Below are 71,614 nucleotides of genomic sequence, written 5' to 3' on the forward strand. Positions count from 1 at the left end.
TTCCTCTTCTACCATATTATTTAAGCTTTTTAATAGTCCCATGTTTTCACCAACTCTTTTTCTTGGGTAGAATAAATGCTGACTCACTTGCAGAACCATTAGATCACTGCAAGGACTGCACCCAGAGACTCTTGCACTTGTGGCACAGGCAAGATTGAAGCTTCATCACATTTTCTATTCTGTTGCCGCTTACATTTTTCTGCAAGAGTAAGATTTATATTGCCTTTACTGAGTAAGTTCCCTTGCTGCTGACATGATTTCCATCTGCCATTTCTTTTGGCTGGTATGTCACCCTGTGATAAAAAAATTTATCTGTGATAATAATTTACATTCTGTGCCCTTAAAACAGAACATTTTATATTTTATAAATTTTATAACATACAACATTTTATTGTATGTTATAAAATGTTTCTGGGGTTAAGTATCTGTGAGGCTGTTGTTATATATCAATATATGAATCTGTTTCACCGCTAGGCCTTGGGACATGTAGGTGCTCTGATTTTGGAACACAAACAAGAGTTTTATTCTAGCAAACATTTGTGGATTTTCATTCTTAATATGTTTCTCTGCTATTTTTAGCCCCTCAGTTCTTTTTCATTTGGATTTTTTTAACTCTATAAAATTATAACAGAAGTACCAAACAGGTTTGAACTTATGAGTACTGAAATTCATTTAGGACACAATGCTATGCATGTTTAGAGTGAAAAAAGTCTCACAAGTTTCAGCATGCTGGCTAAGGTATGTTGGGACTTGTAAGACTTTTTTCCTCTCTAAATGGCCTGCCATTCTAGAGAACTTCTCTCTGGAAGAGGATATGGAGTCCCACAAGCCAGTCAGAACAGAGCAGCTGCCCACATCACTAGACTTTAAGAACATAACAATAGCCATTCTGGATAAGACCAATGGTCCATCCAGTCCAGCACCCATTCAAGCGGGGTGGATACAAGAGTTCTGCTTGCCCAAGCTCCTCAGCAACTACTCAGCAATGCCGCCTCCAATAATGGCAGTAACACGTTGCCAGCAAAGGTAGTAGCTATTGATAGCATCCTCCTTGACTTTGTTCACCACCTTCTAAAGCCATCCAAATTGGTGGCCATTGCCTCTTCCTGTGGTAGGAATTCCATAGTTTAGCTATACATTGTGTGAACTACTTTCTTTTATCTGTCCTTAACTATACACTGTGAGTAGGACCTTGAGGGAGATCAGGGAGATCTTGGGTCCATGGGTGAGATGCTGAAGTTGTTGTTAGCTCCTATGAGGCTCAGGGGCAGATGTTGTGCCTAGCCCCATGTAAAAGAAGAACAGAGAGGTTCAGGATTGGCCAGCTGCCAAACTATAGAAGTGCCCTTTTGAGAAACAAAGACCCCTCATAAGACAGACTTATGAGCAATAAACCTTTCCTTTGGTGTCACTGGTAGCTTGTAACAATGCCCTGGGTTGGGCTCTGAAGATTCATGCTCAGAAGCCTTCAGCCCTGGGTAAAGAATACCAGAATTGCTGCTGTGCACCAATTCCCAGATTCTTGGTGGGTGTGTCCCTGACAACCTAGCTTTTCTCTGGACTTCCTGTGTGTGAACTGGCTACTGACTTCATCTCTGGTAGTGACTGTGATATTTCCTGAGGGTTGTCCTTGCATGTCTGCAAGTGGGAGTAAGAAGGGCCAACTTAACTGGTGATAAGTATTCAGTTTTATGTTAATATTATGATTCTACTTTAAAATGTAATAAAGATAAAATTATACAGGACAGCACCAAATTGTACTGAATTGTGGACTGTGATTTTGGATATAATGAATGATCAGATGCAATGAAATCTTGTTACCTTACCAGATGGAACTTTGGCAGGCATACTTCATTAAGAAAAAGTGAAAAACCCTACACCTGCTAAAATTCTTGTTTTACTACACAGTGATATGGGCTTCATTTGTCATTATATCTGGTCACCCTAAATGAAAGGTGTGCTGAGGGTAAAGGGTAGAGGGTAAAGCATTACAACTGTTAAAAGATACTGCTTTTACTAATACATTGTTTGGGGGGAAAACATTGTACAACAATGTTTACTTTGGGGGAAAAAAGATATCACTTAGGCTGCTATAGTCATTGTTGACTAAGTACCAGTGACTTGGAGATGAAGCCTTATTAAGTTGATTCTAGGGAAGCAATAAAAATCCATGATGAAAAAAGAATTCCACTATTTACACAGCAACCTTATTACTATTTTGAATGACCTTATAAGAAATGTATACACCTACTCTTACAAAATAATCCAGGCCATAGTGTTTGCAGAATTTTTAGTAACTTTCCATAGAAGTGCTCATTCTATGTGCAGTTTAATCCAGAGACAAAACTAGTGTAGTTCAATTGTCCTTCTCCTCTCTGTTAATGCTCAGTCCCTAATTTTTAATGCCCACTTAAATCCTCTGAGTATTTTTCCATGGCTGACTTTCCACTGGTGGAATTGATTTTCTCTCCCTGCTGTGGTTCCACAATCTACTCTGGAGGGTTGGGGGAATTTCAGAACAAATTGGGGCTGCAACAGGGCAAAGAGTAAGGGGCAGTACTATTGGGGGAATGGAAGTATGCTCTACCCTTGTCTCCTAAGGGGCTTTAGGATTTAATCCCCCATCCCCTAGAGGACCTCCAGATGAGCCTTTCATCCTGTAGTTGGGTTTTTCTTTGGCTTACCAGAAAAAAATCTTTCTTACTGTTAGAATAGTCAGACAATAGAACTAACTGTCTAGGGAGGTGATGGGCTCTCCATTGCTGAAGGCATCCAAGCAAGAAACGGACAGATACCTGTCAGGGCTGCTTTAAACTGCACTGAGCAGGCCACTGGATTCAATGGTTCCAACCAACTCTGTTTTCAGAGGAAAGAAAAGTTTTCCATTAACATGTCACTGAATGAAAAAAACTACTCAAAGAGTTAGGCTTACACCCACACTAAAAAAACAATGTTCTCGGTACAAGTCAAAATACATTTATGTATAAATATATGTGAGTTTCATACAGTGGGTTATTGTTGTCAGAAAGGAGATTCAGATAATAAGTCACATTTGACAGGATACAGAGCCTGACCACAGATGCTGCTTTGTGCATATCTGGATGTTATGGAAGACCAGCATTAGATACCCTTCAAGGTTCTTTTAAGAAATGTAAATAGTGGCACACATTCCTAATTCAGCTGATACACTGAGTTGATTGTGTCTATGCAGCACAATGACTCTCAGAATGGATCTTTGGTGTGCTAACATTTGCCATTTAGTTAAAGCACATTTGAGAATCTTCTGTGGCACAAATACCCCAACGTAGCTCTTCCACTCTTGAGGCAGCTTTTCCTACGGGGAACGTCTGGTTGCACCCAGTAGGCAGTTGTCACATGTGCATGTGAGGAGACCCAAGTGTGCTCTATAATTGGACTTCAGTTATCATATAAGATTATGGAGGAAGATGCATGTTTATTTGATGCATGGAATGATCTTACAACTGAATATTTTCTAATGGATATCTTAAAATACAGGGTGACCGACGGGAGGTGGATGGTTTTGAAAAAAAAGTACTCCATAGATGTTCAACTCGAAATGGATTTATTTTTACAAAAACAGAAGTCAAGACATGCCATTTAAGTTACTTATTCAGTTATGAAAAATAATGTCATTTAGATGTTGACCATCCTCTTGAATGAAGCTTTCAATCCTTTACTTGAAATTGTCCTTCACTCAGGCCAACAGCTGTTGATCAATTGTGAGCCCCGTGCGTGCGGGGCCTGGTGGTTTCTTACTCATAATGTTTCCGGTTGTTCTGAAATCTTCAACCCACCTGAGGATCGTGTTGTGACTGGAAATGGCCCCATGTCAACCAACATTGAATTCTCAACGAAATAGCGAAATAGCCGCTGCGTTGCTGTGATAAGACTCACCACTTTGAACAAAGCTGTTGTAAGCAAACGAATGATGTTGTAATGTCCACTGCTCCATTGTGACTGAATTGGCATTCCGGGGGGGGGGGGAGGGGGGGAGGAGATGGCTAGCTCATCTCCCTACCATCACCACTTACCATGTACTACCTGTTCTAAAAATGTCCGACTCCCGTTGGTCACCCTGTACCTTTGGTAGCATATACAGACGGGGACTGTAGCCAAGAAACTAAAAGATGCTTGCTCCTTGGGAGGAAAGCAATGGCAAATCTAGATAGCATACTAAAAAGCAGAGGCATCACCCTGCCAACAAAAGTGCATATAGTCAAGGCTATGGTTTTCCCAGTTGCAATGTATGGCTGTGAGAGTTGGACCATAAGGAAGGCTGAGCGCCAAAGAATTGAGGCCTTTGAATTGTGGTGCTGGAGGAGACTCCTGCGAGTCCCATGGACAGCAAGGCAATCAAACCATTAAGTCTTAGAGGAGATCAACACTGACTACTCTTTAGAAGGCCAGATCCTGAAGATGAAACTCAAATACTTTGGCCACCTAATGAGAAGGAAGGACTCACTAGAGAAGAGCCTAATGCTGGGAACAATTGATGGCAAAAGAAGAAGGGGTCAGCAGAGGATGAGGTGGCTAGATGGAGTCACTGAAGCAGTTGGTGTGAGCTTAAGTGGACTCTGGGGGATGGTGGAGGACAGGAAGGCCTGGAGGAATGTTGTCCGTGGGGTTGCGATGGGTTGGACATGACTTCGCAACTAACAACAGCAACAACACTAATTGGTGTGCTTGAACATTTTATTGCTTTTGAAATGCATTGTGTATATAAATGCTTTTTGGTAATACTAATTTCTGGTGAGTCTTATTCTGAGTTTCATTAGACATATATTGTTACCTTTGTTTTTAAAATAGGGGATTCTCTTTGGGGGAAGGAATCAAATATAATCTCATTCTTATCTCACTAGGTAGCCTCAAGCAAACCATTGTTCTCTGTGCCGGCAATCTTTCCTTCTAATAGCAAGCTCAAGTGTTTAGAAGAAAAGTGGACTGGAGCCAAAATGCTGCCACTGGGAAGCAAGAGGAAGAAGCCAGCACGCTTTGGGAAACTGCAAAAATAAAAAATAAATACAAATAAATCCTATGGGGACAACATCCCCCAAACCAGCCTAATGAGGACTAGCATACATGACAGTTGCAGAATGGTAAATATCAATTGGAAAAAAATTGAAAACCAAAGATGAACTTTGGAGAGCTGGAATAGTCCATTCAAGTCGTTCGCAACTTATGCAGTAGGTAACACTGATGAAAAACTGGAAAGGAAGACTTCTCTTAGGAACCGATGATACACTGCAACATTTTGTTGTAGGCCTCACCTTTGAGACAGTAATATTTACCTATGTGAGATTATAATTGTAAAATATATACTTAGATAATGTATGATACTTCGAGTGCCATATAACTTCATCCCCTGTCTATTTTCCACAGTTGCTCTGAAATATGGAATGCAATTCATGCTTCAACACCCCCCCATCTCCTTTGGAAAGTATTGCTGCAATTATTCCTACAAGCAAGTCATAATCCAGTGAAATGTTCAGGGAACTTCACCACCGCTAGACTTAGTGGTCTGTTGATTGTAGCCCAATGATCTAGAGTACACCCCTTAAGTGACATTGCAAAGGGAAGAACCATTCTCTTTTATACTTCTCACGGGTTCCCATGTGGCTCATTCTAGGGGACATTACCTGTACATTTATAGCAATGCACAATAATAGGTTCGGTTTCTTCTGAAATGTGAATTGTTCTGTAATGGAAACACTCTTGACTGCAAAGACATTAACTGATCCTCAACTGCTCAACAATAAAATAAAATGGACATGATTTTATATGAAGCCTCCCCCCAGTTCTGCCTCAGCTCCAAAATGTGTTATTGAGGCATTGTGAACTCCTACTAAAAAATTAATGAGCTTCTTTCTTTTCAAAAACTCTTCCCACTATTGGCTTCTGGCCGTGTTTCCTTATTTTGTAAAATCTTTACGATATTTCATATTGGGGGTTTTTTGGCCTGCTTTACATGTGGTGGCTGCTTAACTGAAGTTCTATTCACTTCCTTCTGTGGGACATACACGTTTCCTTCCTATTCCAAGCATAACGTGCTGGTATTTCAAGACCTACCTTCAGATCATGCTCTCGTAATAACCCTTAAAATACAACAGTATTTTTATAGCCTCTGGTGACTTGTTGATCTGGACTATAATCTGACATAATTAACTCTCTCCTACATTTAAGCAGTCCTGAACCCCTTTCCTTGCTGCTGGGGTTTCACTGCTATTCAGTGCTGCACACAGATAATGCTTAGATCCAAGCATAACTTATTGATCTTAAGTCTCCGCCGCTGATTCACTTTAATAATGAGTAACGCAGAAACGAGCGCGCGCGCGCGCAGTCCTAAACAGACACGTTTACACACAGCTAGGGCATCGTTTGAGTTCGATGCTGGTCAGCTAACATTGCATGGTCCAGCAGGACTCCGCTTTAGGAGGAGCAGGGCTGCGTGGCGGCGTGAAGCGTGGCTAAGTGGGGGTGGCGCTGCGGGAAGGGGAGGAGGCAAGGCGGGCACCCACCCACGCACCGATCGCCTCCGCCAGGGGTGGGGTTGCCGACCTGGAGGGTCCCTTGGGTGGCCGGGGGAAGGGCCGCCCTCCCCGGCAGGCGGGCTCGGGAAAGTTGCGGGGGCGGCGTGAGGTGGGACGCCCTCTGTCTCCGCACAGCGCCGTGCGTCCCAGCCATGGCTGGCAACTTCGACCTCCTCTTTGACTCTCTGGGACACTTCGGCAGGTAATAGAGTCCGCAGGAAGACGCGCGGAGAGGACGGCGGGCTGCTGCGGAAAGGGGGCCGCAGTGGGGAGAGGGGAGGCGAGAAATGCGGCCGCCGTGGGGCCGCCACTTCGAACAGCACGCCGCGTCTTTGTGGCTCTGTATCTTTACCCCGCGCTTGCTTCAGGGAAGCCAAAGCAGCGCGCGCCGCTCTCCCCACCACCGAAATTTTATTTTCAGAACAGCCTTGCAAGGAGCACTCCAGAGGTAGCGGGGCACAGGTTCATTTCGTCAGCATCACAGGCTGGTGCTCTAGCCCGCCAGGCTTACCACTTCGCCACGCCTGGGGGCACGTGAGAACCTTAGAAATGTCCGCGGGGGGGGGGGGTACAGAGGCCTTCGTTGGCCACTGAGCCCCCATCGATGGATGCACATATGGGACGTCGTGTAGGGAGAGAAGCCACAACCCTATTGACAGGGTTTTTTTGTTTTTTGTTTTTTTTAAGGCTGCAACCTATACAGCCTCATCTGGGAATCAAGCTCATTAAATTCAATGGGACTTAATTCTGAGTAAATAGGAATAGGATTGCTCTATATAAAAAAGAGTCAGACGCTCCCTTTGTAGAAATCCCTCAACCCCAGAATTGCAATTGTGGTTATTCTGCATATACTCAAGTGAACTTTCATCATGCTAAGCCTGACACTGTACATGAGCTCTCAAGCCATGGCTCATGTTAAGCCCTGGTGATAGAATACATTGTTTGAATGCAGTTCTGAAAGTTTTGGGGTCTTTGGGTTTGTATAAAGATCCATGGTAAATTTGGAGGAATCTCCATATGTAAATAGATGTTTTTGGGATGTATATGTAAGCATAGATCCAGTAAATCTGTATTCTTGGAATATGCCTTAAGCTCTAGGGACTTGGTGTCCAGCAGGTCCGAAGCAGCTCCTGAGTGCTTCAGTTTGAGGCTGACATTTGACAGGATCACTCCTGGTGGCTAATCTACACTCACAGACCAGGATGGAGTCCTCCCACTGGTGGAGTTCCTCAAACTTGGAGATGAGGATAGCATTATAAATTGCATTCTTTTCTAGGAAATGAAGAACGCATGTATGTTCAGGGTGCTCTTGGTTGCACTGATCTTTGTACTGGTGGGTTGGATGTAGGGTTGGAGAAGAGAATGGATCTGTCTTGAAAAATATTTTGGAATATTCATAATGGGATACATTTATCAATAGGAATAAGGTGTAGTTTTTGTGTTGAACATACCTGCTGTTCTAAGACTGATGATTTTAGTGGAATTTCCAGCAACTTATTTATCAGGAGAGGGTATAATCCCTGGGTTCAGGCTTATTTTAGCATTTTGGCCCAACCTTATTATTGTTCTTATTACTACAATGCATTTATATCCCAACTGTTTTACTCTTGTGTGGAACCCAGGTATATAGCTCCATTTTATCCTCGCAACAACAACTGTGTGAGGTAGGTTAGGCTGGGAGTGAATGACCAGCTCAAAGTCACCCAGTGAGCTTTATGGCCAAGTGGGGACTAGCACTCAGAGCTCCTGGGTCCCACTGTCCAACTACCACATCACGGAAGCTCTCAATCTACTCTGCCTCACAGGGCTGTGCTGAGGATGAAATTGGACTATCCAATAGATCAGATGATGAGCTCCTTGGAAAAACGGATGGAGCACAAATGTAATGTAATATTTGCCTTCTGTGTAAACATCATGGGTTCAGACTGCAGCTTGCTCCTCATTCTACATTTGTTCTTAACAACTGATACATGCAAATGTTTTTGCTAAGAAAAGCAGTGACTGAGACATGTAAACAGCATGGCACACACACAGAGTTTGTAGTTTGACAATTGTAAAGTGAGAAGCAACCCATAATGGCAAAGATCTGGAATTAAGTATAAATCTGTGAGGCAGGATCAGAAAGGTCATGCCTTTCTTTCTGCAGCTGCAACACATCAGATTCCTAGAAATAGCACTGCTTCTGGATCTAGTACGCATTTATTCCAGTTTCATAAATTATTATGTCTCATTGACTTTTGCTATTTTTATCTCCCATGTGTGTGTTAAAAGATACCTGCCAAAGCTTCTCAGATATTCTGTTAGGTCTTATTTTAAAAAGTATGGGAATTACAGAGGCCACCAGTCACAAAAACAAAGAAACAAACAAAAAAAAGTAGCAAAATGTAATTATAAGCAGACATGCAACACCTTAAAGACTGTGATATTTATTGATTTATTATTAATATTTATTAACTGACACAAAACTCTTAAATTTAAAATTATGAAATAGATTCAGAAACCATATTGAAAATGTATCAAGTAGAATCTGAAAGTACATGAAGGAAACAGTGTATGACTATCTGCTATTCTGGTCTTAAATTATTCTTCCCTTATGTCCTCGAAATACATCTTGTCATGATACAGGTAGACATAACAAAGTTCTCAGTTGCAGATAAGTTTAAAGATGTCCAGTACAGGGAGATAAATAGGTTTACATCACAGACCAATTACTCAGAATGGGCAAGACACTTTCACTGTGTAGAATGGGGCTTACTCCTAGGTAAGTGTACATAGAATTGGAGCCTTACTCTCTTTCCTGTAGAAAACTTTTCACTCATCTATATGATAAAATCCTCAGTTCCAGTGCTGGAGTGGGAGGATTCCAGGAACTGGTCAGCTAGAGTCTCAAATATAGAACTGGAAGTCAAAAACGGGGCTGGGGGCTGGGTGGGGGGAGCCTACAGAAGAAAAGAGGTCTAAACCAGACTGGGATTTAAGGAGTAGAAAGCCAAATCTGGGGTCACTGGAAGAAGCTGGGCACAGGGTCTTCCAACTCACCCACCATGGTGGCAAGAGTCCTGTGGAGCCTTGAAGACCAATGCATTTCATCTGAACATAAGAAGAGCCCTGCTGGGTCACAGCAGGGGTCCATCTTGTTTGGCATTTTACTCACCTAGAGGCCGGTCACCTGCCCTCAAGATTCCACACAAAGAACATGAGTGCAACAGCTTCCTCCTGCCCAAGTTTCGCAGCAACTGGTTAACATGCACATACCGCCTCTGGTCTGGATAGCTATCCAGGACTAGTAACTGCTGATTGTCTTCTCCACCACATATGGGTGCAGGCCCCAAATTGATGGCCGAACTGGCTAGGCTTTACGGTGCCTCAACACTTCTTTGGTTTTGCTGTGGTGGATTGACATAGCTACCCTCCGAAAATTGTTACAGTGATGGATGGTGCGTTCAGGAAAAGACTCAGTGAAAACTCATATAAGAAGGATAGGAGGGGCAGACATGTATGAGACAAAAAGGTTGGGTTTACATGATATGACAAATAACCTGTACTATTTGCACAGGGTGCAGGTTTTTGGCTGAAATTACTAGTCAGACTATCATATGGTTACCTGGGCAGCATGGTTTCTGTGGTCACCATTTTGTCCTCCTGGCCTCGCCGCACATTCCAGTAACTCCCATCAAGAAAACCCTCACCCTTTCACAATGCTTGTCCATGTACAGCTGCAGCCTCATTCTGATTGTGCCACTGTGGTCCTGAAGTGGATTCTTCCCCTCTCCTAAGTGTACTTGCATATTTGCAGTTCTTCCCAGCCACTCCAGCCTCGACAAACATTTTTATTTAATAAACAGTTTTGCTAAGCATCCCTCTGTATATTCTCACAGTTCTCAGTTTGAGTATATTCTCTGTGTATTTTCACAGGTACATTGTTTGGCCAATGGGATTAAAGTGAGCAATGACTTGACTATTGTTAGAGATTTGAGGGTAGTAGAAATTGAAAGATAGAGGTGCCTGCTTCCATTGCTGCTCTTGCTGGAGGATTCTATGGTGTTTCCATGCCAACAGTGATAAAATCACAGTCCTGGGTCTGGACAGCTGAAGAAACCATGATAAAGCTCGGAAACTCTGGTTCTCTCAGTGGTTTCATAAAACTCATCCTTCCATGGAAAAATTCTGGAAATGGACAATAAACTCACAATGATAAGGTTTCAAGATCGCTTCTTGTGTTATGCAAACCTATCCAGAGTGTATAAGATAGATGCAGTGCTGCTCTTAAAAGGAAAAGCAGCTTTCAGATATAGGAATTTAGAGAATAGTTGCATTGGGAAGCAGGAGTGTTTGCTGCAACTCTTCCCAACCTGCAGCATTGCCCCCGCCCCCGTGCCCAGTGCTTCCGGGTTGCTAACTCCAGATATGTGTACTGGCCAATATAATTGTTATGAGAATTGCAGTTTGACTGCCATTCCAGTGGCTACCTGAGTTTCATCTGTGAGTGCCAGTGAATCCTCACAAGACTGTTCCTTGGTGGGCCACAACAGGAAGCCAAAAGGGACAACTAGATCTTGTTTGACTTATTACTGACCTTGTTATGACATGTTGTCAAATGTCCAATGAGCTTTCACTAAGGTTGCATTTCATCTTATCTTGGGACACACTCTTCTGTGTTTACTCAGAGAAACCCCACCTATCTGTAATCTTCCATATCATCAGTTCACATTGATCTTTTCTCTTGTTTATGAGATGTTGTGTTCCTTTTCAAGCATACTTGGAGTCATAAGGCTGGGACCATACTAAATACATCCCATTCAGATTCTACTGCACACCAGTACCTCTTGCACAGTTTGTTTATCATTCTCGTAAATCCACTATTCCTCTAAGAAACTCTGAAAGGCCTACAGGTGTGCTTTTCTGTTTAATGGTTACAACTATGTTAACAGCCAGTGTGGTGTGCTGCTTAGAGTGCTGGACTGGGGACCTGGGAGGTCCGGGTTCTAGCTCCCACTTGGCCAGGAATCTCTCTGGGTGACTTTGGGCTAGTCACAGGCTCCCAGCCTAACCTACATCAAAGAGTTGTGAGGATAACCTGGAGCAATGTAAGCCACCTTGGGTTCCTCACAAGAGAGAAAAAGTTGGAAATAAATGCAATGCCATCAATATCATCTAGCCTATGATGTAGGCTAGGCTGGAAAATACTGGCTTGGCTGAGGCTAGCCAATGTCAGGCCCAATATGGTGCATAGCAGATGCAGTTTGGGACTTGGATTTAAGAGATCTGAGTTCATATGGTTACTCAGAGCCATGGAACTTACTGGATGACCTCAGGGAAGTCAATACCTTGCACCCTAATTTTCCTTACATTTCATAAAAGCAACTGGATATATTTTCCTAACCCAAGATGAGATTGTACAGGGTGTTAATTTATAGAAGATGCCACCAAGTTATTCCGGAGCACTTTGGGGGCAGTGATAAATGTGTTATTTGATGAAATTGCTGTAACCTCTCCTATTACAGGCAGCCTATGCTATAAATAAATGTTCACACTTAATATATTAGTCACATCAAGACTGCCTATCTGTTATAGTCACCCTAGGAGCAAGTACTCTACTGCTTAAAGTTGGCCAGAAGGTTTATTTTCATTTATCACATGACTTGGTAGCATTGCGCTGGAAATATCATTTCTCTTGCCAGCAGCTCCTGACATGGAATATGAGCAAGGATGTTTCTAATAGGATGTCTTATATATTACAACATGCAAATATGCTAGGATGATGAGTTGAGTTTGCCATGGGAGCCATAATGGCAACCAAAATGTTGGCCAACTCTAAGAATGACTAACGGCTAATAATAGCACAGCTCTAATAATAGCATAGCTCTTGTTAAACATACATGTATTCTGTATTCTATTTAACGTACAAATGGCTAAATGAGATTGTAAACTATCCTATGGGCTCTGCTGAAGAGAAACATCTATTAAACATCTATTTGACAAATAAAGCTCCAAGAAAATTTTAACATTTAGTGACACCTTATGCTCCTACCTATTGTGCTTAGCCCCAGGAAATATAAATGAAATGGGCTATATTTTTTGTTTAGCAACACATTAAATTAAGGGTTTTGATTTTTTTTTTAAGTGCCCTTTTTAATTTCATGTGGTTTGAACATTAAGCTGTTTCTGTGACACAGGAACAAACAAAGCTTAGCTACAGGGTGATGAACTTGAGGCCCACATTCCATTCTGAAGAGGCTATTTGGGGCAAAAGAAACTAGGTCAAAAGTAAGCCTCCTTTTGACAGGAGCTAAGCCTCAGGAAAGGCATTTAAAACCTTTAAGGATGGGGTAAATTGTGCAAAGGATAATAAATCACCAAACAGTTGGTGATTGAGAGAAAGGGTATGGAGTCAGGGGAAGGAGTCATGACCTTCTCCATAACCAGGTGGGCAAGACTGGACGCTGGGCCATTCTATACCCCACTTCCACTGGATGGCAAATGCAGGAGCGCTGCAGATCCATTCTGCAAATGATTACTCTAACCAGGTACAGTTGTTTCAGTGAGTCAACAGAAACAGGCAAGTGACCACAATTAACAGAATTTTAAAAGCATCTTAATAAGTGACTGAAGTTGGCTTTCTATGCCATCCTGTAATGCATAAAACAGCATCTTTTTGGAAGAGTTTCAACTCTGTAGCCTGGCAAATCTTTCAGTTTTATAATTCAAACAAAGAACCATACAGCTATTTATAGATAAATTACTTTTGGCTTATGGATAGAGCAATACTACTCATCGTGGTATTCATTTATTTTGGTGAAAAAGCATTTTATTGACCTTCTATTTTAAAAAATTCTCCTCCCTTGAAAACATTCCTCAAAAATGTGTGCTCTTCAACAGTTAACTTTTCTGTCTATATATAAGTTAGTTGCCTAGTAAAGCTGTTTGGAAGGATAGAAAAAGTATCAACGTAACTTTGGTGCCTGTAAATCCTGTGGGACAGTCTGAGGGTTCCTGATTAAAGGGGAAAATGAAATACCTTACTATGAATATTTGCGTTTCTTCTTTTTCTGACCCCACATAGCTTAGCCTGCATAAAAACATGTAATTTTCTTGGGACTGTTCTGCATTAATTCTTTTAACATTATGGTGCTGTGTTTTTGACCTGTTTTTATTACATTGATTTGAGGTATGCTCCTCTAAGCAGTGTGTATCCTAAGATAACTTAAGGAACACAATAGCTGGAAAGTTTCCCTTTCCCTCTGTGCCTCTAAAAAACCTCTCTTGAACCAATGTAGGTACTCATAGATGCTGCAGTGGGTGGGGATGGGGTGTAGAATTGCCCCAAACTGTGTGGGGCTCATTCAGTGCCCCAGATGGTTCAGGAGGCCTCCTCAGTGCTTCAGAGTATCTTTTAGGGCAGGGGTGCTGGTAGCTATAAGAAGAGAGGCCGGGAAACCTTCATCCCATGGCCTACCTTAAATTAAATGATCCAAGGATCAATTATTTTAAAGCTTGTTCCTCTGTTGCCAAAGCACATGCACATTCTATTGCAGGCTCCTGCTCTAGTGACAGATGACAGGTGGCACAGCCGATTTGTGTAAGAAAGGATGAAACTAAGCTTGTGCAAGCCACTGTGTTAGCAGTAACTGTATAGGCTTGGCATGTTAATTGCAAGTAAGTGTGTCTGGTGGTTGCTTTTAAAAGATCTATCATTCACAAACCATCACAGATGATATCTGAACTATGCATCTGAGTCTGAAGTTTTTAAAAGGAGTAAAGTTTCCACTCCGTGTTGCTATTTTTATCACAAACGTTCACACATAGTCTACTGTAATAAGAACAACTGTAATTCTAATTTATTGTAATTCTAAAATATAGGCTAGATTTAACTTTTTTCTTTCCTTTTCTTAAATCTTGTGCCAGAGTCTCTACCCTGGTGCATGATGCAAGGCTGGGAAAAACTCAGTTCAGCAATGACAAACAGGGTTGCCACCAGAATGAGAGGTAACCATGGGTGAATTACCTTGCAGAATTACCTTCTGGTAGCTGCCACCATTTTGAACATTTGAGTCATAGTGGGAAAGGCACCCTTGTTTCTTGTTACATGCAAACCCAGCAAGGATAGCTTATTCCAGGATTTAGTCTAAGCAGTGTTTTTGACAGGACAAGAATTTGGTGGTACCATCCCCATCCGCAGTGTTTGAAGGGATTCCTCCCAGAGTTTTTCTAAATGAAAACTTTACAAAGATGGAAGTTTATATTCTCAAGTGCACCAAAATGTAGTTTCCACTGCACGTTTTTTAAAGAACGTGTCCCACTGCATATTAGAATAAACCTGATGTTGGAATGCTCGACATGCCACCCTGAAATCATGGCCTGTTTTACGGTTTATACATCACTTGTAAGTGTCATTAACAGCACCTTAGCAACACACCCTCACCAGGTTTTGCACATAATATCAAGCCAAGGCACACTTGGATATTCAAAAGGGTAGCAGCTGCCACAATGAGAAACCTTGCAGTTAAATTCAGCCATAGTGGATTTTTGCTAAGTGCAAACCAGATCAGTCCGAAGCTATTACAACTGAACAAGATTCAAGTGTAATGACAATATTGTTGCTTCACTCATTTCTAAGCATTATATCTTAAATATCAATCCCTTCCCTTCCCTTCAAGCATCTGGGGAAGTTACATTAATATAGCGGAGAACTCTTTCACAAAATGCACTAAGAAGAATTTTTTTTCACTTGATATGTCACTTGTGTTATTAACATAAACCATTTAAAAAACTGTGCAAACTGGATTGCCTAAAATTGATGGTAGTTTAGACATTTACTTCAATTTACTATCAAGTTTACCCTTCAGTTGTACCTTTTACAATAATTTAATTACTTTCTGGAAAGTTTAGACATTGAAATTGTATATTTTTGCCATAAACAAGGCTTGCAACATACATGTGCTTAATATTTAGTATAATAAGCCTGGTTTTTCCTTTAGCAGATCTCTTGAATGAGGTTGTATATTTTATTTTATTTTATTTTATTTTTTTATTTTATTTTATTTTATTTACATTCCTCTGAGTTTAAAAAACACTTGGGGGTTGAGCAAGAGGAAATTTCAAACCAATCTGGCATGTTAAACCCCCATGTATATTTACTGTTTCTTTTGTACGTGTGTACAGAGGAGCCTAACAGCACAGTCCTATGTATGTTAGATAGGAAAAAAACCTAATGCTGAGAGCTGTAGGACTTTCTCTCTCTCTCAAACCTGCATAGGATTACATTCTAAATTATTCATTTTTGTAAATATTAGCACTATTATGGACAACATTTTAGATTACAGCTAGGGACCTGATATCAGAGTCTTGTTTAGTTATGCTTTATTTTGAGATATATTATTCATTTAGTTGGGCAACATGTGGCTGAAGGCAGTTATAGGCTGGTGAAAATATCTGGAGGGGATAAGTTTCCTCTACCTGATTCAGAGACTGTAGGCGTGACAGTATCTATTAGGCTTAGTTCTTATCTACATAAGATAATATTTAATTATATAAACATATAAAACAAAAGATAATAAAATGACAGATAGTGTGGTGTGGTGGTTAAGAGTGTGGGACTGGGAACTGGGCAATCTGGGTGCTCGTCCTCACTTAGTCGTGGAGCTCAGTGGGTGACTTTGGGCCAGTCATAGACTCTCAGTCCATGCTACCTTGCAGGGTTGTTGTGTGAGAATAAGATTGAGAGGAGGAGAATTATGTGAGCGGCCTTGAGTTTCTCGGATGGAAGGTGGTAAATAAATAAACAGTTTTATAGTGGCTTATACAGTTTTGTTGTATCAATGAGTAAAAAATATATTGACCTCCTAGTACACTTTAATTAAGCACCCAAACATTGAGGTAAGCTCTTTTGAAATAAATAGGATGTTCTATGAAGCAGGTATATTCTATGAATCACGTATGAAGCTTGGAGAGTGTTGTGATATATAACTTAAATGGTAAACATTATAATCATACCTTTTATTTTTTTTCAGATATCAGGCATGGGTTTATTTTGCATCTGTGTTTCAAGCTATGTCTTGTGGCATCCACTACTTGGCCTCAGTCTTCCTGTCTGTTACACCAAATTTTGTGTGCGGTGTCCCCGGAAATGTGAGTGGTGTTCTAATTGGCAACTCATCTAGTTCAAGAGTAGAGGATGTCTGGAACTTGTGGACATCAGCACACAGCTACATCGTGGTCCAGCTGGAAAATGGGGACCTTTGGGAACTTAACCAGTGCAGCAGGTCTAAACGAGAAATCACATCGACATTTACTTACGAATACAGCGGCAACAAGACCAATTTCCCATGTACTGATGGGTATATCTACGACCAGACCAAGTGGCAGAGCACTATAGTAACAGAATGGGATTTGGTCTGTCAGCAAGAATGGCTGGCCAAACTAACACAACCCACATTTATGTTCGGAGTCCTTTTAGGAGCTGTGATCTTTGGAGATATCGCTGACAGGTACAGTACAGAATTTGCCTAAAATAGATTTCAAACCAGATTCAAATCACTGCTTACCCAACAAGCCGACTTGGTAATCTATGTATGCTGCCCAGAGCTGTTTGGATAAAGGAATATTTGGCCTGGTTTCCTCAGAGCACTAAGCTGCGGTATGTGTTGTTGAATAATAGATTGTGGAGATGTGTGAACTTGGCTGTGCTAAAAAACCACAGTGTGTTAAGCGTAAAGAATCTAGAAAGAGAACCCATGTTTTGTTGCTGGGTTGTGTATTCTGGGTTGTTTAAGCCATGTGTGAACCTAAAACTCTGGGTTGTTTATAGCTTGTTTTGACAGGCTACAGAGTGATAAGGAACTGGTAAAAACAATTCCAGCTACTTTACAAGCCAGTATTACAGCACTAAAAAGGAATTTAGGATGCAAGGGAGGAGCAGGTGAAGGAGAAGGGGAACAAGCTACCCAGTGATTGAGCAAACAGGTCACAGACTCTCAGCCCAACCTACCTCACAGGGTTGTTGTGAGGAAAAGATTGAGAGGAGGAGTAGAATTACTCAAATCAGCTTGAGTTCCTTGAAAGGAAAAAAGGTGGAATATAAATAAATAAATAAATAAATAAATAAATAAATAAATAAAGGGCTCAAACATGAGTTAGTGTCATATTCAAAATAGATTGTTTGATTGTCTGCTGGACAAACCTAGGTTAGGGCAACAAACAGTGGGTTCAAATGTGGGTTAGTGGTACATGCAAACCAGATTGTTGTCACCTGGACCCTGATTCTAGAGCTCCTGAGCAGGCACCTTTTCCTTCCTTGCCTATGTTGTCTGCATCCTTCCATGAGCCATGACTCTCAGGTCCAATGCTGTCTGCACCTCACATTTGGGTTTGCTTTGAAACTTGATTCCAGGCAAGCAAAGAAGACTTAGCCACGTGGTGCAACATGTACCTGGTTTCTCACTGGAACCAGACTCATGGTAGCTGTTACTTAGGCACTGCTAACACAGTGCCCATTGGGCTTAGGTGTTCCGGCTGTCCTAACCCAGCAAGCACAAGCAGAGCAGCTTGCTTTACATGAGACTCCAGGTACATGTAATGCTGCGCAGGTCATTCCTTTTTATCCGCTTCATGCCACATTTAGACTGACTCTCAGTGCTAGGTCTACCGAACTCATGTGCCCCTATTCAGTGACTGCCTTCTTCCCTGCCAGCCCTTCCTTACCTACTGGAGGAACAAGGCTGGGGCTTAGTAAAAAGAGATAATGTCCTTTGCAGTACTGTACTCTGTATTACAGACCGTTATCATGCAACACTGAATAGGGTTAGCATCATGTTATCTGTAAGCCAGAAATTCATTGTGTTTCCTTTCCATTCTTCTTGTTGGTCTTAGCCTCTTCTCTGTTGATAAGGTACAACATGTTCTACCTATCTAGCAGATTTATATAGTTTTTGTTCCCAAAGGAAGAACTGGTAGGCCTCCACTCTGCATCCCTTAGAATGTATTTATCTAAATATATTTTTAAATGTAGACTAAACAATATCCCAATTCAATTATTTGAAATATCATTTATTTAAACATATATACCCTGACTACCTAAATTAAGTATATAGGATATAAGTATCCTGACATTTTAGCATTTTAGGCAGGGATATTAAATTAAGTATTCTCTCCTACTGCAATCAAAGGGATGTGGTACATTGTGACACTGGCTGAATTGTGGCCTATTTATTAAGCATTAATTATGAAATGTCTCATTGCCCAATCCCATGCTATATTTACTTGGATGTAAGTCCCACTGTGTTTCCATTGCTGGCAGGTAAGTGGGAGAACAACGGGAGCTGGCGTAATCATACCCTGACTCTGGGCTTCCCAGAGCATCATGACGACCACTGCCGATCACTTTGCCCCGTTCCAGTACGACTGCTCTTACTTTCTTAAGTATGGTCAGGACTGCAGTCTTATGTTTCTACGTTACACATGCCTGCTCAAAAATACACTTCACTGAATTCTGATTTTTTTTAAATTAAGTCTAACAACAAGTCTATGCATTGAGGACAGGTCTTTTGTTTAAAAAGAGATTAAGACAAATCTATTCTGTTCCACTTCTTTTGACTATTTCCAGTCTGTTCTAGAATTGCAGAAATAACAAGATAAAATCTAGGCTTCTTGTGGTAAACCATAACTGTAACTGTAGCATTGGTGGGACTTCCTTGTTTGTTTTCTGGTAATGCACCCTCTTCTCTCCCCAAGTTAGAAATGTTTTTCTAATGTAGTGATTGGAATAGTTAATGTTATGGTTGTTTTGTGCTATATTCTGCAGGGTAGGAAGACGTTATATCATGTGGCTTACAAGCACTGGCCAGTTTATATTTGGCATTGCCGTGGCGTTCACATTTGACTACAATAGTTTTGTTATAGTCCGTTTTCTCCTTGCAATGGTAAGAATCCACATTTACTCTTCTTTTCAATTATATATATATATATATATATATATATATATATAGAGAGAGAGAGAGAGAGAGAGAGAGAGAGAGAGAGAGAGAGGGGCTCCTCCTTTATTCATGTCCTAAAGTGTCCTGTAGCTGCAGTCTCCAAATGCAGAGTATGTAGATTTTAATTAAATTGATTTCAGTGGGATTTCAATAGTATTGAAATGCATGAAACCTAGCTGCTCCATTTTAAAGCCATAATCCAGGAGCTTTCCAATATTCTGGGAATATTGACTTCCACTGTTATATATCAACCAACAGGTTTCCTTTGAAATCCTATTGATTTGCGGTGGGAGAGGTAAGCATGTACCTCTCTCTCCACCACATTTAATCAATGGGGCTTACATAGTAAAGATGCCATTATTGATATATACTTGGATCCCACATTTTGGAAAAAAAATCAGGGCAATGAGCAAGGGCAGTGTTCTGTTCTGTTCTTTTCTTTTCCTTTCCTTTCCTTTTTGTCCTTTTCTTCCTCTGTACACCAACTTTGTGAGGTTAAGTGGGCTTCAAGAGAATGGTTTAGCCCAAGGCCACATTGTGCATTTCATAACAGATGAGGGAGCTTAATCTAGCTCTCCCTGCTCCAGGTCGTTTGTCCCATTCACTGGATCGTGTCCTATATTTGTGTCATGTGCTATTGCACCATTTGCTCTTGGATCACTGCTTTCCTCTTTACCACAGATAGCATATGGACTTCATGAACTTCTGAGTCTCTGCAAGCCTTGCACAGCAGACCATCTCTTTTTACTTTTGTTGTAGAGGGAGTCTCAACTGAAGCCATTTTCTTTTTCTGTTTTTCCCCCCTCCCAGGTTTCCAGTGGCTATCTGGTTGTAGTGTTTGTTTATGTGACTGAATTTACTGGCATAAAGGCTCGCACGTGGGCATCCATGCACGTCCATGCATTTTTTGCAGTGGGAGTTATGGTTGTGGCCCTGGTAGGCTACTTGGCAGAGACCTGGTGGGTCTACCAGATCTGCCTTTCCATAACAACTCTCCCCTTTGTCTTGTGTTGCTGGATGCTCCCAGAGACGCCCTTCTGGCTGCTCACAGAGGGAAGACATGAAGAAGCACAAAAAGTAATTAATGTAATGGCAAGATGGAATAAAATAAGCACACCTTGTAAAATTTCTGAGCTGTGTTCAGACCAAGATGATCTTGTCAGTAGCAGAACGGGTGATAATGACAATTCTCCCGTGAAGAAGCACACCATCTTAGATCTGTTTCGTAACTGGCACATTGCAAGAAGGACAATTACAGTCTGGCTGGTTTGGTTCACTGGGAGTTTAGGATATTATGTATTCTCCCTCAGTTCCGTGAACCTTGGAGGCAATGAATATTTAAATCTGTTTCTCATAGGTAAATATTGTTTGATGTAACTTATTGTAATCACAACAGAAATACAATCATATCTTTTTTTTCTGGTAAAGATGGAGTGATTGTCACCAGTTACTTCCAAACTCAGGCCCTATTCATACATGTAGGTGACCCAAAGGTAGTCTCCTCCAAGTTAGTGTTTCATGCAAATCGTTTGCCAGGCAGTTCTCGTGGTTTGTGTTCTGTGTCATTTCGAGCATAGCTCTGGCCATGGGGCAGTGGAGCTGGCCGCCCTGGGGATAGTCCAGGTTCCCTCCAATAAGTCCAGCTTTCTTTAAGTATCTAGCCCTTTTCCTTATGAAGCTATAAGGAAAAATGTATTGGCAGGATTCTTCCCAATCGCTAATATTAAATAATTTTGCATGTATGAGGCTATCTCTATCTATATTCTGGTTGTCCAGCAATGTTTCTCCACCCCTTGAGGCCTCTCTCCAGAAAACACTTGGCCTGGTTTCAAGCTGCTATTTGCATGTGTTGGTTAGCCCTCATTTAAGATTTACTTGGTTTTGATTTGGGAATCCTGCCTAAACAAATCAAGCCTTCTTGGCTCTCATCCTGTGCATGTGACCTCATGTGTGCAATGAGGGTGTTTATGTGCATGAATGCTTAGCTCCTCACATCCCTCCATTCCTGTCCTGCTTTCCTGCCTAGGAATCTCACAGTGCTGCAAGGCTTGCCATACCAGTGTCTCCGTGCCACAGTATCTGAATCTGTGGATGGGAGAGGGCTCTTCCCCACAAAATGACATTCTCAGCCAGTAATTTAAAGGGTTTCTTAAGAAAATCGAGGATTATATTGGGTTTTGCTTCAATATATGGTCAGCCATTGTGGCTATGAGAGCAAATCTTTCCATAATTAATACAACAGTTATCAGTTTTTGGTTATTTTTTTAAAGAGGGAGTTGTAGTCCCTCTGAAAGTAAGTTGCTAGTACCTGGAGGCGTACATGGTTCAACCAGAACAAAACACACCTAAGTCCTCCTGCCTTTAGTGGAAATGTTAAGTACCCTATGTGCTTAAATCCCTTCCACTGCAATGAATGGGGCATCACACTTCAGTTTGGATTGTGGCCACTGTTTGGATGTATTTAGGATCACACTCTTAGGTATAAAAGTTCCAATTAATTGGAAAGCTAAGGGTGTGTAGTTCCCCTTCCCTGCCTCCATGAAAATGGTGACGTGGGCCTTCCCACACCTCAGTAAATGTGCTAAAGTACTGCAGAACAGAGCCCTTTAAAAAGCGCATTGTGAAGGCTGCTTTAAAAAAAATAAACCAACCATGATATTGGGGAAACCTTTTAACAATTGGGGAAGGTGCTTAGTAATAGCTTATGCTTATACAGATCACTTCTTCCAGAGCATGAATGTACTTTACTCTCAATACTTTTAATAATAACCTAAGCTAGGCTGAGTTTTATTGTCCCCATATCTCAGAACAACAAGATTGGGGCATAAAGGCTTGAATATATAGCTGGATTAGGGGATTCCATGTTCAAATAGATGCTCTTAACTACTGTGGCTGGTCAGATCCTTTTAATAAAAGCTGTTTTTATGGAAAGCAATCAGTGCATGCATGTTAAGCCTTTTTATGTGAATTCTCAAATGGCAGGTGCTGTGGAGCTCCCTGCATATGTCATTGCTTGCATAGGAATGGACAAACTGGGGCGAAGGAACACATTGATCCCATTCCTCATATTGAGTGCAATGATCTGTGCTGTACTGATGCTCATACCACAAGTGAGTGACTCATGCCTGGATGCCATAGAAATACATATAGAACATGGTGGGCATTGTGCAGATGGGGCCAATGGGCACCTGGAGGCAAGAGGATCTAGTCATAAGACCAGTGATGTTGCTATACAATTATGAAATGTTATTGTACGCATTCCCCTTGAATTATTAACCTGGTGCAGCTGGTCTCAGCATGGCCAAAGTAACTCGAGGAATGACAGAGAAGTGAAATAACCCATGTTCCACAGAATTGCATCTTCTCTTGGTTAGTTTGTGCCATGTCAGGCCACACTGACCAATAGGGATTCTTGCCAACATCGCAGCAGTTCTGACATTTGTAAAATAATTGCAAGCTGTGGCGCTGATACCATGGCTTAAGGGGCTGAGCCACAGAAATATGTGTCTAATACTAACAATCTTCTTTTTATGAAATCAGTAAGTTGCTAATCTAACATTTCTTCCCAGAGGAGAACTAAGTAGATGTTGAGGAGAATCCCAGAGGTGATCCAGAAAATTGGAGGCTGGATAGTTTAATGTCTGTTCTGGGTAAATTGGTGGAAAGCATTATTAAAGTTGAATTTAATAAGCATATGGAAGGACAGGTTTTACTGAAGGAGAACCTGTAAGGCTTCTGCAAATGTAAACTCAAAGCTAATTGTAACTACTTAATCAATGAAATCTGATCAATATCTGCTATGAACTATTAAATGTAAAACAGGAGTGTTCCTTAATCTTTAGAAAATAATGAGGCTTATAATCTGGATTCTTGCACATACGTAGAAAGCTGACCATAGATGAATTCATTTTCCTCATGCTTTGTAAATGTTTTTCCTCTTTACAGGATTTCAGTACTCTAATTATTTTAGCAAATATGGCTGGAAAGTTTACAATAGGCGTTGCATTTGGCCTTATTTATCTGTATACAGCAGAGCTATATCCAACAGTTGCACGGTAAGGTGAACATATTTTTCCTTAGGATTGTATTCCATAGCCCTGCTACTCCAGTATCTAACTGAACTGAAGGATTTGTTTACTCTGAAGGTCCCTTGCTGTTGGAAGTGGGAGCATGATGTGCCGAGTAGGGAGTGTGGTAGCACCATTCTGTGTCTATCTGTCTAGTGTTTGGATCTTCATGCCACAGGTATGTGCCTCCTCTAATTGCACCATGAAACTTGACTATACTGGATAGCTAAGTGTGCAAACTGGCCCACCAGCTCAGCAGGCCTGTCTCTGGCTTAAGAACTCACTGTGTGTGTGTGCATATGTGTATGTATAAAATATCCTTCTGGGTGTGTTCTACTGTTCTTAATTTAGATATTAATTCTGGTTGGGACATTGTGCATTGCTGAGTGCTGTTCTCACATTATGCAGGTGGTTTGGGAATTCAATGTCCTAGAAGTATTGGGTTTCCTAGAAGTGTTGAGACATTTCTAGTTAGTCTAGCAAGACAGAAGTGAAAGCAGCCCTTGCCACAATCTCAAAGTCTTAAAGTAACTCTCCTTTTAAAACATTTTTAAAATCTCATAGTAGTTTGTACACTAAAAAACCCCTAATATTTAAACACCATATTTCTCAGAGGAAAAATTGGGTTGAGGGAGTGAACACATGCTCAGGTATAAGGTGACAAAGTCAGCCAGTGGGCCAGATTAAAGCATAAATATTTGCAAGAGTTTTAGCTCAAAAGAGAGGAGTTTTAGCTCAAAAGAAGAGCATGTTGTTTGCATTAGAATGACCTAGATTGAACCCTCCAAGCGTTTGCTGCATGACTTTGGCAAGCCACCACTCACCAAAACAGATAGCATGGGGCTAAATGGGCCAGTGACCTGACTGTTATGAGGCAGCCTTCCTCAACACCTCCAGATGTGTTGGGCTTCAATTCCAGTGTTCCCTTAGCCAGCAGGAATTGCTGGGAGATGTTGGGAATTATACTCTTAACACATCTGGAAGATACCAGGTACTGGAAAGTGGGAGTAGAGGAATATGAAGTGCTGCTTTAGAAGTCTGTGGGAACAAACCTGCCCTGCAGCACCTGTGAACAAGATTTGCCTTCAGTAACTTCAGGTTTACAGCCGATTGAAGCTGATTTATTTATTTATTATTTGGGATATTTTTAGGCTGTCCAATCACACTGAGTGTCTGGACAGCTCACAGCACATACATGTCATCATCACCACCACCAAGCACAATCTAGCTGAACTTAAATACTTCAAAATCACTAAAATATATATTAAAAGCTTGACTAAAAGATTGAATAAACAGGTCCATGGCCCTTAAGGGATTACAATATTCATAGAAATACATTTGTATATATGAATGATTAAGACAATGCCATGTATTGCAAATCTTACTTGTTTGTAATAAGTAAGATTTGCAGTGCCAGGTTGTTGAACTTTTTTGAGTAGGCGTTAGAGATAAACATAAGGCTCATAGAAAACATCTAGTTTACAGCATCACACTATGCATATGTACTCAGAATTAAGTCCCATTGAATTAAATTGTGCTTACTCATACATAGGTTTCTTCAATGCAGGTTTAGACAAATAAATCCTACATGATTGAGGGATACTGCAATGGTAGAACTTGTTTTGGTCTAACTCTCTGTTTCTTTCATGCCTTTCTAAGCTCAGAGACACAGCTGCTTTAGCACAAGCTATGGGTTACTTAGTAAATGTGATGACATCATCATATGTGATGACATGGAACTGGTTACTTGAAACAGCTTTGAAGGCAGACTAAGTCTTTGTGTTGCCCTTGCTTTGAATGAAGAATAAAATAAAATAAATTCTTATTGCAAAGTGAATGGAAGACGCTGCTGTTCAGCACTGGTGGCTTAATTGACTATCTGTGCCACACATTATTTACTGCATATTGTTATGCTAGTTGTAGCAAAATCGGACAGGACATCCAACTGAAAACGGGGTGAAATCTGTATTCCAATACAGATCATCAATATTCTGTTTCACGACTGAACCTGCATGAGGGAAACTCTCCTAACACTTGTGTTAGATTCTTGCGAACACTTTCACAGTCTTTCTCAAAGAGATATGAACAAATCACCAAGAAATGGCCAGGGGACACTATTGGAAAAAGTGAAAGTGTTTGTGAAAAATGCCGCTCCCCTTGCAGCTCCTCTTTTTAAAATTAAGCTCCTCTGTGGCATTGCAACAATAGTAATTAAAATATCTCACTTCACTTATCATTGCATTTTTAACATCACTTGCATATTTTTTTCCTTCTAGTTGATTGTTGGAATCATAGCCTTTGTGAGTGGATTGTTAACACTGATGCTACCAGAAACCCTTGGAAAACCACTGACAAATACGTGGACAGAAGCTGCAGAACTAGCCAATCATGTCAAGAAAGACAGTGGATCAGAAAAGACTGTCTCACCACAGGGAGCTTTGCAGAAAATTGAGATGCTGAACCAAGAGGCATCTAGCATAAATGTATGAAATACCCCCCTTTATTTTAACTGCCATGTATTCTATTGAGTGCCTTCATTTGCAGTATCTCATGACTGGGCATTACCTTTGTCCTATAATGTGTACATCCTCCTTGCCTTTTCAACAAGGGAGACGTAAGAAGTAGAACCTTTCAGAGCGTATTTTTGGAGTTGCTCTGAAGCATCTTTATTTTAATAGCTGGAGTAAGTCATGTTAATTTTTTCTGAGATTCATTTAAATAAAATTTCATAAAATATCCTCCTGCCTTTTCTGCCACTATCAATTATTACATTGCCAATAGGCAGAGAAACTATGAACTTCTATCTTTACATTCCCAAGCATCCCTCATAGATAATGCAGAAGAAGAATCATTCTCATATTGATGCTGTGATTTCTTAGTAAATGGAAGATGCAGAGTTTTCTAAGCTTTTGCCTCATTACTTAGGAATGTCATTGCTTTAAAAGAACATCCAGTCCACAGCTTTTGATGAAACATTTAAATCTGAACAGTGTGCAGAGTTACAGTATATACGATCCTTGTTTGTTGAACTGAAACAGTAACAGTTTGTTGAAGGTAGTATCTATCTACCACAGATAAAAACCAGACTCTTTTGAAAACCACACTCCAGAAAATCTCTTTTTTGTGTGTGCAATGCCTAGAGGATTTACTTGAGACATTTAATAAGCTGAATAAACATTTCAGTTAAATTCTTGGCTGTTGACATATATATCAAGCACACCATTCTTTAAGCTTTGAAGAAAGAATGTTAAAACTTTTTGGTTGTGTCAAAAATGTTTAAAACTAAGGAAGATCCAGCATACTGTGTTTTTCAATTCATACAAACCCCATTGTCTTCAGTGTGCCTTAGAAGTAAAATCTTGCACTGCTGTATGCTTGAAGACAAGGGGAAAAAAAGCAATGGACAAAACCACAAAAGGATTTGCATTTGCTGCAGACAGCATCCATGCAGGGCAAATAACAGCTTTGGGGTGATTTTAGGCCTGTCCCTTGCAGCATCTTCCGGATCTGGTCTCTATCCTCTAAGATTACTTTTTATTAAATGTCCAGTTCATGTAATATGAAGTTTGGCCTGGAGGATCCTCAATACTACATCACAGTTAAAATAGACATGATTCTTGGTGTGTGCCTAAAGTGTAACCCTGAGCACTGTACAGATCAGAGGCCTAGGCCTAGGTCGCTAGTTCACAGGTCTTTAGGCCCAAAGGCTGACATTACATAGCTATAGAATGTTTCTTCATCTATTTTGTATTTGTTCTTTGAGATCCAGTGCGGTATGCTCATTAGAGAGTTGGACTGGGAATGTGGGTTCTGGGTTCTAGTCCCTAATCAGCCATGAAGCTCTTTGGGCCAGTCACTCAATCTCAGTCTGACCTGTTGTGATGATAAAATGGGGCTGTGTAAACTGCCTTGGGTTCCTCACAAGGGGCAAGAACACAAGATATAAATGCAATGTAGGAGTAGTAGTAATAATAATAATAAAATAAAAACATTTTGAGTTATTCATAGAGATAGAGTGCTAAAACAAAGTTCCTTGGCCATTCCTCAGTGTTCTGCTGATTCGATTGCTTATCTTGATGCTTCTGCAGTTGTATCACAATTGATGTCTGTTTCTGCTGGCAATGCAATGGTTCCAGCTGTCTTTGCAAGGGAAATGGCAGTTGAGAGGAATTAACTTAATGATTTTTCAAAATTAAAGGAACTTGGAACAGCTAAAAACAAGAAAATATGTATACAATCATATACATACAAGCCCCAACACAATGAAGACCTCCTTTGAACCCCTAGTTTTCAGTAGCAACATAAATGCATTTCACAGCAATTCTATCTGCAGGAAATATTTTTTTAAGTGGGAGGGGCATGGCACCTTGAGGAGCACCAAGAAATGTGCTGGAGGTACAGTGCTGAGCACAGGCACCACTTTCACCTGGTCTGTAAGGTAGCTCAAGACTCAGTACTTTATTTATTGTATTTATACCCTGACTTTTTACCTCTTACAAGGAATCCACAGGGCTTACATTTAAATATAATGTAATCATAATAATCTTAATTTTAATCTTCTTCATAATAATCTTCTTCACCACATGTAGGTTAGGCTTAGTCAGTGAGTGGCCCAAAGTCACCCAGTAAGCTTCATGGCCAAGTGGAGACTCTGCAGTCTCCCAAGTTCTGGTCAGACCTAATCACTATTTACACATGCCTCCCGTTTCTCTCTTATCATTCCAGTTAGAATATATTTTTTAAAAAACCAAGAAACTTGTGGCACTTTAGAGGCTATTCAATTATTCTGGCACATGCTTTTGTTGACCCTTGTCCACTTCTTCAGATGCATGTGATATTATAGAGCAGTGATGGGGAACCTTTTAGAGACCGAGTACCCAAAATGCAAGCCAAAACCCACTTATTTATCACAAAGTGCCAACACTGCAATAAAACTTGAATACTGAGGTTTTAGTTTAGAAAAAACATCTAAATATGATGCTGCAGATTCAAATAGGCCAGGGGGACAACACAACATTAAAAGAATCTCAGTCTCTTAATTAGAACATCTCTTTGCTAAATCTTAGATATTAAATTTCAATTTTTCATAAGAAAATTCAAAGCTAAAATCTTGCTAATAAAAATGAATGTATTAAAACTCACAGCCAGTCCAAGCAAATATATATATATCCTTGGCAGCGCACTGACCGGCCATGCAAAAGCTCGGACAAGTTGCAGCTAATGAGTTGCAGCTTGTGACGTTATTGCCTGGCACTGCTGCTCCTTTCTGAGCATGCGTATGGCCCCTATGTGCACTGTTACCCGATGCTTGGCTGCTGGGGCGATGCTGGGGCGACTTGGCTCGCGTGCCGACAGAGAGGGCTCTGCATGCCCACTGCAGCACGAGTGCCATACGTTTGCCACCACTGTTACAGAGTGTCAGGTTTATATACACTACATGGGAGTAGGAGGAAAGCACAACTGCAAACAGTGAAATCAGAAGGAAGTTCAGTACAGATTGACAGTGCCAATCACATTAACAGTTGTCATACTCAATGCTGATATGCTGATAAGACAAGCATTCTGGCAGTAGGAAATCTAACACATAAAGGAGGATTGAAAACAGCAATTAATCCTTTCTTCCAATTCAGTAATAGATGTGCAAGGAAACAAGAATTTTGTGACATCTTAAAGATTACTAACATTATTTTGGCGCACACTTTTATTGAATTAAGGACCACTTCATAAACTTGAAGAGCTTCAGGATTATATACAGCATATGCTGCACCGCCCATATATACTGCAATTGTATAAAATCGGAAACTTTACATAATATTCTGAAGAAGTGGGATAAAGTGGGTCACGAAAATGTATGCCAGCATAAACGTATAGGTCTCTAAAAGGCCACAAGATTCTTCGTTGCTGCTGCTGCAATGGAAATAATAATGCAGTTGGGACACATGCCTGGAAAGCGCCCCCCCCCCCCCCCGACAACTGCTCCAGCGATTTCTGTCCAGGAATTCATCGCTTTTCCACCACTGCTGGAGGCATCCCGGCACACGAGCAATTCCCCCGCCGGAGGCAGAGAAAAAATGTGCGGCGCCCTGGGAGCCATCGCGCCGCCCAATCAGAGACGGCGACGAGTTGCTTATCACGATCGCTCCGCCCTTCGAATCCCTGTTTTTCTCGTTCCGTCTGCTAAGAGTTCCCGCTTCTGCAGCCGTAGGACCACGCGTGTTTGCAGAGGTGCCTCTTGTCAGAAAAAAATCCGGATTCTGTTGCACGGAAAGGTATTTCTCTTCTCCCTCCGTCGTCACCGCTGGTTCTTAAAGTGCTTCAAGCAAGGGTGTAGTGGGGGTCGGAGTGCCCCCACTTATTTTGAAGGGAGCGCTCCAGGGGGTCGCTGCATCCCTGAAGACAGGGTCACTACCCCTGCCCCACGTCTCTCAGGAGACCTCATTTTGCTGGTTCGCGGCTGGCAGCTGCTACTGTGTCAAAGTCCTGAATTTAACAGGTCAAGAACCGGGGTGTTCTTTCGATAGTACCTGGCAAAGAGCGATCTGGAGAGGCCTGCCAGGCATGCGCGTGTGTTTTCTTTCCCTCATGGTCAGCCTTTGCTCCTCAGCAGAATGGTCAGCTTGCCATTGCTGCTCCAAAAACCACCTCCCAGCCCCACCCCCCTGTGTTCATGCCACACATTTAGAACACTTTTATTCAGCTTTAAACAGTCATTACTTCCCCAAAGAACCTTGACGTTTGTCCAGAGTGTCATTAGTGGACACTGCTTCTCACGCCAGAGTTCCTGAGGAACAGGGGTTGACTGATAAACCATTCTGGAAATTGTAGCTCTGTGAGGGGAATAAGCGTTTTCTAGAAACTCTAAGCTCCAGAATTAAATGGCAGAAATAATTACTAAAGTGGAATAAAAGTATTGCAACTGGAAAATATTCACTAGAATCAATAGGAAAAATTAGCTATGAATTCTGATAGCCTTAATTCTTCTAACTTCAGTTAGGCTACTTTAAGCATGATTCAGCATGGATCCAGTGAAAGCACAATTAAAGATTATTGAATATTTTGAGAAACTGGAACCCCTAAATTATGAACACTGAACTCATGGAGGATCTATGGCACATATGCACACACAAAGTCATTGGTTGCAGAGCCAACAGAAAATTAAAAGAAACCAAAGGAACTGCCTTATTAATTCCATATAAACCACTCAGGGAGCTTTTTGGCTGGAGAACAAGCTATGAGTGTAAGAAAAAAGCATTCATTCATAATAAATAAGATAATAAATAACTTCTAGAAGCTGTCATTGTTTCACTTCAAATACTCTCATCTTGAATCCATTACTCGACAGAAAGCCAAACAAAGTACCAAAACTATTTTTATTGCATACTCATAGGTTTCATAACCTTGGAAATTGGTGTGGCTTGATGTGTGTGGCTTTGATGGGGGTGTGGCTCATGAAGGGACACCTCCACTTCTAAATTTGCTGTTATACCACTAGGTTTGACTTTTCCCCAACTTGGTGTCCTCCAGGTGTTGCTCTACAACACCCAGCATCTCCCAGTCAGTCATGCTGGATGCTATAGTCTTACAGATTCAGGGCTGTCGGTTGGGGAAGGCTGCACTTAGCACATCACCACATCAGCATGGGTTTTCATGGGAGCATATTCTAGATGATACTTTTTAGCAACAAAAGTTCTTCTAACCTCAGACATCCAGTGATTGTGGGATTCTGCCACCCGTCTACCCAACTTGGACCAGCCACATGCCTTTCAGGCTTTCCTGCTCTTGCTGCAATCTGAACCTGAAGTGGTTTGTTGGAAAAGGGGGATATTTCCAACCAAGCAGAAATAATCTTCTGGACCTTATTGTTACAGTGTTTCTGAAGAGATTCTTGGCACAAAGATGCTTGGGACAACATCAAAATGCAAAGAAGGCATTGCATTCCTTAAGGCGCAATCCTATATTTAGAAACAACAAAAGTCCCACAATTCCTACCCTGCTTCTTGGGGGAAGCTGGGAGTTGTAGGACTCTTGTTCTGAACTTGCATAGGACTGCCCCCTTATGGGTACTTTAGGACTGCTCCCTCAAACTGTTAGATTTGTGCAGAGGAGAAAAATGGGAGTGGGGAGTAGTCTTAACCCTCTTAACTCTTAACCCTTATAAAGTGGTTTGGACATAAGGCTAAGTTATAGTTTAGCCTTTTCTTGAGCTTGTATATTCCTCCTTGGCCTGAGAGTGAGGAGAAATTTGGATTTTTTATTAACTGCAGTTTTTTATTTCTTCTGAATCAAGAGAAACTGTGGTTAATCTTAAATACGACTAGTGGAAACAAAAACATGCTAGTTTATGAAACTGACTTGCTCTCACTAACTACAGTTTAGGGCAGGAATTGACCATGTGGCTCCAGATGTTTTGGCCTACAAGTCCCATCAGCCCAGAGGGCCTTTCTGGCTAATGGGGTGGGAGAAAAATAAACAAACAAATGTTCAGCATAGCTAATTATGATAGGTAATGGAAGTTGTAGGCCAAAACATCAGGAGGGTCACAAATTGCCTGTTCATGGTTTAAACATTGCAGAACATGCATGCCTAATCTCAAAAGGAAGCAGAAACTTCCAATCTTCTTGCTGCAGCCTTATCAGAAGAGAAGTGGGGAGGGAGTGTATGGGTCCAGGGGGAAGCTAGGTTTAGTCTTACAATGCTAAAATTTAGATTAGGGGTTTTGTGTTCTGTCTGGAAGCAGACATTATCTCCCCTCCCTTCCCTTTGTCAGTCCATACAACAGATAAACACTGTGTGGTTCAAAGAAGACGATGACCTTCCAAAAGTAAAATGGTAAGCAGGAGTTTAACCTAAAATAAACAAATAAGAATTTATAAATGTGTTGTCGAATATGTGAATGAAGAAACCAGGTGTACTTCCAGAAGAGGCTTCTATTATGCAATTAGCGTATCTCATTCATGGAATTTTACAGGATTGGATCCAAGCTTTGTGGTCTTTCTCTGATATTCCTCCCATGTTTTTTCATCCCTTATGACATTTTTCTTATTACAGAAAAGGAAGGAAAAGTGGTGCCTTTTGATTGGCAGGGCTACTGGCAGTACCCTTTCCTTACTAAAACTTTCACAATGTTCTTTTTGAAACAGTCAGTTTACACAGAACTAAACTATGCTAAGGTTTTTGAAAAGCTCAGATCTTTCCTGGAAAAGACAAGTAACAAATACTTCAAGTGTTATTTCAGTTGATACTCTTTTTCCAGAAATATATTTGGGGGTTTATCAATGAAATTCTAATAGCAAAGTTCCCATTTTGTATTAAAAGCGACAAAGGCAAATCTTGATTGAAAATGAAATGTCAGGGACTCATGGAAAGTTCAAGAGTTGTTTTTTTAACAAGGTGCAAAGGTCACTTCTAGATGATAAAAAAAGAACTGGGACAAGCTAATGATTGTTACACTGCCTGGTCAAATAACTCAACTCAAAAGACTCTAAGAACGTATGCATTTTAGACACATGTATATGCCATATTTCTCTGTCAGATGTACTCTTGAAGCAGCAGACGCAAAAAAAATACTATAGGATCAATTGAAACATAATCTCTGCAAAAAGAAAAAAAAGAAAGAAATGCACAAACATAAATACTTAAAATCCAAATTTAAGACACCCACAAAAGTTAAAACTGAGCTGACCAGAGTAGTGGCACTGAAATAAATGCAGAACATCAGCTAGATGGAACTGGAGCCAGGCAGATCTGATCTGCTGATGTGTCCCACCAAGGCAAGAGGGTACTGGAGATGTTAGCAGTAGCACCATCTAGCCCATCCTCCTTCAATCTGCAACACTTTAGATCATTTGGAGTTGGCCTGTGGTCACTTATATATTGTCAAAAAGAAGAAATGCATCACCAAAAATATGTTAATTTGCATAATATTTGCATATGCTAATACAGAGATAGAAATTCAGTCTTACCATAATGCAGAGATGCTGACCAGTTGACCTGTGTGCGTGGCTGTTTGACCTGTTATTCAGGTACTAAAAGTTTTGAGTCTTTAAACTGGAATTGGATTGGACAGCCTTCAAATGGAGGACACCTTTAAATAGAGGGCAGCCCTCTGACAGCACTTCAAATACAGGAAATAGGCCTATAGTTGGCTCATCTCTTACTTAGTGGTTTAGTTATTTTATTCATATCTTGCCTTTTTCTTTTTTTTTAAAGAACTCAAAGTACATTGTTCTCCCCCTCCTGCTCTCAATCTTATCCCCACAACAACAACCCTGTGAGGTAGGTTGGGATGAGAGTCTGTGAGTGACCCAAAGTCACCCAGTTGGCCCTATGACTGAGCAGAGCCCAGATTGCCTGAGTTCTAGACCAGCGCTCTTAACCACTTGACCAATACTAGCTCTCACTGGTCTAAAAACATCCCATACTGGATTATATGTATCTTGCTTCATTCAGAACAGCCTGGAGAATCATATTAAGGAAGCAGTTAACCTGCCTCATAGTCATAAGTGTTGTAAGTTACTCAAAATCACAAACAAGCACGAAACCCAACAAGTTAAAATATCTATGAAGAGCTGGTCGCAGAAGAAGTACAATCACATCAACGGAAAGCCTTATGGACGAAAGATATAAGATATCATTGCAAGTTAAATGCTAAGAGAAAAGTGGTATAAGATGTATTTTTGGTGGTATTGCCTCAAAAGATATACAGAAAATAGATAAGAATTTTAATGGGAAATGTTGGAAATGTAAGATGGGACATTCTACCATCTGTGGTGGACATGTGATAGAATTAAAAGATTTTGGAAGCAGATAGATACGGAAATGTGAAAATACTTAGAATTGACTTTCCAATAAATGCCAAGAATATGCTATTGCGTATTGTGCCAGAGACTATCCCAAAGGTTATCACAGAGTTACTTAAATACCCGACAATAGCAGCAAGAGTGATAATTGCTTCAAAGTGGAAAGCTGAAGACTGTCCAACTGTCAAGGATTGGAAAAACAAGTTAGCTGGCTATGCAATAATGGTGAAATTAACTAACTACATTAACAGAAGACCCATCAAAGAATTTACTCAAAAATGGAAAGCTTATTATGAGCAATTTAATTATTTGTTAAGGAAAATACAGTTTTTATAAATGTTAGTAATTACTACTTTACAGTTAAAGCAATAGATTGGACAAATTTTGTCTTACTGAGAATAGAATTGATTTTTTGGGATTATAGCTGATGAGATTTTCACTTTTTTATGAATATGTTTAAATGTTGTTGTCACATGCTGTATTTGTGGATTGACCCTTGGCACCTTCCGTTCCTATATCCCATTTCCTTTCTTATTGTATCTTGTGAAAATAAATGTGAAAAGATTTGAAAGAAAACTAAAATCTATGATCAGGCAACTGGTTTATTAAAACCATTGAAATATGCAAAAAAGTGGGATGGTGGCAGGGGAGAAGACTTTTAAAAAGGCTGACGGTGGTGAAAACATGAAGTCTGTATGGGCAGAAGCATAAGTTGGAAAATGTAATAATTAAGGGAAAACATCTGTGCCTTCGAGCAAGATATTTATTTGGAAAGTTACAGAGGAAACAATTGAAAAAAGGAAGCAATAATTATATTAATCAGCAGTTCAAAATCTGTAGATTCTTTAGTTGGTGTAGAGAGTCAAGGACACCATAGATTGCTGTTACCCATGGTTGGCCATCCCTCTTGCTTTACAGATGGCAGGCTTCACAGGTGTTATTTTGTACTGGTAATTAAAGCTTTTGTAGTTTAGTGCTGACTTCACTTTTAACCAAATGTTGATTAATCAACCAGTTATGTGTTAATTGAGAGAAAGAGTTATAAGTGTTTTCACACAACATGATAACTTGTGAGCTGTGTTGGCTTTTTATCATCTTGTCATGTTTAGTCAGTTGCCCTGGCTGGGTTCAGGCAACACAACAAACTGGTCTGGAACAAAGATAGCTCACAACGCTCTATGACTTACTGTGTAGTGTGAATCCGGTTGTTGTGTGTGTTTGCATGCTGCTGGATTCTAAGAATGTCAGGTAGTTACTTGTTTTGAGTTGTGAAAAGATTTGTCCCTAGTGGGCCCCAGTAGAAGGAGGGGGGGAATGGAAGGAAGTAGAAGGAAGCGGAAGAAATGGGAAACAGAGTGAATGAGAGAAATACAGTACTTTTTATATTCAAACCTTGTTTCAGGATCCTCCTTACTGATCTGTGTCATTGTTTGCTTTGGAATTTAAACAGTGACAGTTATAAGATTGAGTCCCAGTTTCTTTTGGAGGGAGCAGGGTGGTGTTAGCAAAGTGTTCTCTAATGAAGCTTCTTATACATTAGTGAGTCCCTGGCCATTATCTGAGAGTGACAACAGTAAGTAGCATTCTGTTGCTATGGGTGCCATGGGAAATCAATAAGGCAGTTGATTCCTGCCAAGTAAACCTGTGGCTGAGGCATCCATCCCATTCAATGTGAGGCATGGCTGCAATTTCCTTATGCTAATCCTCTTTAAGAGCCCTCTAAATAATTTCTTTTGAAGGCTGTTTTCAGATTAAAGATGTTTAAGAAAAAGATATTGAAAGCCAGTGGGTTTTAGAAAAAATGCAATGTAAGCAATCTTAATTTTGTTTAGAGGTTACTTTTAATCCCTTTCTTTTAGCAGACATGGCCAAGACTAGGATTGCAGTTGTTGGTGCTGGGTTGATAGGTCTCTCCACTGCTGTGTGCATTGCTGAATCTATTTCAAACTGCAGTGTGACTGTAGTTGCTGACAAATTTACTCCCAACACAACAAGTGATGTAGCAGCTGGGATGCTTATTCCACATGCTCATCCAGGTGAGTGAAATTTTCATTCTAAAGTGAAAAATGCAAAGATAATTTTCCATTTTTACTATGCAGTCACCAAACTCACTCCTGAGAGGTATACTCATAATTTTCAGGTGTGATTCCCTGAGATTAAATTGGTACACCTTGAGGAAGAAAACTAGGAAGTGATTGTTCCTAATTTGTAAATGAGAGCTGGTGTTTCCCCCATTCCCTCACTTGGGGTGTCTTATCCAAGGACCCTAAAAAGTTGGAGTCAGCACAGGCTTCTAGCTCTATGGAGCAGATGCAATTGTTGAATATACACCAGTGAGGCATCAGTGCATTTGTGACTGATGTGTTTGGTTTAGAGCTGCTCAAAGTTTTCTGAACCCAGATTTCTTCTTACCCTTATCCTGGTTATATGGACATTTGATCTAGTTACTGAGTAGTAAAGAAAATCTTCTGCACATGTTGAGAGGCAATCCCCTCTTCTTATTACTTAACACCATGGGTCCTCAAACTACGGCCCATGGTCCGGATCCGGCCTGCCCTGCCTCAAAGGGTTTGGACTCACTGTGCCTGCCTGCGCACATGTGCAGCGAGGCGGCAGCTTGCTCGTGCAGAGATTGTTTTGGACTCTCTCAGAGAAAACAATCTCCCTGCACGCCCCCCCCCTCACCGCCCCCCCCGCCCCCTCACCAGCCCATTCCCCCTTGCCGGCACTGCCTTGCCAGCCCGTGCCCACCACCGGCACCTTTCAACTGGCCCCCTGTTGAAAAAGTTTGAGGACCCCTGCTTAACACCATACAGTGAAAACAGGTTTCTGGTTTTTGTTGTTGTTAGTCGCAAAGTTGAGTCCGACACATCACAACCCCATGAATAACATTCCTCCAGGCTCTCTTGTCCTCTGGCATCCCCTTGGCAAAGCTGGCTATAGGTCACATTCCACTTAACTCCTGGCTGGTGATCGAAAATATGTGCACTGACACACAGTCACCCACCTGACCCTTTTTCTTTGCCACATTCACCAATGTTGGGAAGCTGTGCTCAGCAGTGAGATCCAGATATGTGTTTCTGTAGCAGAAGAGGCAGAATAGTCTCAGATGTACATCTGTCAGAAAAAACAAAAGAGTACATCTGTTGAAGTGTAAGTATCTTTTCCTTATTCTGGTTTCCACTGGCAGATGTGTTAGGCAGTCCCATAATCTCCAGCCAACATGCCTAGTTATCTGGAGAGCAACAAGCTGTCAAAGGCTGCAATGCATTTTCAGTGGAGTACGGAGGCAACCAAGGTTGTTCCCACTATTTGTATTCTACAATTGTACAGATGCTTTGGCTGCAATACTGCTCTTACCCTAGATAACTATATTTTTAACTGATTCTTGAGTTCCCTAAATTGTTTCCTATTCATTTGAAAGGTGCTTTCTCTCTTTTGTGCAGGCACACCAGTTCATCAACAGAAGCAGTGGTTTAGAGAGACCTTTGATCACCTGTCAGTAATCTGTAATTCCTCAGAGGCTTCAGAGGCTGGGATTCATTTGGTATCTGGGTAAAGAAGTTTCTGTTATTTTTACTGCAAACAGACCAATAGTTATGCTAGGGCACAACCTGCAGCCATCTCACTGCAGCTCTATAGATCTGGATCTGGCTAGTTTCTGAGAGGGAGTGGAAGGTGCTGGGGCAAGAACATAAGAAAAAACATGCTGGATTGGACCTAAGGTCCATCTGGTCCAGCATTCTGTATACATAGTGGCAAACAAGCTGCTTGCAGGGTCCCTCAAACAGGATGGGTGCAAGACCTCCTCCCTCTGAAGCTCCTCAGCATCTGGTATATTCAGGCATGTCACCTCTGCCAAAGGAGGTAGCACATAGTCAGCAGGGCGACTGATAGCTTCCTCCTCCATGCATCTGTCCAATCTCCTTTTAAATCCATCCATGGATACCCCATGCGCACACCATGAGTTGTTCAACACAAGGAAAAAAATAAATGAATAAATAATACATTGGAATCATTTTGTGATCACATTAGGAAAGAGGGAGTGACAAAGCTGATATAATGATCGTGCAAATTCTGTTTGTGCAAATAGCATCTCAAGCAACATTTCAAATATCCCATGAACCACATTGTCCCCACTCCCAGGTGCATCTTTCTTTCCTTGTCACATTGGTCCATGCTTTGGTAATACACAAACAAGTTTGTTGAGGGTTGTCTTCAGCCTTTGGTTTAAGACAGAAGTTCTCCAACTGCAGACTCCAAACTCTCTTCAGGTGCTATGTGGAAAAAAATTGGCACAGTCATGAATATCTGTCCTGATATTTTCTCTGATAATGAAGATTAAGACTGTTTTGGCCAGGACAGAATTATCAAACGGGCTAACAATCTAGGTCCTGTGATTGTAATAATATAGTGATGGTGTTGTCTACTAATCTTCCCCTTAAAAATCAGCTTAAGGACCCTGCTCCACAGCCAGAACCAGCCTCAAGGGTAGGTATAGTTGGACACCTGCTGAGGGCAGCAGGGCCCCCCTGGCAAACCCTGTGGACCTGCTTTTCCTGTTCATCTCTCAACCTGTCTCTTGCTCTGGTTCAGATAATGGTGGGATTGAGAAGGAGGAGCAGGAGATGCCACTGCTTGCATGATGACTGGTTCTCTGCCAGTCACTCGAGCAGTTGGCAGCAAGTGAGGAGAGGAGGAGGAGGAGGAGGAGCTGGTAATGAGGATGCTGAGCAGCTAGATTTCATGAGGAAGGGGCATCATTGTGTGGAGCTTGCAGAAAGGTCATCCAGAACATGCAGGTGGCACTTTCCACAGCCTCTACGTCCCATGGAGAAATAAGGATATACAGCGGCTTCTTTTACTTCATAGTCAGAAAATGATATATGTGTTAAATACAGTTTGAAAAACTACCTCTGGGCTATTTCTCATCCCCTCATCATCTCTTTTCTCTATGCTTTAATTTAGCTTTTGTCACCACTAGAAATAAGTTGCATTTAAACTTGAGTAAACAGAAGATGCTTTATGTGTTATATCTATTATGAATAAGTACCTGTGCAATGTTTTATAGTACACCTAACAATGTAGTGCATGCATAAGATAATTGGATGTATATCATGCTGCTTCATGAGTGCTGTTGGGAAATTTGCTGCTGTATAAAGTCTGAAGCTGTTCTGATATGCTAAATGAGTTTGTTCTTAAATCATTATTTTCTGATAGAGAATAAAAAATGTAGTACAACAGAATACCTGTTTTATACAAATATTCTCTTGCATATCTATTAGCTGGCAGATTTTTAAAACCATTCCTGATGAGAAAACACCATTCTGGTCCGATGTGGTTCTAGGGTTTCGGTCAATGACTGAAAAAGAACTGAAGAAATTTCCACAGCACAAATTTGGTCAGGCCTTTACAACACTGAAGTGTGACTGCCCACCTTATTTGATCTGGCTGGAAAAAAGGTATGTATGTATCTTTTAAAAATGCATTGTTTAATACATTTTAAATATAACACTACAATAAAAGGACTTGTAATCTAAAACATTTTGACCAACCATGTTGAATTTTCCCTTCCCTAACCCATTCTCATAAAACTATAGGCTCCCCCAAAATGCCCTTTCACCACCCAAACCACATTTATTTATTTAAAACATTTTCTACCACCCTTATAGCACCAGGGTGGTATATAAAATGTGATTTTAAAATCTCAATATAATATACAGTAAAATCAGCAAAACATCAACTACAAGAAAAGAGTGAGGGGAGGAAATATATGTTAACAGGTATGTGTGTTTGATAGACACCTTTATATATTTTGTCAGCCAGTTACAATACGACCTGCCTCTTGCCTTTTAAAAAGGATAACATTGCAATCCTCAGCATACTCATTGGAGAATAAGTGTCACTGAAGTGAGTGGGATTTACTTCAGAGTAAAGCCTTATAGGATTATTAAACATGCTTTTTTAACATTTCCAGCAGGTTGCCGGCAATGTTGATATAATGTAAAACACATTCATTTCATTTGATCTAAGTAGGATTAATATTGGATCCAACCCTGTGTTTGCAAATCTGAACCAGTATTCATCATTCACAAAAGACTCATGCATCCTGTGAAGAACTGTCTTCGAAAACATAGAGGACTTGGTTTTTTAGGATGCCTTCACAACATTAGTGAGACGTTCTAGTTGCTAAGATACAACAGTTTGTTAAATTTGTCCCAGCTACCTCCAACAAACTGTTATTATGCTAAATATTAAATTTAGGAGAGCACTCTCAGCACTGACTTATATATCCCAGAGTTCATTTTGAGGGAAGGCAGGACAATTAAAAACAATTTATGATTGGCATTTAATGTATCTACATACAGTTATTTATATGCCTGGTGCTTCCATTTAAGATGTTGTCATCTTCTGTCTTTCATGAATTTTACAGGGGGTGCAGATATTGTCATCTTCCCACACTGTAGCCCTCCTATATTTTCCTAGTACTTTTGTCTTTCCTGCTACAGCAGAAAATCCATTAAGAAAGAAAAGATGGAAAAGCTGCCCAGTGTTTTCTGGCTGTTTGTGCCAGGATTCTTGTCTAGTGTTCATTTCTCACTGCGGCCAGTCAGGTACCTCTGACAACTCACAAGCAGGACTTGAGTGCAACAGCACCGTCTTGCTTATGTTCCCCAGCAACAGATACCCAGAGGCATGGTGTTTCTGACATGAAAGATAGCATATTGCTATCAGGATGAGTAGCCATTGATAGCTTTCTTCTCCATGAATCTGTGTAATCTTTAAATGGACAGCTGTCACCTTGTCTTTGGAAGCAAATTCTATCCAGGCATTTATGACTAAGTTTCATTCCTGAGAAAATATGAAGTTGAATTTGCATGTAAATCATGCCCTTCATATTTGCAGAGGTTAGGGCACAGGATCCCCTTGAAAGTAGGCAAAAAGTGAGTATCTGTAGCCTCTTCCACCAACTCACCAGTGCCTTCCTTTGCATCAAGGAAATGCTGGAGAGATTTCCCTCTTGGGATGGCCAGGGCAGGAAGACATGTTTTGAAGGCCTCCCTCTCTGCCCCGTTACTTCCTTTCTTCTATGGTGATGCTTTCCTGCTCTCTCCTTCTGCTTCCTCTCTCTCTCTATGGTGGTGATGTTTTCCTGCAGCAATTTTAAAAGATTAATAGGCTTTATGGCAGTTCATTTGTAAGTACGGGTTGTTTGTAACTCAGGGACTGCCTGTATGAGCTGTGTAGAAACATCCTGGATCTCCCACCATTCAACTTTTTTGGATAGCACCAGGTTCTGGTATCAGCCAGATGCCTCTGGTGTTCCAAAAGGAGAACATGACAGTGGCACTCATCTTTGCTCTTTTCCCCAAGGTCTGGACTTCAGAGATGTACTCACATCTGTGGATGGAGGTTCCACATACCTCACATGGCTAATATTCATTTGTAGACTTTATTGCCCTCTCCGATCTTGTCTAATCTGTTTTTTTTAAATCCCTGACATATCTTGTATCAGGGAGTTCTATGAACTGTTGATGTGTTGTCCATCTTTTAGCCAGAATCCATTGCCTTAACAGGGGGAATTGTGGGTTAGAGAGTGTGTGTGTCTGTGTAGGGATGTGTGTGCGTTGGAGAGAGGGGATGGATGGGAAATAGTCTGTAAATACACAGAGTATTTGCCATTTTTCAGTCAAGAAAGATGTGATTCAAGATGTAATGAAAGCGAGTCCAAATGTTAATTAAATGTGTTAGCTGTTAATCAAATTGCACTGCTGTTTTCATGCCACGTTAAAACATGGGGAAGCATGTCTTGCCTTGGAGTAATGGTACACTGAGTGCTCTTTATTCTGGCACTGGTCTCTGCTGACATATGAGCTGTCTCGTGGGAAGAACAGGCCCTGTCATGTTTCATTTCTTAAGCAATACTGAGAGCATTGCTGATGCTCAGCTAAATCACAGAATCCGTTTAGTGCCTGTCAAGTGAGCCTGTGGGCAGAGGCCTCAGCTGCCCCCCATTTCTCTTTCACACTCTTGTAATTTCCCAAAGGAGTGTCCCGATCCACAAAGCAATACGCTGTCACGGTGCCCCCTGCCAAGGGTGGGGTTTTGTTGATAAGCCTGTTAAAAGGCTGGAATTCAAGGAGCAGAAATGAATTCTTTAGATTTCTTCCATCAAGCAGCTGTTAAGGAAGCATCCATTAAACTTGTACTTTATTCAGTGACAGCCCTCTCCAAAGTGCCCTGAGCATGCTTTATGGCACTTCATCAAAACACACCAAAAGGGAATCAGTAATAAACATTTTGCCAGAACCTGCAAGTCCCTATACCAGACAACCAGGAGGCTTTTGAGTGCGCACTCACTTTCTCCCTCCCTCCCTCCCTCTCTCTGTGATGGACATAAGGGGACATCTAATCCAGCATTTTGGCCAACCCACTGCCCATGCGATCCCACAAGGAGGACAGGAGCACAAACAGCACCTTCCTGCTGTTGTTCCCCATCAACCTGTTATATTACCTAACCCAGGAATTTACACGAAGCCACAATGTGAGTTGGCATAGCCATGCTAACAGCATTCTGTATTGCAAAGTCTGAGGTGGAACTGGACAGTGTGTGGCACCAAACTGAACCTTGTGGTTGTGTGGCAGGCAGTTGGAAGAATAGCCTGGCCTGGCTGTAGGAGCCACTGTATATACATTATTAGATGTACCTCATAGATAAACACAGGGCTCCATGGGCCACTTGATGATGTGTTCAGTGGTCCCATTTTAAAACCTGTTTGTCATCCTTTACCAGCAAATTCCCCATGCTATATCACATACTCTCCTCCTGAAATTGCCAAGTGGCACTATGGGAACTGCTGCTAAAGTTCCCATGGCTGTGCAGAACGGATGGTATGAGTCTAGCTCAGTGCCTCTCCTGGACACCTTGGAAACAGCAGATTAACCTGGGGACAAAAGTAGAACTCTGCAGTGCTAGACGACCAATGACCAGCTAGACATTTCCGGCATGCTCAGCTGTATTTTTAGCTTGCAATGAGGCCTTGGTACCTTTGTGAAAAATATACCAGCCCCATTTTTTAAAAATGTTGTTTCAATGACTTCTTTTCCCAGAAGGAGATGCCTAACAGCTTGGATGGATACTGTCCCTCTTAAGTGAACTAGTGCTATATACATTTATGCATGCTTTATCTAAGTTAGCTTGATGGCACACTTGACCTGTATTCTTTCCAGCTTTACTTGCAGCTGCACAATTCAGACAGGCTACATGTTCCCTGATACCCTTGTCTTGAATAACAACCCAGCAGAGAGCCAGTGTGGCACAATAGTTAGAGTGTTGGGCTGGGACCTGGGAGATCTGGATTCTAATCCTCACTCAGCCATGGTGCTCCCTTGGTGACTTTGGGCCAGTCACAGGCTCTCAGCTTAACCTACATCAAAGGATTGTGAGAATAAAGTGAAGTGGATGAGGTCTATGTAAGCCACCTTGGGCTCCTTGCAAGAGGGAATATAAATGCAGTGTAATAATAAAAATTTGCACTGCTGGGTAATTACCATGGTTTTCATCTCTGGCATTTTCTTTGTAGGCTGAAAGAAAATGGGAGCCAGGTGCAAGTCAGACACATAGAAGATCTCTGGGAACTGCACAGTGACTATGACATTGTAGTGAACTGCTCCGGCATTGGCTCACGGAAGCTTGTAGGTGACCTAGAAATATACCCCATCAGAGGTCAAGTTCTCAAGGTCCGTGCCCCTTGGGTCACGCACTTCATTCGTGATGGGGATGGACTGACATACATCTATCCAGGAGTGCATAATGTAACATTAGGTGGAACAAGGCAGAAAGACAACTGGAAGCTGTCTCCAGATCCCCATACCAGTAAAAATATATTTGGTCGATGTTGTGCTCTTGAGCCGTCACTTCAGAAAGCGCAGGATATTAAGGTGAAGGTGGGCCTGAGGCCGACCAGGTCAACTGTGAGGCTGCAGAAAGAGATACTGGTCCGAGGCAGTGAGAAGCTACAGGTGGTCCACAATTATGGGCATGGTGGCGGTGGCTTCTCAGTGCATCAGGGTACAGCCAGAGAGGCAACCCACCTGGTTAAGCAGTGCATTGCAGCACTGGACCCATCCAAGAATAAGGCAAAGCTGTAACTCCTGTGTTGGAAACTCTTGCTCCCCCTCTCTCCTTCCCTCTCATTTTTAATCATTAGTAATACAGTTGGATCAGAGTGCTCATTTTGGAATAAAATCAGAAACAGGAGTGGAGAATCTTTGCCCAGAATCCCTCCAGAGGTGGGTGAGGCTGGGCAAAGGGAGGGCTAAACCAATGGACTGAGGGCAAAAATGCAAGAAATTCCAGCCTATTTTAGCTTAAAGCCCTACTGCCAGTGGCTAAGCATAAGATATGCTGTTCGTCTTTTAGAATAGGGAAAACCCACAAAAGCTGGGGAACCATCAAATGATTGGTGGCTAGGGGAAAGGGGGAAGAGGCCATGGCCCTCTGGAGACTCTAGGTCTGAGGTGAAGAACACCATGGTTCAGAGGTGAATATATATCAGGTGATAGCACTTGATGACTTGCAGAGGAATGTGTAAAATGTCTGAAAGAACGTTGGGAAAAGAAAGCAAAAATTGTTTGAAAGGATGAGGTTGAGGTGAAGTGATGGTTCTGCCTCCAAGGTTTGATCTATAACAGCTCATTGTCATGAACCATCTGGCTCCATGTGTGCCTGCCCCATAAGGGGAGGCACAGAACGGCAATTTGGAGCAGCCTCCTGGACAGCAAAGCATGATGGGACTTTGGATTGGCCCTACTCACACAGGTTGGCCAGTGGGCCCTTCTAGAACAAGTCTGTCTATATGGGCTGAGGCTTTGACTGAACAGCAAGTCTACCTGACTGGTGCTGTCTTTTCACTTTGACTTTCTAGCACAGTTCCTGGTCCCCACTGTCAACAGCTGCTCTCTGGTGCTCACATTATTTATGGTTGTAGCAATGATTGTGCCTGTTGAATGATGCAAGGTCTCCCTGATGCAACAGTTAGTTTGTTTCCTGAGATACTATGTGATACATCTCCAACTGTTCCAGGGTTTATTTATGATTCTGTCACCCAAAATCTTTCCCATTTGCCTGTCAAATTAAGGCCTGTTTGCCTGTAACCTCTAATTCTTAGGTTTATGTAGGGTTGTAGAACCAACAGTGACATGTACATGTACAATTTCACATTTAGGCAAAACCAATTAGACTAGGAAAACTGTTTGCTTTTTTGACAATATAGGCAGTAGATGCATGGGCATACCAGAACTTGTAGGCTTTTTTGTCTAAACTTTCCCTTAATTATATACTTTCAAAGACATTGGTCAAATTCCTGGAGTGTGAATTGTATTAATGTAACATTGCATTAATACATTCATGTAACATTGCAATTGTATCACCTAGTAACTTCTCAAACTTCAGGCTTTTTCACATGTAGTAAATTGAACTAGGTAATCAGTTATAGCATACATTCAGGAGCAGATGATGATCTTTTATCAATGGAATAAATGCAAAATTTAATTGAATTCTTCTCCAGTGTCTTTTTTTTAAATACACCCTGCACAATTCCCTATCTAGCCAGTAGAGGGCAATATTAGACCAGTCTCTTATTTGAGCTCTATTTGAAATACCTGCTTTGCTCTGCAGTTTGCTCTTTTCTTAAAAGCCAGGAATGAGTTGAATGGAAAGGAAGGGAAGTTCTAGAATTGCCTTCCTCCTCTGGGTACTCTCCAAATGTGTTAAAACACAACTCCCATCATCCCAAGTAGTAGGGCTTTGGGATGGAGTGATGGGAGTTGTGCCCCTACACATCTGGAGGGCACGATGTTGAGGACGGCTGTCCTATACCACCAGCAGCACATAATAATAGCAGTGGCAGGACTGAACCTGGGGCATAAATTCACAGGAAGCATTTTGCTGTGCATACTTCATTGAAATGGATGGAGGGAAGCCTCCAATCCATTCCATTGGGGCTAATGCATAGCAGGAGACAGGATATGCCCATGTGATGTGTTGTCTAATTCCAGAAACATCTGTGGAAGCAATGATTATTTATTATTTATTAAAAGCATTTATTAAAAGCATTTCTATCACATCCTTTACTTGGGTCTCAGGATGGAAATACAACAATAAAGCACAGCATCAAACACAAAAACCCATTTTTAAAACAGTCATCAGATCTTAAAATATCGGGAAAATAAAAAGGTTTTGGGCTGGCACCGAAATAAAGTGTCAGTGCCAGACTCACCTCTCTGGGGAGCATGTTCCAAAGTTGGGGCGCCACTGCAGAGAAGGCCCTTCTCTGGGTAGCCACTCTCCTGATCTCCTTCAAAGAGGGCTCCTGAAGAAGGACCTCCACTCCAGATCTTAGGGGGTGGGCAGGTATATATGGAAGGAGACATTCCTTCAGATACCCAGGCCCTAAACCATGATAACTGTACATGATAGCTGTATTACTGCTAATGCTTCCTGGAAGTAGGATGAAGCGAACCTTCACATACAAACACAAGCCACACCTATTTTCCCATGAGTGCAGTATATGATTTCTATGTTCAAAATGCTATCTTTTATTGATAGAGCAGAGCAGTATATTCTAAGCTGCAGATTGTGGCTGCAGGCAACTATAGATAGCATTTGGCATTATCCTCAGGGTACCAGCTACCAGTGAGCCACATGATGCCAGTGCTTAACAGGCAGAGCATTACACTGTGCATAACTCTTTACAAGCAGCCCTAGGCAGAACCACTCACTTTTCATGTTTGCAGAACTGTGTTGTTTGCTACAGACACCCAAGCAGTATTTTCGGGTGATAAATGAAAACATTCAGACTAGACACTTTGGTATTTTGGGGAGGAAGCCAAAATGACCAGTGGATATTTTTCTGATTTTCAGGGATTCTGAGAAATGTCTTACCTTTTTAGAGGGGATGTGTGTGTTACTGTGATGAATATGAGACAGTGGAAGATTGCATTCTGTGTATGTTAAAAAAAAAATTTTCCCTAACACATTAAGCAGTAGACATCTGCAATAAGCAGGAGCAGCCCAGCAGCATTCTCCATTGAGAATGGCCTGTGGGAATGAGCCTTTGTTGCAATGTAGTGTTGTTTCCCTGGAGTATTATTGGCAAGAGGTACAAACAGGATGGCTGTCCCTTTTGGTCACTTTCACCAAAGACTGGGAAAGTGGGAGGCCATTTTCAGTCCAACTATATTATTTTATATGACTGTTTGGTATAGTTGCCAAGTTATAACCCTGAGATTTGGCTGGCACCTTTCAAATAACTGAGGAAAGCAAAGAAAGTGGTCACAGTTAGTTCACCTCCACCAAAACCCATGCTTACATGTAATTGGCAAAATTGTTCCAGTATGTAGAGAGAAAAAACAGATGTGAAGCTGCAGCTGCTTCTTCCCTGATCATTTTCAGTTAAATTCTATGCATGTTTAGACAACAAACCTCCCTTCACCACAATTCCCAAACTGCCGCCTAAACTTGTATAGGATCATGCCCTTTAACTTGCATGTTGAGTCTCTGGGTTGCAACCTTGCATTCTACTTCTGTTTAACTGGGTTCAGACAATGTGATAACTTACACCCAGCGGTTGAGTATGGGTTCCATGTGGGTTGTTCTTGAACCGTAGCTGCAGTTGATACATGGGTTATCATGCCTGCGGCCAGCTAAGGTAATTATAATCAGCAACCTATAATTCACGACCAAATAACAAGTCATGGGTTTCCTGTATGTGTGGTTCATGGCGGACTATGGTTTGTTAGTACAGATGGGTTCAGACAGCACAGTAACCCACATTTTAGCAAGAATTCATAGTTCAACAATGAGTCTATCCCTGAATGTGGGTTAGTGTATTGTCTGAGATTAGTCTTTTAACTCATATTAACCTTTGTCCACATGTTTTTGTTCCTTAGTGAAATAAAGACAAAGGGCAACATAGGATGGTATCCTCTTAGATACCAATGCTAACATTTATTATGTTGTGCTAATTTAAGGAAACCATTGCATGGCTAATACTATTGATATTGCTCTAGAAATCCTTTACTCTAGCACAGTGTAATATATGCCAGCACTAGTGTCCAGTTTGCTATTCTGTATACATTTTGTTTATAGATTTTATTCAAAAATTCAGGCAAGGTTTACCACTTTCAAGTTCAATTGCTTTCAGTGGGAGGATTTTAAGCATTCTTGTGGAAACTGTTTGGGATTTGGATGTGTAGAATTTCAATCCCATATATTCTTTGCACTCCTGGCTTCTGTCTGCACAGGCCTGAGGCATTTTGCTCCCTCACCTGGAGCACCATGTGGCACCACCCATTCCATTAGGCAAGGTGGGTAGTAGTAATCCAGGCTGACCAATTTTTTTGGCACAAGCAAAATACAATCATAAATGAATAAGCAGACATTTGCTGGCATTTCACAATAACAAGCATCCACTGCTGCCTCATTCTCCCCAATGATCCTGTCCCCAGTGATCCTGTCTTCTGTCACCACCATTTGTTTGCTTTCTGTACATTTGCATGGAAAGAAAGACATTGTTCCATATTGCTAATTCAGGCTTGTCATTCACTGTTTTGTAGAGTTAGGAAAAGGAGAACATGTGGGAAAACAGCAGGGAGGCTTTTTGCCCACCTGGATGTAATAGCAGATGCTGTGTCGGAGTATGTGCAAAAGATACCTATTATATTTTAGTTGGTTTTATCTTTTCCTTCCTCTGAGAAACTCAAGGTGAAATCCCATGTTCAAGCAGAAAAAAGTCCTTTAATTCCAAATATTCCCCAGTCACTCATGTTGAAGAACTTTCTTTGGTCTAGCATGCATCGGATTGTGTCCTCAGAGTGCAGTCCTGTACCTGGGAATAATTCCTCTTGAACTCAATAAGCCTTATTTCTGAGTAGACATGAATAAGTTGGCACTGTCAAAGGAGCATTATTGCTCCTTTGAGTTCTCCACTTGGCCAAACACCCACTGAGGGAAGCACACCCATGAGAAGGTTGGGGCAAAGATTAAGCACAAACCGACTGGATTTGACATGATAAGCCATCTGGGCTTATAAACCCAGGCAGTTTATTGTGTTGTCAAAACCTACCATGGTTTATAAACCCAGTTGCTGGTTTTATAAGCTATCATGGCTTGTACTAGGGTTTATAAATCATTCCTGGGCTCAAAGTGTTGTCTGAACCTGGATGACATTGCAAGCCAAGTGATGGCCAATAGTGGTTGGCCAAGCGGTTCTGGGTGAGCTCCGATGATAGCCACACCAAAGTGCCCCAGCAGCACTTGGAACAGCTGTCAAAGACTCCCGGCCAAAGGACCTGGCAGTTGCAGTCATGTGGGATGCGTTGTGCTCCACTTAGCCTACGCCAAGCAGGCCAAGCAGATTGCAGCATGGCTCCCCTGCCCAGTGCTGCTGCAGCTGCTAGCAAAAAGGGCTGGGGACTGTGGTGGCTCTGGACTCTGTTCAGCCCGTTCCAGAGAAGGGTGAGCATAGCATAGCTTGTCTCCCGCCATGTCTGGCCGCTGCAGCATGTGACTGAATGCAGCTCATGTCTCTCCTGACATGTGCCATGGCCGCCTGGCAGCCAGAGCATGGGGCAGGGTGTGTGTTCTGATTGGCGCCCTCTAGAGGAGAGCAGTATGAGACGTATCTCATGCCTATCCAGGACTGCTGCCGAGCAGCTATAGCACCAGCCAAGAGAAGCATGGGGGGACAGCTCGACTGCTGATCTTGGCAGAAGCACTGGCAGCTCTCGGGATGTTTTATGAGGTCTACTCATGAGTTGGGCGCAGGCTGTAAGGTCCCCACTTTTCCATCCTCATTCCCATTAACAAGTGGCCGCAGGGCAAGGGAAAACTTGATCCTGCTGGGATGTCAGTGGGAGCACCAAAGGGGAAGAGAGGAGAAGAGGTGCTGCAGGACGGATGCTGTGCCAGGTCTTGTGTCCAGCACATGGTGGTGGTGGTGGTGGTGGTGGTGGTGGAGAGGCTTGGCTATGAAGTCTCCTGGGGTAACTGAGAAACCACTGGGCATGCGTGACACATGGCATTTGAAGATTTTATGACTGCCTCTGGACACCCAAATGCCATACTTGGGCAGCTGACTATTTTCACAGGTCCAAGTACTGCAGAAGATGTGTTGACCAAAGAGCAGAAGTGCGGGCTTGAGGGATGGTGCTCGGTTACAGAGGAGAAGCAGAACTGTCTTTCTTGCACGAAGAAAACTGATAGCAGGGAAAGACTTCTGAGGAATGGTTGTGATGGGCTAAGGTGCACCCGCTGCCCAGCCCTTGGTTTCTAGTAGGTAAAGGGAGCAGTGGCGATGTTTCGCCTGCATCTCCTGATCAGGAAGAGAGCTGGTGGATCGCCACCTGCCTTCCTTTTTGCTCCCTACTCTTGAGAACACTCACTGTGAGGAGATGCAAGAGAAATGTCTCAAAACTTATGGACTAACATACAGTAGCAAACACATTTAAACAATTCTGCTGATGTTCCCATAAGCTCAATGTCTTCATAAGCCCATCTTTGTGCCACTGAATACTGATATTCTTACAGCACGATCAGGGAAGTTGATCTGTTGCTGCTCAGGGACAGGGAAAGATTTCCACTGACTTCATTAAAATTCCATGTGTGATGAGAGAGAACACTTTGAGTTAGTTAGTGCCTGGTTTAGCAGATGGGGTTTGGCCTCCAGGGGGTCAAACTTGGCAGGGTTTTTTAGGCAGACAGATAGATCCATTTTGGAAGGGTGTTTTACTGCATCCCACAAAAGGAAGAGAGCTCATCTCTGCAGATTTCAGCTTGCACCTTTGCATTTTTGTCAGAGGAGACAAGGAATGAAGGATAATGCAAGCAGTACATTTTGGAGGTTGGGTAGCTGGATTCTGTTCCACTTCATGTTCTGTGCACTGGCCATTCAGGTTGAATGGCTGACAGGGATTTGGAATGCACTAATTGGCCCCAAGAATGGTATAAACAATGTGCTTTCTCTCATTTTAATGAGCTTCTCAAATGAAAAACATGAAGGGGCATGTGAAGGAAGAGGCTTGTGTATCAGGAGGGCAAACGTATTTTACAGCAGGAGTGGTCCTCCAGATTTCGGGCTGCCATTCCCATCATTCCTCATCATTAGCTCTGCCAGCGAGGGCTTATGGGAGTTGCAGCCAGCAATATTTGGAGGCCACAAATTGCTTCCCCCAGCTTTACAGGCTGATGCTGTAGACTTAGTGGTCTTACAATAAATACGCCACAAAATAGTTTGCATAAAAGCTTTGCAGGCACTTACAGGTGCTCAACTCTGGCACCATCCCGCAGCCATGACTCTGCTCACTATGACACTTTGGCCTTGTACATAGATGGAAGGTAGCAGTCAGCATGTGGCAACAACCATACAACTCTTTGATGTTAACCCAACCCAACCCACTGATACGCTTTCCAACACAGCGAAAGATAGAGTGAGGCCATGGGGCCATTCCCTCTGTGAATGCTGCAGTGCTGCCGAAGGCAGAGCTCCTGGATCAAGAACCCAGAAATTTCCACAGGAGGACAAATACAGTACAATTGAACCAAAAAGTGTTTAAATTGATTCTTTTATGTATTTTGTGAGGGACCCTGTTTCTGAATCTATTACTCTATTTAGTGCAGGTGCTACTCTTCAACTATTTTTGGGTGTGTGTGTTGGTCTCCCCACAGGCAACCGGGCAGCCATTCAGCTTGTCCATTTTAGAGAGTCAGAACAATTCCTACTGTTTTCTATTGATTTTGCTTTTATTTAATGACACGGCTGGTTTTCAGAAAACGTCCTGCACTGTTCCAGAGAATGGCGTGCCTCGTGCTCCCCCCAAAAAAGTGGTGCTTCTCATTACCTCGCAGGGCCTTACTAGGGTTTGTCATCAGTAGGGATTCTTTTTCGGTATGGGCCATATTCTCCCCCAAGCCCCCTGTGGAGGGCACACGGTGGCCATTTCTTAAGCAAGGGAGAGTTGCAAAGCCAGTGAATCATTTTGCCATATTGCAAGGCGGGGAGAAGGGCTCTCTCTGTGCCGATGGACATTTGTGTCCTCCGCACACCCATCTCTTCTCTTGGGCCATCGGGGCAAGAGGGGAGGGAGTGCAGGTGTCGTGAGCTCCCGCTCCCTTGCCATCCCCTCCCCTACCTACTGGAGCACCTTGCAGCACCAGCTGAGGTTGTGCCCTCCTGGCTTTCGAGTGGCAAGTAGAACCCAAGGTGCAGAGGGAAGCTTTTTCATTCAGCTTTTAAAAAGAAGCATTCTTCCTATTTGTCAGCAGTGCTCTGATGAAGTAGGTGGGGGCTTGCAAAAAGCGATTCCATAATAAACCCGTGGCTCTGTCATGTGCCACCAGACTGTGTTCTTCTTCTACTGTGAACTGTAATAAATATAAATAAAAATAAAAGTCAAAGCACTTCAGGACGCAGCATGAACAAGAACTTCTGCTGTTTTAAAAAAACCTTTGTATTTTACAGGATTTTCTCCCTTGCTTTCAGCTCATGCTAAGCCCTTTTCATAGCAAATTTTGATTGCACTCCTTGAACCACTTACTCCACAATAGTTGTATTAAAACCGTATTGAGGTCAGGGGGATTACCCTGCCATCAATTGGATTCAGTAAGTGGATTAACAATTTCAGCCTTGTACTTGGAGAAGATATCCTGGTCTTTGGGGGAATGCCTTTCTCTGAAGCTGCAATTAGGGGGCTGAGTATGTTCCTTCTGATAAGTGCTGGATCTGAATTCAAGTCCCTACCCAGTCTTAAGCCCTCTGAGCGGCCCTGGTCCACCCAAAAGTCTTACTGGATGCAGTTTTCCATATGCATAGCAGAATTAGTGGCAATGAAATTTGTTGCTGCTGCTTTTAAACAAGACCAGTGCCTATACTATAGTTGCTTTGTGGAAGTGGCATCAGTGGCACAATGGCAAGTAGAGAAATCATGCTGAAAAGCAAGATCCTGTTCAGTCCAATGCACTCTGCAGTGGCACAACGATTTATAGGATTAGGTAGTCCGCGAATGTTAGAAATGAAATAGAATCACCATAATTGTAATCAATGACTTAGACAGTGAGTTTCCTCTGGCAATATCTACTTGGTGTTGTTTTATCCCTTTTATAGGGTAGAGATTAATTGCTGGCCTAATATATAAATAGTCTCTGATATTTAGCCTAAGGATCAAAAGATGCTTCAGAAGTTAGCCATGTCAATATTTAATCATTATATGTGCTGTGCATGGAAATGAGTAAGATGATCTGAGCCTTTCTGTTCAGAATTAACCTCTTTAAAACTGGAAATATAGGCAATTGTGTGCATAGTTGCTTCTGCTTCTGAGTAGAATAGCCTATAGCCCTGAAAAATTTTCAGGGTGGCTTAATTATCTTCTTAATTATCTTAAGGAATGCCTGAGGCAATGTACAATAAAATAAATACAAAGAATAAAATACATACAAATATAAAAGCCTAACACCTTTTAACAGCCAAAGATCAACAAATAAAACCAGAGAGCAGCACTAGCCATTAAAAGCTCAGCTTACAAAACACCATCATCGAATAAAATATAGCTAAATATAGTATAAAACATCCATTGTTAAACAATAAAAACAGTGAAAGAAGAGAGCAGCAGATAAAACATAAGACAAAAGCAGTACCTAACAGATGGATGAAAAAATGTTAAAAGCTCAGGAGAACTGGATAGTTTGGGGAAGGTACCAAAAGGACAAAGATATCCTGAAAAAGTTTTCTTTCTGGCAGCAAACACAACAGAGTCCTGTGGTCTTACAAACAAATTACGGCATAAGATTTTGTAGACTTGGGGCCACATCATCAGATGCACATGTTATCCATAAGTGACTGGTATAGCAGAAAGAAATTTATAAACAGTGGGGCCAAAGGCAGTGGAAGGCAAAAAGAACTGTCTGCTACAATTCTGTGTCAAGCGTAAGGGAAGCAAAATTCATTGAAGGAGAAAGAAGATACTGATTTCTATCACACTTGGAACTCTTTTTATTATTGGCTAGAGAAATGGGACTTCGTATAGATTTAAATATGTTTTTAAGTTATCATAAATAGAAAAAAAATGTGGGGGCTGACCCAGCTGGTCCGATGTTTCTGATGATTGATGTTGTTTTTCGTTTTCCTTTGTTTTAGGGGTTTTTTTGAATAAAACTTACTATAAAAAAAGCGTAAGGGAAGCAAAATGACCACTCATAACCATGGCAATTGGTGATACTTCAGCTGAATCCTAGTACTGATAAGGGTTGCTCTTGATTGCCCTTTCACTGTTTGGAAGCCACTCAACTCCAGAGCTTCCAAGTTTCCTGGGCTGAAAATGGCACGGTAGGAGGAGCTGCAGAGGTGCTCCTAGTCTGCCTGCTCTTTTGTTTTTTTCACTAGGCAGGTTTTTCAACCCATCCAGTGAGGGTCCTCTGGAAGGGGAGGGAAAGAGGCTTGAGATAAATAGAAGCCTTGCTTCTATGCCTCCACTTTCCCTTCTCCAAGGTCAGGCTTCTGACCTCAGATAGGCAGCTGGTGTGTTTCTTTCCATGCTGGCTCCTACGTAGAGGCAGGGAAGGGGTTTGGATCTCCAGCTTCCCTGTCTGAGGTTGGAGCACTGCCTTTCACCTTGGAGTGGGGACTCTGGATTATGCTATAGACCCTGGAATGCTTGCCCAGGGACACAGGAATGCTGTCTTGGTTAATAAGCACCAGAGTGCAGTATGGTTCAGTTCAAGCTTGAACAGATAAGAATCTAACTTCAATCACTTATAATTCCGCAATTTCTTGAGGGTGGTGTCCCCCTGCTGCAACTTCCAATGAGATGACCAGGAGAGAGAAGGCTGTTCATATGGCAGAAAGCCATCTTTTAGATATCCTTTCTCCATGTTACTTAAAGCCTTCAAGGCCCATATTAGCCCCTTGAACTGAACCCAGAAACAAACTGAAATCCAGTGAAGTTCTTTCAGTACTTGAGTAATAAGTTCATGGGTGTTAATAGCAATTAATAACCAGAAAGTAGGCATCTCCACCATTTGGAAGTTTCCAGACACTTCTTACAATAATCTATCTTGGAAGTTGTTATGGTACGGCTTGCATCATTTCTTCCCAGAAAGAGTGCAGTTGGTGCATGAAAGGTACTACATGTTACAGATGCCAGTGGGATAAAGTGACAAGCTCTTTGAAGAACGATGGAGTCTGCAGAAAAAAATGGAACAAAGTGAACAAAGGAAGAGCACTGTGTGAAACAGGCTGCTGGCCTTGACGGCACTCTCGGTTGTCTAATGCCTCTGCGCTCTCCATCTTATCTGGGCACTGCACGCTGCCATGGTCTTTGTATCCACTCAGGGAAGGCGCTTTCTAGGTTTATTCACCCTTGTCCTCCTATGGTACCACCTATGCTGAACAGCAGACTGAAATGTGTTCTCTTGGAAATCTTCTGCTGGGGTGAGGTCTGCTAATGGGAAGCTCTGTGTTGAAACTATTCTATCATTATTTGATAGATTTGAACTGGGGTGCGTTTAATGATGCGTGCAGCAATGCTATCATTTTGTAACATGACAAAACTCTTTCATTCTAAAAGTGGGACTTGACAATAGGCTGATCTGTCCAATTTAAACACCAGGTTGATGGAATATGAAGGATAAGACTGTGTTATCTCTTTCATTTCATTTTCTCTTTTAGTTCATTTCTTAGTCCTATGTGCTAATGGGGAACACGGAAGGTGAAAGTCAGGGCTCCACAGATGCACTCACCAGCTCACCACTAACAAGTATATTTTTTGTAGGAAGAAACTGAGGATGTATCTTCTTCTGTACCCAGAGACTCATGGGGATGCCGCCTCCAGTTGTTTTGGACTAAAACTCCTAGTAATCCTGATCATTGACTATGCTGGTTGGACCTATTTTTCAGACACATTATGACAAGAAACCCTGAAAGGTTACCACAGCTCATGTTTGGCTACAGGGGCAGACTGCTGCCTGCCCCTGTGCTTCACCTGTGGGAGTAGCGGCCTTCCCCGTCCTCCCTTCTCCAGAGGTGTGCCCGACCAGCTACTTCTGCCGGACAAAGACCAAGACAGTGTGTGGAAGAGGGGTCCTATTGCCATGAGCCAGTACTGAAGACGGCGATGCTTCTATTAGTACATAGTTTTCATAAGCGTATTTTACTTCTTATTGGTATATACTTGTGCTGTTTGTGTGGAGTCTGCCTGCTTTAAGACCCGAGAAGGTACATATAAGACTGTGGCTGTGGAGAGCTTTCAGGGCCCCCAGGCCTTGGTGGGAGCGATGTGCATTGGGGTGCTGTTTGAGCAGGAATTGCCCACCTAGGGGCAAGAGCTCAAGCTGGGTGGTTCCCACCTTTTATATGGATACTGATCCTTTTGAACAGACAGACTGTATGTGGAGCTGTTAATCTTTTAGTATATACCATTTTAGATTTTTGTGTGTAATTTTACTGCTTGTTTTAACAATTCTTGTGATCTTTTAGTTATGGTCCAGGAAATATGTTTAGGGGGGCAGCTAGTCAGGTTCTGTGGGGCAATGGGCGATATGGTGCTGGCAGGGCAAAATGCTCTTGCAGGAGAAGGAAAGAGTGTTGTCTTAAAACAATCTCTCCTTCTGGTTGTCTTGCCAAACGGATAAATTGGAGAGCACTCTGAGCCACCCACCATCCGTTTTACTGCTTCTTTGTAATGTCAGGTCAACCCATAATAGAACTATGATCATTCATGATCTGGTTAGACATGAGGGGGTTTGCCCTGGCCTGTCTCACAGAGACCAGACTGGGAGAAGACAGAGGTCCCATATGGGCACAGACCCTCCCAACTGGCTATTGTGTTGTGGAGCAGGAAAGGTAAAGCAGGCAAGGGGGCAGTGTGGCTGTGATCCATAAGGATACCACCTCTTTGACCAAGTACCCTGTTAAGGAGCTGAAATACATCAAGTGTGTGTACTCAAGGTTGGGGTCCAGAGATAGTCTGGGGATTCTGCTGGCATATAGACCACCTCGTTGCCTAACACTGTCTCTGGCCAAACTCACAGAACTGGCCTCAGAACTGGTGTTGGAGTCCCCCAAATTGTTAATCCAGGGGGATTTCAGTGCTGATTGTGAGTTCAGTTTGTCTGGTGCTGCCCATGAATTCACATCGGCTATAGCAGCCATGGGCCTGTCCCAGTTGGTCTCTAGACCCACACAAACCCCGGGGCACAAACTCAATGCTACATGCAGCTCTGAATGCTACATGCAGCTTTGAATGTCTGAAGGGAGAAAATTTAATTCATGGCACCTGGTGAGAACCCACTATGGAATGCCATGAAATGTAAGCCAGGTCAGGCTGTGATCTGGGTGTGGAGCTGCATTTTTGGGGTTTTTCTATAGAGTTTCAGGAATGGTTCTCTTGTGTGCTGAAACTGCTTGTACCACTGCTTTGTTCTGGATCTGTGTCACTGAGTGCTAGTGAAAGTGGTACTAGACACTCTTCATTTATCTTTTGAAAAGTTTCCTATGCCATTAGAAATGTTACAGATTCTCTAGTCATGTGCCTCCAGATGGCAAAGAATTCCAATTTTACTTGCTTTTGCCTGAAGGTAGCCTGATACGAAAAGAAAATTTAATAAGCTTTAGCTTTTTCTATTGGCCTTTTCTATAACTATTTCTATTTCTATTTTTCAGTGAAGAACTGTGAAACTTTGGGGCTGAGGAAAGGAAAGCATAACTTGGTCTTTTGAAGATGTGCTATTAATCATGCATGTTCTTTCACATGTTGTTTACTCCAGTTGATTTGTATTTACAGGAGAAGCTATTATTTTGCTTGGCATGTTCATTTGCTTTTAGCAATCTGGAATCCAGACTTCTTCAGAAGACATATTGTCATGCATTTGGGGTCAGTCTAATTTAGTTTTCAGAGGTCTCTGAAAGTGATGGGGGTCTTGAGATCCCAGAAATAAGCCATGGTGATTTCCTCTGCTGCTGGTGGCCCATAGCTTGTTCTAGCTTTTCAGGGTGGCTTGTACAGCACCCCAGCCATGCACATGCACTGGGATTTGAGGCCATGACAACCTGCACCCTGTGAGGGGGATGATGCTAATTATGCAGCATGTGTGGGGAAAAAAACCCTTCCAGTGCAAACCTGCAGGGAACTTCTGAATGAACCAGACTCAGGAGCCCTTCCAACTATGCAATTCTTTTTTTCGAGATTTCTGTAAGCTGAGCTTATCCTTGCAGACGCCCGAGGCAGCACTTCTGAAAGACCTTGCAACTGATATATCCTGCAATAAATCGGCTGATGTGCTTTCATGGGAATTGGGGTGGCCCAAATAAGTCTCATTCTTGGACTTGGATGACTCACCCTTCATCTTCCTTTCCCCATTAAGGAATGTGCCAATTAGTTCTGTGGGGAGAAAAGCAGGAGCAGGCTAAGTCTATGATGGGGTTGGCAGGATTGCCTGGGGAACTCCTCTTCCTGCCCCATGCGCCAGTGGCCAGATCTCTGGACAGTGTTTGTCCTCCTGTCTGAACCCGGCAAGGGGGCAGATGCATTTATAAATCACCCCTGAATCCACAGCTTTTTCTGGGGTTACAGGGTGCTCTGTGAACTGCTCCTTTCACCCCTTCCCTGGGTTCGGGTGCCACAGTGAATTATGCCTGCTGAGAGCAATTGTGGTAATTTGGCAGTAAGTGACTGACAAACCCCAGACAGTCATGTGAACCTACCCAGTATGTCTAAAAGGTGTCTTTGCTGCAAAAGTTTGGGAAACCTTGCAGCACTGATTTCCTCTAGACTTCTGATGGAGCAGGACATCTGCCCAAGTACTAATACCAGGGATATTCATCCCGAGCACAACCTGCATATACAGGTGATACTTTTTTCCTTATCAAATCTACTCTGTTTAGTCTTGCTAATCCCTGCTTTGAAAGGAGCTGTTCTAACAAAACTGAGGTGGGATGCAGTTTCCCTCTTTCCATGTAACTAGAGTCTTGCGAAAGGGTGAAAAAGATGGGGGGGCACTGGGAACAGTGGGGGGAACACTAACTACGGGAGACTCTTATTGCATGGGGGGGAGTTCCTACTCCCTTTTGAGGAGCAGCTTTGCTTTCTTCCCTTTACAGCTCTTGGTTTGACAGGAGTCAAGAGAGCACCAAGTAAACAAACACACCTCTTTGAAGCTGCTCTGGGCCAGTGCCCATGGGGAGTGCCTTTTGCACTTTGATAGCAGACACCTGCTGGGACACTGTCCAAGTGAGGCTTCCCTTTGCAAACCTTGGATGTGCACACCCCTGCACTTGCGTAAGAATGATACGTATTTTAAAATCAACAAAATGTTTGTGGCAATTTCTTGTGCTTAAAAGGGGGGTGTTGTCACTGGGGAAAAGGGAAGGGAAGCCACCCCAGGTGCAAAGGGCTTGTGGCCACAGCAAGGAGAGGAGATGAAGCAGCTTTAGACACTGCCTGGCACATTGGGTGAAGGCCCAGTGGGGAAAGCAGGGACAACCCACGAGCTCAATTGTCTGATGGGTACACTGTGGATTGTTCCATCGAGCCATATGGTGTAGCTTATTTGCCACAGGTAGATACGTAGTCCCAAATCATGAGAACTCTCCCATTACTTAAAGGTCTATGAATGTTATTTACTTGTTTCTTTTATTATAGTCATACCCTGCCTCTTTACCTGCAAGGGACCCAAGGCAGCTTATACAACCCTCTCCATATTCCCACAACAACCCTGTGAGGTAGGTTAGACGGCAACTGACCCAAGGTCATGCAATGAACTTTTTGGCCGAGTGTTGACTAGAGCCCTGATCTCCTTATTGCCAGTCTACCACTCTGAGCACTGCACCGGAGTTTCAGATCCAGCATCTGTCAACCGTACATCATGTCAATTAGGCAGCATGCAGCTGACTCCTCATGCTCCTTTGCTCTGGAGTAACTCTGTAAAGCCCCTATTCATATCATAACCTGATAAATCGGGAGGGGGGTGGTTAAAACGTATCTCTGCTGTTTACTGCCTGAAATTAATCTTATCCTGTGGGGAGCTCTTTTTTTTCTTGAAGTCTTTATTGGTATAAATGAGAAGGCAAGCTATGTGGGGAAATTCCTGGAGCTCATGTTCATCAGCGTCAAGATAGTTTTAGCCCATGGATATGAATTGTTTTGAGATGTATTTGCCAGCACTGAAGTCAGTCAGAAATTAATAAAACAAATGATGGCAGAGTACTTTATTTTGCATGCAGAAAGGTCTCCAGTTCAATCCAGGACATCAGCATGTAGGGTTGGAAAAACTCCCGCAAGGCAGTGTTGGCAATACCAGGCTGGAGCCCGAGTTAGCACAAGGCAGTTTCCTATGTTCCTACCCTCTACTCCCGCCTTTCTTCCTAGTTGCTCTGGCTGGGGTTCCCTCATTTTTTGACTTGTCTCTGTGCCGGGGAGTTAATCCTCTTGACTGCTTCTCCAGCTCTCTTGCTTGGCTCCAGCTACACTGAGAGAGAGAACGCAAGTTACCTCTTTGATGCTCTACCAATCTTGCAGAAGACAGTCCAGAAAGGGGGAAAGTGTTGGCATCAATGTGCAGGAGGATTCCGGGACTCAGGATATATGGGCTAATGACTCCATGGGGACCTGCCCTTGCTAGCATAAATCAGTTTTCATCATTTATTATACAGCCATTCGTCTAAGCACTGCCACTGTGCATTCGGTTTGTGGAGGAATGCCATTTCCTGACTGTGAAAATCCAGTGGTTGCTTTCTGACATGTTGCAATACTTTGATAATTAACTGCAGGTTTCACCTTCATTGGAGCAGGGATATTGCCAAAAGCTGTGTGTTGCTACAGAAGAATAAATATTGATGCAAGACAGCAATTCCCCTTTTTCTTTCAAACTCATGTGGACTTACCATACTGATGAAGAGAGCTCGTTTCTCATACTTGAGAAGTGGAAGTGGGGGATAAAAAAGAATGACGCTATAATGAGATAAAATGTCCTTCCACTGCAACTTTCTTCCTCCTCTTTCCTTGGCCCTGTGTGTATAAATGCATCAGTACCTAAGTGTTCCCCTCTCCCGTCATTCCTTAAATTATATACTGCAGGACTGATAGAATTTTACATTCTTAAGGGAAGCACAATTGAAGAGCCTAAACCACTAACAAAATGCTATCTCTAGTACAAAAGGCCCTGCTGCCCAAAATCCAGTAGGTGGCTTCAAAGAAATAAGCTCTTGTTTTGTAACATGAGGACAACAGACCTAGCTCAGAGATGTTATAAATAAATGCTTTTGAAAATGTTTCTTCATAGTATAGGCTTCTCCTCTAAACTTGCAGATCTGTGGCTTTTGTCTACCAGATATTAATGCTTGCAGTGTCATAACACTCAAATTGCTTTGTGTCACGTTACTATTTTTTTTTAAATAAGGCGGCAGCAGGCATTCCAGTTTATCTGGCTGCCTGCAGCTCCTCTGCTGTTGTTCAAAATTGGGCTTTGCATCGTGCAGAAGAAATCAGTGGAAACCTGTTGTGATAGCCACCCTGCAGAATTACTACTGGCTGTTCTGGCTAGAACTGATGGGATTTGCAAGGCGAAACACCTAACAGTGCAAGTTGTTCAGTCCTGGGTTCAAGTTTACTTTGGATACTTTAAATTCAAAGAACTGCAGTACTTCAATTCTAATACCTCAGGTTCAAGAAAAAAGGTTGGCTCCTGTTCAATTTTCATGCATCTTGGTCAGGTTCACATGACCAAGGCAGGGTTGACGAATTATGGGATGGGGCTGTTAGCTCTGCCATCACATTTCTCTGATTATCCTTGCTGCTGCAGCTTGCCATGCCAGGAAGCATGGCTTGTTTGAGGGGCCAGCAATTCTCAAAATAAGCAATGGCTTATTGTCTTCACTCCGATTGTGCAAACTGGCCCAATGTGACAGAATCCAGAGCAAGATCAGTGAAAAAGAATCATAAAACTGATTGCCAGACCAAATGAGCCTTCACATTTTATTTAATCCACCTACAGCAATGTAGAACTGCCTGTTTTTCTTATCAGGCTGTATCACGCTCCCAGTTGTGAGCAGCACAATAGTATGTTTACTGCACGGATCAGGCTGTTGATCGACTACCATTCCCATCTCTCACCATTGGCCTGCCTGGCGGGGACTGATAAGAAGTGAGTCTAACACCATCTGGAGGACCACAGGTTCCCTAATGTTGGTTTAGTCACACTAAGGGATCAACTCAGTTAGAATTTAAAATATAGAAGAAAGTATTTCTAAATTTTTACATGGCAACGTAAACAGTAAAGCCTGTAATGCTTTTGTTAAGCCAGGGGTGGGCCACTTCTGGCCCTCCAGCTGTTTTAGCCTTTAACTCCCATCATCCTTCACCATCGGCAATGCTGGCTGGGGCTAACAAGAGTTATAGGGCAAAGGCCCTGGAAAGTCAGTGTTGCTGACCCTTGCTCTCTTGTTTAAACTATTTGAAAGTGTCACGATCTCCCTGGCCATACGGCTTTCAGGCCGCTCCTGACTTAAGGCAGCATCAGCCATGCCATGGGTAACCCACAGAGGTCATGGGAAAAAGAAGTCATATTCCCAGGTGACATTGCCCAATCAGTATTTTTGAAGCCCTTAAAGCATGAAAGTGTCACTCAGAGAAGTGTCTTCTAAAAAACAAGTTTCATTTGTCATGATACTGTAACTTGTTTTGAGTTAATCACTATTAAATATTGGATCCTGCTAGCCAGGGAACTGGGGGATTTCTTAAAGACCTTTTAGATTCTCAGGAATGATTGTGCTGAAGGAAATCTAAGTAGGTCAGGTGGGGAGAGCCGGGCCTAGATACAGCAAATAAAATTTGAACAGTGCGATCACAAGTGCAGCCTTACTTCCATGTAAATCTGTACAGTGGTACTTTGGCTCACGAACTTAATCCATTCCACGACTCTGGTTGTGACCCAAGTCAAATTTCCCCATAAGATTCAATGTAAATAAGGTTAATCCATTCTGGCCCCGCCGAATGTGGTTGTGAGCCAGTTTTTGGTCACGAGCCAAGTCAAATTTCCCCATAAGGTTCAATGTAAACAAGGTTAATCCGTTCTGTAACTATTTTTTTTTAAATCAGAAAACTTTGAAACAAAGTGACAACAACAAAGTACTGTACAGTACAGTGGAGAACACTAGCCTGGGTGCAGGGGAGGTTATTGTTTTGAGGGAGAGTCCCCCTCCATAAGGACATTGGGTAGATCTCTTTCAGGGGTTTCTTCTCTTTGTCTCTTAGCTGCAGGGTCAATTTTGGTGAAAAATCTGTCTATAGTTACTTGATTTTTCCCGCGCTGCATAATCCTCCAGAAATGGGAGACCACGTTATTGTTCATCAGACTCAACACTCTGTTTGTTACATTTATGTTGGGGTGGTGCTTGTCAAAGAAACCCTGGCATGGGCGCGCTCCTGTAGGAAAGAGGGGTGCAATCTCAGCCATCTCCCCCCCTCCAACCAGCGAGATCGCGGCCATCTCCCCCCCCCCCCCCCCGAGTGGAGATGGCCAGGATCGCAGTTGCGTTCGTGCAGGGAAGAGGTACGTGATCGTGGGTGCGCTCCTGCAGGAAAGACGGGTGCAGCACAGCACAGCCATGATCACGCACGTCTTCCCTGCACGAACACGACTGCGATCGTGGCCCTCTCCCCACTCGGGCAGGTGGGGAGATGGCTGCGATCTTGGTCGCCACCCAAAGCGGAGTTCGTGACCCAAGTCAAAATTTTCATGAAATTTTTGTTCGTGACTCAAGGCGTTTGTGAGCCAAGGTACCACTGTATACTGGACTGCTGCCCAAGACTGCTAGTTTTGGAGACTTCCAAAATGAAACTGTGCATTTAACTTGGGCCCCACTAATGGTGAGCTATAGAAACCAGTGAACACTACATGTACGACATGTGATTCTAAACTTTAAAAACAGAAGTGGGCAAGTCTGGGTGGTCTGAAGGCTCATTTCCTTAGCTTGGACTCCCCAGGAACCACACTCCTGCTGAAACACTGCAGTGGCAAAAACGAAAACAAACAGAGGAACAAAAACAACACCAGCAGTGTGGTGAAAAACCAAAATAAAAAGTCAAAAGTGCTACATTTTGCTCTAAAACTGAATTTGGGACTTTGGAATTTCTGTAGTGGTTTGCTGCTGGATTTTGGTGGCAAACTGCCCATTTCTGCACTATCAAATTTCAACGGACTGGCCAGGGCTGCATGGAAGATCACTGGAGGTTGGATCATCTGGGCTTTGTGTTCCCCACTCCTGTTTTTTTTATATATATAATGTCATGTTGCTGTATTTTGTGGTTTTAAATGCTGTGAGCTGCCAGAGAACTTTGGCCATTGGTTAGTGTAGAGATGAAATGAATCTCTACAAGTCAGGTGAGTCACATATAGCACAGAAACAAGTGTTATATTTTTGAGAAAGTTTTCACAGAACTTAGGAAGAGATGGGATTGGTGGCAAGGTTCAGAGGATTCTGTAACACAAACACAGCATTGAAAATAATGCAATAAAATACTTCATACAGACAGTATGTTTGGCTCACAGGGTGATTAGACAATCTCCTTTAATTTTCATCACTTGCACATTAGTCCCCAGTCATCCTGTTGAACTAATTTGATGCTCTGGTTCATGTGAGTTACAATATAGGTCTGTATTAAGCCAGAGTCAAACATCTGTTCACCAGCAGCTGTCTCAAACAGATGTTTCACATAAAAGTTTCATGTGGCTGCGGTGCCACCATGCAATAACATTATTACTATTATTAATACAATAGCATTATTACTATCATTATGAACTATAATACAATGACCACATAAACACAGAGTGCTGAAAGAACGGCCTGCTTAAAACCATCTCGGGCTCAATCCTGTGCATCTAACTCTCATTACTTCCAGCATCTCCAGGACGGCCAAAGCAGGGACTTTCTGATTAACAGCTTAAGTAGCAGTCCCATCCTCACTTCTCTGGAAGAAGATCTAATTGGATTTCGTGGGATTTGCTTCTGAGAAGACATGGATAGGATTGCACAGTTGCTACTACTGCCACAATAATGTTATGCTTATGGGTGCCTTTATTGGTACTACACAGCACAAAAGCAACATTGTTGGAGGACTGATGCTATAGGACTCTTCTTCCTTGCTTATTCAAGGAATAACTGATTTTGGAATTATACTCACATACCTCTGTTGAAACCAATGGGGTTTTATGCATACATCGACATATGTGCAGGGCTGCAGCTGCTTCCTGCTTTTCATTAAGAAAAAAGAACCCTGTTCTTTAGTATTCTGCTTGAATATCTCCCACAATCCTAAAACAGAGGAACTTGAGAGTTAAAAACAAACCCAGATGCAGTATGCACGCTCCATTTCTGAGCAACCAATACTGTTGCTCCCTCTGTATTTTCAAGAATTAATTTTGTCTCTTCTGCTGGAATGATTTTCCAAGGGTAGTATTTTCATTCTTTACTAACTCATGCAGGGAAGAGACCTAATTGCATTTTCCCATAGAATTTACTTTTTCTCACTGGGCTTATATGAAAAGTAATTATATTTTCTTTGCCCTCTTCCTTGTATCCATTCCTTTTAACCTAGGTTGGCTTTGTCCTCGTTTCCTCCAGGATAAAAGACCTTTTGTCTGGTTCAATTTATCTAGCAACTGTAATGCTTCAAGCAAGTGCTGGTTGCCAAGAGAATACAGGAGCATGATTACAGGAATATGGGGAGCTGCCAATGGAGGTCAGCCATTGGTCCATCCAGCTTGGCATTGGCCTTCCCCAACCAGATGCCCTCCAGGTATTTTTTACTTTCACCCCCCAACAAAGCCAGCCCACATAGCCAAGACTCAGAAATTCTGGGAGCTCTAACCCAAAACATCAGGGGCACATCAGGCTGGGGAGATAGGAGGCTTTTCAAGCCTTGCCTGGAGAATCAGGGGCTGAACCTGAGACATTTTGCAAAGAAAACATGTAGTGCTGCTGAGCTGCAGTCTTTCCTTGGTATGATGGCTGAGCAAGGTGCAAATGGCCACATTTCAACAGTCAGTGTATCCGACTTAAAGTTTACATCACAGATGATTCTGTGATTATTGCTATACAATCATGTCATTACCTTTCCTCCCAACCAGGAAAAGCAGGAAGGGATCCCATCTCATTCTTTTACTTGCTATTCTGTTTCTACAGGTCAGTAGTTTTACAGGTAGCTTTTCTTTATGGAGGAGTTCTTTTTTTAATTTTTATTAAGATTTTTAAACTAACACTAAAAATATCAATCATCAAATACATCAGACGCACTGGGTCAGTCCCCTACTCATGTTTTTTAACATTCCATAGTCATATTCAAATCCAATTTATGATAATTTAAAAACATATTTAAAACTAAGCCAAGTCCCGTTTCTCTAGCCAATAATAGAAAGAATCCCAAGTTTGATAGAAGTCAATATCTTCTTTCTCTTTCAGTGATAAAGCCAATCTATCCATTTCTGCACAGTCCAGAATCTTTTTTAGAATCAGTTCATCAGTGCGTAGTTCCTCACTTTTCCAGTATTGAGTGAATGCAATCCTCGCCGCGGTGATTACATGTAACATCAAATACATTTCTTGTTTACTAATGTCTTCTGGTATGATGCCTAAAAAAAAAACTTCAGGTTTAAAAGCTAAAGATTTTTGTAACATTTCCTCCAGCCATTTATGTATTTTAATCCAATACTTTTTCACATTGTCGCAAGTCCACCACATATGGTAAAAAGTACCCAATTTATGTTTACATTTCCAACATCCATTTGACATATTTGGAAACATCTTAGCTAATCGATTTGGCGATAGGTACCATCTATAAAACATTTTATATAGGTTTTCTTTATACGAAATTGCCAATGTTACCTTAATATTTCTCTTCCACAGCTTTTGCCACTTTTCTAATTCAATACTATATCCAAAATTTTGTGCCCATGTTATCATAGTTTCCTTAACCTGTTCATCTTCCATTTTCCTATCAAGTAAGAAATCATATAATCTTTTAATCATTTTCTCATCTGATTTAAGCATCACTTGATCAAACACTGTTAATTCCTTATAAAAACCCCACGCTTTACAATCTTTAGCATACCTCGATTGTATCTGCACCTTGTGCCACCAAGAGATATTAGATCCCTGTTCTTGTGTTTCTTGATCTAATTTCAAGCCTCCATCCTTATCCAAAATATCATCATATCGTATAATCCCTTCAAAATTCAGTGTATTTGGATATACAAAAGCTTCCATGGGTGAAAGCCATCTTGGTAATTTATTATACAATTTTAACTTTAACTTTTCCCACACTGACATTAATGATTTTCTGATATAGTGACTTAAAAAAGAGCCATGTGACTTAGCCTTCTCGTACCATATATAAGCATGCCAGCCCATTTGCAAATCATGTTTATGGAGGAGTTCTTAAACATTGTGCCATAAGCCACTGAGTCTGGTTTGCTTCTTTGCAGGTGACAATGCCTAGTTTTGCATGACACGATAGCCCACTGTGGGTATGCAGTGGCTTGTTTCTCCAGGCTTAGTAGCATGGGCTGTTCTAGGCACTGTTGTACCACAAAGGGGTTGTTGTGTTGTCTGAACCAGTAGATGACTGAGTGGATAGTGGGTATGGGGAACTGAATCCACAGCCCCATGGCAAGAGTGGTAAAAGCCCCCTGTGGGGTTACCAGAGGAGCACCAGTGCAAGCTATCCCCAAAAGACCCAAGTGTGGTGCTTGGGAGTGGCACGCAATAAACTCCTCTCCCCATTTTTTCCCCTTCCCCACTTTTATTTGCAGAGACCAGAAAAGCTGGCTGTCAAGCTGGCTTTTGCAATCTCTATTTTGACAGGTATGAGCAGTCCCTTCAAAATGTCCTATTGGCATGTTGGAGGGACTTACTATGGTTTCCAAACCATTTTTTGTTATTTCTTTTGCACCTGCAAATTGTCACAAATAGAGGCAGCAATCAATCCCCCCACCCCCAAATTTGGCTACATCTCACAAGTGTCAAAGTGCTAGCTGCCAGATGCACCCAAAGTGTTTGGGGGAGTTTGCACCTCCATCACAGCAAGATCCTCATTTCCCCCTCCCCATTTAGTTCCATTTTGTCCTGAAAATGGACAAAGGCAAAAGCCTATTCTATCCTCTTTTTCAAGGGAAAGAGGGTTTCAATAGCTTGGAGAGGTAGCTGTCAAACTTGGGACACTTTAAAAGCTGGGGGGGGGGGCGGTGAATAAGACTTGGGTGTTATTGGACTGGGACATGTAATTGTGGATATTCCCAGTCCTAAACCCCATTGAGGGCTGGCTTTCTGGAAAAAAAGAGGAAAATGCCATGGTATGCTCAAAATGGCTAATTGTGGAAGTGGGCAAACCCTAGATATTGACCCAGACAGACTCCAAATAGGTTTTGCTTTCCTTACAGATGTCTAGGCTAAGAAACTCCCTCCCTAGCAAGGCTTGAATAGTCCCCCTCCTGTTTTAGATAGAAGCTGTTTATATTCCATCAAATTTTCAGTATTGTTTGAAAAAAGATGTCTCCTTTGCCCATTCTGCTTTCATTATTTTGTTCTGCCAGTTTTTTGCATTGTGTTGAGACTGGTTTCATCATTTTTAATTATTTTATGGCAAGTTGCTTTGGGGCCTTTTTACAGCCAAGAAGCTGAATGCACATTTTCTTATGCATATGTGTAATTAAGATACATTACATTGCTACAAATTTTTCTAGTAACTGCAACTCAAATACATTAGATTACCAGTGTATAGGTTTTCACTGCTCCCTCCCTAGAGTGCCTTCAGTTTTTCCTTACACTTGGACTAAAGAACTGAGATTCCCCAAACACAGGGCAACAACTAATTGCAGCAAGAAGCGAAGCACCAATGAAGGTCGAGTTAAAAATTTCACGCAGCTGTTGTAAACGCGCTTGCGAGACTTCCATTAGGATGAATGTAACTCTCAGCCCGTCCCATGCAGACGTTCGTCGGGCGCTTCCGAGTCTGGGGACAGCAGGGCCCGCGCGCCTTTCGGCAGCCGCGCGACAGGGAGCAAAGGCGCGGTGTTCGTCACCGTCGTCCCTGCAAGCAGAGAAAGGCTTCGCCTCAGCCTTTCCGCCTCCCGCGCAGAGCGGGAAAAGTGAGACGCCCCGCCGAAGAGCCGCCCGCGCGGGGCCGCACAGACTCCGGGCCCGCCCAGCTCCCTCGCCTGAGCGATGCGCGGCGCGCCGTCCTCCGCCTGGCGGCCGAGAGGCGGCGGCTCAGGGGCTCCCTCCGCGTGGCGGCGGGGGCGGGCCTCCCGGCTCCCAAACTTTTCCGACTAGCGCCAGCTCGGCTCGGGGCCTTCCAGCGCGCCTGCCCCGGCATGTGTCCTTCCGCAAGACACGTGCGCGGCAGCGGCAGCCAGGAGGAGACGAGAGCGGCCGTCCATCGCTCACCCGGGCCCCCCAGCCGCCCTCGCCCGCGGCCGCAGGATGAGCCCGTCGCGCTGCGCAGCGACGGACCGGCGGCTGGGCAAAGGCTTGGCTTTCCGCCTCTGCCTCTTGCTCTCGGCCACCCTCCTGCTGTGTCTCCGGCTGGGGCTCCGGCGCTCTGGGGACGTGGCGGACGCCAAGCCCGTGGCGACGGGGCGCGAGTCCGGAGTCGCGCCTGCCGGCCGCAGAGGCGACGGGGCGTACGAGGCGACCAGCAGCGGCAGGAGAAGGCAAGTCACCTACGTGAGGAGTAGCCGCCGAAGGAGTCCCGCAGAGCCCTCGTGCTGCCACCAGGGGGCGCCCCTTCGCAGGAAGGTAAAAGTTCCGAAAGTAGGGGCCTGGGGGCTGTGCGGCTGGTAAAAAGGGTTTATGCGGTATTAGTCTAATTTCACCCTTTCTCATTTCAAAGGGATTTCGCTAACTTGAGTTCTAATTGTAGAATCTAAGTTGGACCCAGCCCAGAAACTGCGGATTGTTGGCTTCTTCACTCAATTTGGCCCTGCCAGAGTTTTTTAATTTCTCTGATATGGATGTGATATGGATTGTTTGTTTTTTTAAAATGGGCAATGTGTCTGTCCTGGCGTTTAATTTCAGTTGGGACTCTGCTCAGGTCAGCACTGGAGCACATGAGGCACTGAAAAAGAAGAGAGGGCCTCTGAGTGTGTGCAAAGTTCTAGGCCTGTGGAGTTTGCGGATTCCTAAACTAGGACTGTCCAGTCAGCATTTGAAAACCAGGAGACTATCATTGTGTGGTTTGGCCGTTCTGCTGAGCAGAGAGGGAACAAAGTGGGCATATTTTGACATTGATTCCATTCTGAATGTCAAAGTTCTGACTTGCCACAGATGAGAACTTTCTCTTAAAATGAGGAATATGCTTCTTAAATACATGCATTGAGCTTAGTAACAGGATCACCAGATCAAACTTTCTAAAGCAAGGGTCCCTGTGCAGGTCTCTAAGCTGAAAAAAATGGTCTATATGGAGCATCCATCCTTAGGTTAAATATCAAGGCATGAGCTCTAGACTGATGCATTGTCTCATGTTGCTATATGTGCTGGTGAAATTCCTTAAAAAATAATCTCGGGGAAGGTTAAGAAAAGTGTTCTTGTCTGCTATAACTTTGTACCTCAGACCTACAGGGTTTCATGCTGTTGCACCAAAAAGATCACCAGAGGCAAATTACTGCATGTGAGGGCCATATGTCTTCTGTAGTGTGGACAATAACAGTTTAGTGGAAACAATACAAGATGTGTGACTGTAATAGGAACAAAGTTCAGATTTGATCAAAGAAAGCCAGGCTTACTGAGGCTATGTCATCAGACTGCTGTCCTAACTAAATTGATATGGAAAGCAATCCACTTGGAAACAGTGGGATTTAAATCTGAGTAAATTTGATTATAATCAAGCTGATGGTGAATCAGATCCAAAGCCACACACTTTAGGGAATGTTTTCATTTCTCTGGGAGTGCTTCCAGGCAGAGGACTCCTGTTGTAAAAGTCAAAAGATGCTGTGCAACTATCCTGCCTTCTTTAATAGCTTTTTTTTCTGGTAAGAAAATGAAGAGGTGGGAAAACATAAAAGGGCAACAAAGTGAAGGTGATGATTGTCATGATTGGTTGTCATGTTGCTCAAACGTGAGCATTCTCTTCAGGTGGCTAATTTTCGGAGAGCAAGCCATGACTTGTTGTAGGGTAGTTCTTGCCCA

The 71,614-nt window shown here is 42.4% G+C and overlaps 3 protein-coding genes across 7 annotated transcripts in view; all 3 read left to right on the forward strand.

Moving 5' to 3' along the window:
* Positions 1 to 6,589: 6,589 nt before the first annotated feature.
* On the forward strand, positions 6,590 to 26,324 carry SLC22A16 (solute carrier family 22 member 16). The gene is made up of 8 exons (XM_044426573.1): positions 6,590 to 6,750; positions 16,559 to 17,035; positions 19,348 to 19,465; positions 20,330 to 20,876; positions 22,502 to 22,629; positions 23,465 to 23,574; positions 23,665 to 23,764; positions 25,863 to 26,324. The coding sequence occupies exons 1-8, from the start codon at positions 6,701 to 6,703 to the stop codon at positions 26,073 to 26,075; spliced, it is 1,743 nt and encodes a 580-aa protein (XP_044282508.1). The 5' UTR covers positions 6,590 to 6,700; the 3' UTR covers positions 26,076 to 26,324.
* A 3,444-nt stretch (positions 26,325 to 29,768) lies between these two features.
* On the forward strand, positions 29,769 to 57,656 carry DDO (D-aspartate oxidase). Of its 5 annotated transcripts, none has more exons than XR_006414367.1 (6): positions 29,769 to 29,855; positions 36,245 to 36,421; positions 37,832 to 37,940; positions 39,671 to 39,847; positions 43,970 to 44,678; positions 56,211 to 57,656. XR_006414367.1 is itself a non-coding variant. In XM_044426595.1 (6 exons), exons 3-6 carry the CDS (start codon positions 36,250 to 36,252, stop codon positions 44,535 to 44,537), a joined length of 1,026 nt encoding a protein of 341 aa, XP_044282530.1. In that variant the 5' UTR covers positions 29,769 to 29,855; positions 32,354 to 32,415; positions 36,245 to 36,249; the 3' UTR covers positions 44,538 to 45,944. The 5 variants fall into 5 exon arrangements, 4 of the variants coding, with proteins under 4 accessions (XP_044282530.1, XP_044282551.1, XP_044282522.1 ...); XM_044426595.1 differs by lacking the exon at positions 56,211 to 57,656 and adding an exon at positions 32,354 to 32,415 and having other exon boundaries at positions 43,970 to 45,944; XM_044426616.1 differs by lacking the exon at positions 56,211 to 57,656 and adding an exon at positions 32,354 to 32,415 and having other exon boundaries at positions 36,248 to 36,421; positions 43,970 to 45,944.
* Positions 57,657 to 69,886: 12,230 nt separating this feature from the next.
* METTL24 (methyltransferase like 24) overlaps positions 69,887 to 71,614 on the forward strand; it is an 82,434-nt gene continuing 80,706 nt past the window's right edge. Inside the window, exon 1 of the mRNA XM_044449180.1 lies at positions 69,887 to 70,225. Within this exon, the coding sequence (XP_044305115.1) occupies positions 69,911 to 70,225 (315 nt within the window). The 5' untranslated portion in view covers positions 69,887 to 69,910. The remainder of the gene's footprint in view (positions 70,226 to 71,614) is intronic.

Source organism: Varanus komodoensis, unplaced genomic scaffold (genome assembly GCF_004798865.1).
Source record: "Varanus komodoensis strain SLA01 unplaced genomic scaffold, ASM479886v1 scaffold1, whole genome shotgun sequence".
Lineage (NCBI taxonomy): Eukaryota > Metazoa > Chordata > Lepidosauria > Squamata > Varanidae > Varanus > Varanus komodoensis.

Bases quoted from the DNA above. Each gene is read 5' to 3' on its own strand.
- DDO (XM_044426595.1), top strand. From the start codon at position 36,250: ATGGCCAAGACTAGGATTGCAGTTGTTGGTGCTGGGTTGATAGGTCTC. The intron at 36,422-37,831 runs GTGAGTGAAATT...TCTTTTGTGCAG, and splicing joins TATTCCACATGCTCATCCAG to GCACACCAGTTCATCAACAG. The intron at 37,941-39,670 runs GTAAAGAAGTTT...CATATCTATTAG, and splicing joins GGGATTCATTTGGTATCTGG to CTGGCAGATTTTTAAAACCA.
- SLC22A16 (XM_044426573.1), top strand. From the start codon at position 6,701: ATGGCTGGCAACTTCGACCTCCTCTTTGACTCTCTGGGACACTTCGGC. The intron at 20,877-22,501 runs GTAAATATTGTT...CTCAAATGGCAG, and splicing joins TTTAAATCTGTTTCTCATAG to GTGCTGTGGAGCTCCCTGCA. The intron at 23,575-23,664 runs GTAAGGTGAACA...TTTACTCTGAAG, and splicing joins CTATATCCAACAGTTGCACG to GTCCCTTGCTGTTGGAAGTG.